Here is a 72,089-nt window from a genome sequence, read left to right as displayed (position 1 = left end):
TTTTGCATGTAGTATGACAGTTATACCGTCATATTGAGTAAAAAAAACTAACTTGTGTCTTTACAAACCTTACAAAACAATGTTCCTAGTAAAACTCACAAAGATACATTTCTCCAGGCATTATTAGCCATTTTGCATGTGTGGTTTAGGAGTTATGTTTACATAACTGTCAGATTGAATGTGACAGTATCCTGTCATAGTGAGTAAAACCAAATTTTTGTATTTGTAAACCTTACCAAAATACCTGATTCTGGTAAAACTCACATAGATACAATATTACAGGTATTTTTAGACAAAATTCATGTTTGTTTTTGGAGTTATGTTTATATAACTGTCATATTTAGTATGACGGTTATACCATCATATTGAGTAAAAAAAACTACCTTGTGTCTTTATAAACCTTACAAATTATTTTTTTCCTGTAAAACTCACAAAGATACATTTCTCCAGGCATTATTAGCCATTTATCATGTTTGGTTTAGGAATTATGTTTAAATACCTGTCATGGGACGGCGTGGCGCAGTGGGTTAGTGGCCGTGCGCAACCCGAGGGTCCCTGGTTCAATCCCCACCTAGTACCAACCTCGTCATGTCCGTTGTGTCCTGAGCAATGCACTTCACCCTTGCTCCTGATGGGTGCTGGTTAGCGCCTTGCATGGCAGCTCCCTCCATCAGTGTGTGAATGTGTGTGTGAATGGATAAATGTGGAAGTAGTGTCAAAGCGCTTTGAGTACCTTGAAGGTAGAAAAGCGCTATTCAAGTACAACCCATTTATCATTTATCATTTATGTTAAATGTGGCAGTTATACGGTCATTATGAGTAAAACCTAATTTTTGTATTTGTAAACCTTACCAAAATACCTGATTTTGGTAAAACTCACATAGATTCAATATTACAGGCATTTTAGACGGATTGCAAGTTTGGTTTTAGAGTTATGTGTATATAACGTTCATATTTAGTATGATAGTTATACTGTCAAATTGAGTAAAAAATAACAAACTTGTAATTTTACAAACCTTACAAAATATTTTTTTCCAGTACAATTCACAGAGATACATTTTTCCAGGCATTATTAGTCATTTTGCATGTGTGGTTTAGGAGTTATGTTTAAATAGCATACAGATTGAATGTGACAGTATACTGTCATAGTGAGTAAAACCAATATTTTGTATTTGCAAAACTTACAAAAACAACTGATTCTAGTAAAACTCACATGGATACAATATTACAGGCATTTTTAGACATAATGCATGTTTGGTTTTGGAGTTATGTTTATACTACTTTTACATTTAGTATGACAGTTATACTGTCCATCCATCCGTCCATTTTCTACCGCTTATTCCCTTCGGGGTCACGAGGGGGCTGGAGCCTATCTCAACTACAATTGGGCGGAAGGCGGGGTACACCTTGGAAAAGTCGCCATCTCATCATATTAAGTAAAAAAAACTAAATTGTTTCTTTACAAACCTTACAAAATATGTTTTTCCAGTAATCTTACAAAGATACATTTCTCCAGTCATTATAGCCATTTTGCATGTGTGGTTTGGTAGTTATGTTTAAATAACTGTCAAATTGAATGTGACAGTATACTATCATGGTGAGTAAAACCAATATTTTGTAATTGCAAACCTTACTACAACAATTGATTTTAGTAAAACTTGCATGGATACAAAATTACAGGCATTTTTAAACATAATGCATGTTTGGTTTTAGAGTTATGTTTATATATTTTTTACATTTAGTATTACAGTTATACTGTCATATTGAGTAAAAAAAACTAACTTGTGTCTTTATAAACCTTAAAAAAAAAAAATTCCAGTAAAACTCACAAAGATACATTTCTCCAGGCATTATTAGCCATTAACCATGTTTGGTTTAGAGTTTTGTTTAAATAACAGTCAGATTGAATGTGACAGTATACTGTCATAGTGAGTAAAAACCAATATTTTGTATTTGCAAAACTTACAAAAACAACTGATTCTAGTAAAACTCAAATGGATACAATATTACAGGCATTTTTAGACATAATGCATGTTTGGTTTTGGAGTTATGTTTATACTACTTTTACATTTAGTATGACAGTTATACTGTCCATCCATCCATCCATTTTCTACCGCTTATTCCCTTCGGGGTCGCAGGGGGTGCTGGAGCCTATCTCAGCTACAATCGGGCGGAAGGCGGGGTACACCCTGGAAAAGTCGCCATCTCATCATATTAAGTAAAAAAAAAACTAAATTGTTTCTTTACAAACCTTACAAAATATTTTTTTCCAGTAATCTCACAAAGATACATTTTTCCTGGCATTATAGCCATTTTGCATGTGTGGTTTGGTAGTTATGATTAAATAACTGTCAAATTGAATGTGACAGTATACTATCATGGTGAGTAAAACCAATATTTTGTATTTGCAAACCTTACTTCAACAATTGATTTTAGTAAAACTTGCATGGATACAAAATTACAGGCATTTTTAAACATAATGCATGTTTGGTTTTGGAGTTATGTTTATATATTTTTTACATTTAGTATTACAGTTATACTGTCATATTGAGTAAAAAAAACTAACTTGTGTCTTTTTAAACCTTAAAAATTATTTTTTTCCAGTAAAACTCACAAAGATACATTTCTCCAGGCATTATTAGCCATTATTCATGTTTGGTTTAGAGTTATGTTTAAATAATTGTCAAATTGAGTGTGGCAGTATTTGTAAAATTACCAAAATAACTGATTCTGATAAAACTCACATAGATAAAATATTACAGGATTTTTTAAACATAAAGCATGTTTCCATCATATTGAGTAAAAAAAACTAACTTGTGTCTATACAAACCTTACAAAATATTTTTTTTTCCAGTAAAACTCACAAAAATACATTTCTCCAGTTAATATTAGCCATAATGCATCTGTGGTTTAGAATGTATGTTTAAAAAACAGTCAGATTGAATGTGACAGTATACTGTCATAGAGAGTAAAACCTATTATTTTAAATGTAAACCTTAACAAAATACCTGATTCTAGTTAAACTAACATAGATTCAATATTACAGGCATTTTTAGATGAATTGCATGTTTGGTATTGGAGTTATGTTTATATAACTTTTACATTTATTATGACAGTTATACAAACATATTGAATAAAAAAAAACTAACTTTTGTCTTTACAAACCTTACAAAATATTTTTTTTCCTGTAAAACTCACAAAGATACATATCTCCAGGCATTATTAGCCATTTTGCATGTGTGGTTTAGGAGTTATGTTTACATAACTGTCATATTGAGGGTGGCAGTTATACTGTCATTATGAGTAAAACCTAATTTTTGTATTTATAAACCTTACCAAAATACATGATTCTGGTAAAACTCACATAGATACAATATTACAGGCATTTTTAGACATAATGCATGTTTGGTTTTGGAGTTATGTTTATATACATTTTTCCAGGCATTATTAGCCTTTTATCATCTTTGGTTTCGGAGGTATGTTTAAATAACTGTCATATCAAATAATGCAGTTATACTGTCATTATGAGTAAAACCCACGTTTTGTATTTGTAAACCTTACCAAAATACCTGATTCTGGTAAAACTCATATAGATTCAATATTACAGGCAGTTTAAGACGGATTGCAAGTTTGGTTTAGGAGTTTGTTTTTGGAATTATGTTTATATTAATTCTATATTTAGTTTGACAGTTATACCATCATATTCAGTAAAAAAAAAAAACTTTCGTCTTTACAAACCTTACAAAATATTTTTTTCTAGTAAAATTCACTAAGATACATTTCTCCAGGCATTATTAGCCATTTAGCATGTTTGGTTTAGGAGTTATGTTATGTTTGTAAACCTTACCTAAATACCTGATTCTGGTAAAACTCACATAGATTCAAAATTACAGGCATTTTTAGACGTATTGCAAGTTTGGTTTTGGAGTTATGTTTATTTAACTTTCATATTTAGTATGACAGTTATACCGTCATATTAAGTAAAAAAAAACTAACTTGTGTCTTTACAAACCTTATAAAATGTTTTTTTTTTCCAGGAAAACTCACAAAGATACATTTCTCCAGGCATTATTAGCCATTTTGTATTTGTGGTTTAGGAGTTACAGTATGTTTAAATAACTGTCAGATTGAATGTGACAGTATACTGTCATAGTGAGTAAAACCTAATTTTTGTATTTGTAAACCTTGCCAAAAATACCTGATTCTGGTAAAAATCACATAGATACAATATTGAAGGCATTTTTAGACATAATGCATGTTTGATTTTGGAGTTATGTTTATACAACTTTCATATTTAGTATGACAGTTATACCATCAAACTGAGTAAAAAAAAAAAAAAAAATTGCGTCTTTATAAACCTTACATTTTTTTTTCCCAAGCAAAACTCACAAAGATACATTTCTCCAGGCATAATTAGCCATTTATCATCTTTGGTTTAGGAGTTTTGTTTAAATAACTGTCATATTGAGTGTGGCAGTTATTGTATTGTGTGTCATTATGAGTAAAACCTATTTTTGGTATTTGTAAACCTTACCAAAATACCTGATTCTGGTAAAACCCAATATTACGGGAATTTTTAGACATAAAGCATGTTTGGTTTTGGAGTTATGTTTATATAACTTTCATATTTAGTATGACAGTTATACCATCATTTTAAGTAAAAAAAACCTAATTTTTATCTTTACAAACCTCACAAAATATTGTTTACCATTAAAATTCACAAATATACATTTCTCTAGGCATTATTAGTCATTTTGCATTTGTGTTTTAGGAGTTATGTTTAATTAACTGTCATATTTAGTGTGGCAGTTATACTGTCACTATGAGTAAAACCTAATTTTTGTATTCGTAAACTTTACCAAAATACCTGAATCTGATAAAACTCACATATATTCAATATTACAGGCATTTTTAGACAGATTGCATATTTGGTTTTGGATTTATGTTTATATAACTTTCATATATAGTATGACAGCGAAACTGTTAAATTGTGTAAAAAAAACTAACTTGTGTCTTTACATACCTTACAAAATATTGTTTCCAGTAAAACTCACAAAGATACATTCCTCAAGGCATTATTAGCCATTTTGTCAGATTGATTGTGACAGTATACTGTCATTATGAGTAAAACTAATATTTTGTATTTGTAAACCTTACAAAAACAACTGATTATAGTAAAACTCACATGGACACAAAATTATAAGCATTTTTAGACACAATGCATGTTTGGTGGCAGTCAATGTGGCAGTTATACTGTCATTAAGAGTAAAACATAATTTTTGTAATTGTAAACCTTGCCAAAATACCTGATTCTGGTAAAACTCACATAAAAAATATTACAGGAATTTTTAGACATAAAGCATGTTTTTGTTTTGGAGTTATGTTTATATAACTTTCATATTTAGTATGAAAGTTATACCAACATAATAAATAAAAAAAACTAACTTGTGTCTTTATAAACCTTACAAATTATTTGTTTCCAGTAAAACTCACAATGATACATTTCTCCAGGCATTATTAGCCATTTATCATGTTTGGTTTAGGAGTTATGTTTAAATAACTGTCATATCAAATGTTGCAATTTCACTGTCATTATGAATAAAACCCAAGTTTTGTATTTGTAAACCTTACCAAAATACCTGATTCTGGTAAAACTCACATAGATTAAATATTACAGGCAGTTTAAGACATATTGCAAGTTTGGTTTAGAAGTTTGGTTTTGGAATTATGTTTATATAACTTTCATATTTAGTATTACAGTTATACCATCATATTAAATAAAAAAAAAACTAACTTTTGTCTTTACAAACCTTACAAAATATTTGTTTCTAATAAAAATCACAAAGATACATTTATCCAGGCATTATTAGCCATTTATCATGTTTGGTTTAGGAATTATGTTTAAATAACTGTCATGTTGAGTGTGGCAGTTATATTGTCATTATGAGTAAAACCTATTTTTTGTATTTGTAAACCTTACCAAAATACCTTATTCTGGTAATACTCATATAGATACAATATTACAGGAATTTTTAGACATAAATCATGTTTGGTTTAGGAGTTATGTTTAAATAATTGTCAGATTGAATGTGACAGTATACTGTCATAGTGAGTAAAACCAATATTTTGTATTTTTCAACCGTACAAAAACAACTGATTCTAGTTAAACTTACATGAATACAATATTACAGGCATTTTTAGACATAATGCATGTTTGGTTTGGAGTTATGTTTATAATTTTTTTACATTTAGTATGACAGTTATACTGTCATATTGAGTAATAAAAAAATAACTTGTGTCTTTACAAACCCATTCATCCATCCATTTCTACCGCTTATTCCCTTTGGGGTCACGGGGGGCACTGGAGCCTATCTCAGCTACAATCGGGCGGAAGGCGGGCTACACCCTGGACAAGTCGCCAACTAATCGCAGTCTTTACAAACCTTCCAAAAAAAATTTTTTTTCCTATAAAACTTAAAAAGGTACATTTCTCCAGGCATTATTAACCATTTTGCATGTGTAGTTTAGGAGTTATGTTTACATAACTGTCAAATTGAATGTGGCAGTTATTCTGTCATTATGAGTAAAACCTAATTTTTGTTATTGTAAACCTTACCAAAATACCTGATTCTAGTAAAACGAACATAGATTCATTGGTTTTGGAGTTATGTTTATATAACTTTCATATTTAGTATGACAGTTATATCATCATATTGAGTAAAAAATTTAACTTGTATCTTTATAAACCTTACAAATTTGTTTTTTCCAGCAAAACTCACAAAGATACATTTCTCCAGGCATTATTAACCATTTTGCATGTGTGGTATAGGAGTTATGTTTACATAACTGTCATATTAAATGTGGCAGTTATACTGTCATTATGAGTAAAACCAAATTTGTGTATATGTAAACCTTACCAAAATACCTGATTCTGGTAAAACTCACATAGATACAATACTACAGGCATTTTTAGACATAATGCATGTTTGGTTTTGAAGTTATGTTTTTATACATTTCTCCAGGCATTAATATCCATTTAGCATGTTTGGTTTAGGAGTTATGTTTAAATAACTGTTATTTTGATTATGGCAGTTTTACTGTCATTATGAGTAAAACCCAATTTTTGTATTTGTAAACCTTACCAAAATACCTGATTCTGATAAAACTCACATATATTTAATATTACAGGCATTTTTAAACGGATTGCATGTTTGATTTTTGAGTTTGGTTTTGGAGTTATGTTTCTGTAACTTTTTCATTTAGTTTGACAGTTATACCGTCATATTGAGTAAAAAAACTTGTGTCTTTGCAAACCTTACAAAAGATCATTACTCTAGTAAAACTAACAAAAATACATTTCTCCAGGATTAATAGCCATTTTCATGTGTCGCTTATGAGTTATGTTTAAATAACTGTCATATTGAGTGTGGCACTTATAATGTCACTATCAGTAAAACCTATTTTTTTTATTTGTCAACCTTACCAAAATACCTCATTTTGGTAAAACTCACATGGATTCAATATAACAGACATTTTTAGACGGATTGCAAGTTTGGTTTTAGAGTCATGTTTATATATTTTTTGCATGTAGTATGACAGTTATACTGTCATATTGAGTAAAAAAAACTAACGTGTGTCTTTACAAACCTTACAAAAAATGTTTCCTAGTAAAACTCACAAAGATACATTTCTCCAGGCATTATGTGTGGTTTAGGAGTTATGTTTACATAACTATCAGATTGAATGTGACAGTATCCTGTCATAGTGAGTAAAACCAAATTTTTGTATTTGTAAACCTTACCAAAATACCTGATTCTGGTAAAACTCACATAGATACAATATTACAGGTATTTTTAGACAAAATTCATGTTTGTTTTTGGAGTTATGTTTATATAACTGTCATATTTAGTATGACGGTTATACCATCATATTGAGTAAAAAAACTACCTTGTGTCTTTATAAACCTTACAAATTATTTTTTTTCCTGTAAAACTCACAAAGATACATTTCTCCAGGCATTATTAGCCATTTATCATGTTTGGTCTAGGAATTATGTTTAAATACCTGTCATGTTAAATGTGGCAGTTATACGGTCATTATGAGTAAAACCTAATTTTTGTATTTGTAAACCTTACCAAAATACCTGATTTTAGTAAAACTCACATAGATTCAATATTACAGGCATTTTTAGACGGATTGCAAGTTTGGTTTTAGAGTTATGTGTATATAACTTTCATATTTAGTATGATAGTTATACTGTCAAATTGAGTAAAAAATAACAAACTTGTAATTTTCAAACCTTACAAAATATTTTTTTCCAGTAAAATTCACAGAGATACATTTTTCCAGGCATTATTAGTCATTTTGCATGTGTGGTTTAGGAGTTATGTTTAAATAGCATACAGATTGAATGTGACAGTATACTGTCATAGTGAGTAAAACCAATATTTTGTATTTGCAAAACTTACAAAAACAACTGATTCTAATAAAACTCACATGGATACAATATTACAGGCATTTTTAAACATAATGCATGTTTGGTTTTGGAGTTATGTTTATACTACTTTTACATTTAGTATGACAGTTATACTGTCCATCCATCCATCCATTTTCTACCGCTTATTCCCTTCGGGGTCGCGAGGGGGCTGGAGCCTACCTCAGCTACAATCGGGCGGAAGGCGGGGTACACCCTGGAAAAGTCGCTACCTCATCATATTAAGTAAAAAAAACTAAATTGTTTCTTTACAAACCTTACAAAATATGTTTTTCCAGTAATCTCACAAAGATACATTTCTCCAGTCATTATAGCCATTTTGCATGTGTGGTTTGGTAGTTATGTTTAAATAACTGTCAAATTGAATGTGACAGTATACTATCATGGTGAGTAAAACCAATATTTTGTAATTGCAAACCTTACTACAACAATTGATTTTAGTAAAACTTGCATGGATACAAAATTACAGGCATTTTTAAACATAATGCATGTTTGGTTTTGGAGTTATGTTTATATATTTTTTACATTTAGTATTACAGTTATACTGTCATATTGAGTAAAAAAAACTAACTTGTGTCTTTATAAACCTTAAAAAAAAAAAATTCCACTAAAACTCACAAAGATACATTTCTCCAGGCATTATTAGCCATTAACCATGTTTGGTTTAGAGTTTTGTTTAAATAACAGTCAGATTGAATGTGACAGTATACTTTCATTATGAGTAAAACCTATCTTTTGTATTTGTAAAATTACCAAAATAACTGATTCTGATAAAACTCACATGGATAAAATATTACAAGATTTTTTTAGACATAAAGCATGTTTCCATCATATTGAGTAAAAAAAACTAACTTGTGTCAATACAAACCTTACAAAATGTTTTTTTTCCAGGAAAACTCACAAAAATACATTTCTCCGGTTATTATTAGCCATTTTGCATCTGTGGTTTAGAATTTGTGTTTAAATAACAGTCAGATTGAATGTGACAGTATCTGTCATAGTGAGTAAAACCTAATTTTTGTATTTGTAAACCTTAACAAAATACCTGATTCTAGTAAAACTCACATAGATTCAATATTACAGGCATTTTTAGACATAATGCATGTTTGGTTTTGGAGTTATGTTTATATAACTTTTACATTTATTATGACAGTTATACAAACATATTGAATAAAAAAAACTATTTTGTGTCTTATTAAACCTTACAAAATATTTTTTTCCCCCTGTAAAACTCACAAAGACACATTTCTCCAGGCATTATTAGCCATTTTGCATGTGTGGTTTAGGAGTTATGTTAACATAACCGTCATATTGAGGGTGGCAGTTATACTGTCATTATGAGTAAAACCTAATTTTTGTATTTATAAACCTTACCAAAATTCCTGATTCTGGTAAAACTCACATAGATACAAAATTACAGGCATTTTTAGACATAATGCATGTTTGGTTTTGGAGTTATGTTTATATACATTTTTCCAGGCATTATTAGCTATTTGCCATGTTTGGTTTAGGAGTTATGTTTAAATAACTGTCATATCAAATAATGCAGTTATACTGTCATTATGAGTAAAACCCAAGTTTTGTATTTGTGAACCTTACCAAAATACGTGATTCTGGTAAAACTCATATAGATTCAATATTACAGGCAGTTTAAGACGGATTGCAAGTTTGGTTTAGGAGTTTGGTTTTGGAATGATGTTTATATTACTTTTATATTTAGTTTGACAGTTATACCATCATATTGAGTAAAAAAAAAAAAAAAACTTTTTCTTTACAAACCTTACAAAATATTTTTTTCTAGTAAAACTCACAAAGATACATTTCCCTAGGCATTATTAGCTATTTAGCATGTTTGGTTTAGGAGTTATGTTTAAATAACTGTTATTTTGAAAATGGAAGTTATACTGTCATTATGAGTAAAACCCAATTTTTGTATTTGTAAACCTTACCAAAATACCTGAATCTGGTAAAACTCATATAGATTCAATATTACAGGCATTTTTAGACGTATTGCAGTTCAGTTTTGGAGTTATGTTTATTTAACTTTCATATTTAGTATGACAGTTTTACTGTCATATTAAGTAAAAAAAACTAACTTGTGTCTTTACAAACCTTATAATTTTTTTATTTTTTTTCCAGGAAAACTCACAAAGATACATTTCTCCAGACATTATTAGCCAATTTGTATTTGTGGTTTAGGAGTTACAGTATGTTTAAATAACTGTCAGATTGAATGTGACAGTATACTGTCATAGTGAGTAAAACCTAATTTTTGTATTTTTAAACCTTACCAAAAATACCTGATTCTGGTAAAAATCACATAGATACAATATTGCAGGCATTTTTAGACATAACGCATGTTTGGTTTTGGAGTTATGTTTATACAACTTTCATATTTAGTATGACAGTTATACCATCTTATTGAGTAAAAAAAAAAAAAACGTTTCTTTATAAACCTTACAATTTTTTTTTTCCCAGTAAAACTCACAAAGATACATTTCTCCAGGCATAATTAGTCATTTATCATGTTTGGTTTAGGAGTTATGTTTAAATAACTGTCATATTGAGTGTGGCAGTTATACTGTCATTATGAGTAAAACCTATTTTTTGTATTTGTGAACCTTACCAAAATACCTGATTCTGGTAAAACCCACATCGTTACAATATTACAGGAATTTTTAGACATAAAGCATGTTTGGTTTTGGAGTTATGTTTATATAACTTTCATATTTAGTATGGCAGTTATACCATCATATTGAGTAAAAAAAAACTAATTTGTATCTTTAAAAACCTTACAAAATATTGTTTTCCAGTAAAATTCACAAATATACATTTCTCTAGGCACTAGTAGTCATTTTGCATTTGTGTTTTAGGAGTTATGTTTAATTAACTGTCATATTGAGTATGGCAGTTATACTGTCACTATGAGTAAAACCTAATTTTTGTATTCGTAAACCTTACCAAAATACCTGATTTTGATCAAACTCACATATATTCAATATTACAGGCATTTTTAGACGGATTGCATATTTGGTTTTGGAATTATGTTTATATAACTTTCATATATAGTATGACAGCTATACTGTTAAATTGTGTAAAAAAAAAACTAACTTGTGTCTTTACAAACCTTACAAAATATTTTTTCCAGTAAAACTCACAAAGATACATTATTAGCCATTTTGTCAGATTAATTGTGACAGTATACTGTCATTATGAGTAAAACTAATATTTTGTATTTGTAAACCTTACAAAAACAACTGATTCTAGTAAAACTCACATGGATTCAAAATTACAAGCATTTTTAGACATAATGCATGTTTGGTGGCAGTCAATGTGGCAGTTATATTGTTATATTGTAAAACCTAATTTTTGTATTTGTCACCCTTACCAAAATACCTGATTCTGGTAAAACTCACATAGATACAATATTACAGACATTTTTAGACATAATGCATGTTTGGATTTGGAGTTATGTTTATATAACTTTCATATTTAGTGTGACAGTTATATCATCATATTAAGTAAAAAATTGAACTTGTGAAAATCACAAAGATACATTTCTCCAGGCATTATTAGCCATGTATCATGTTTGGTTTAGGAATTATGTTTAAATAACTGTCATGTGGAGTGTGGTAGTTATATTGTCATTATGAATAAAACATATTTTTTGTATTTGTAAACCTTACCAAAATTCCTGATTTTGGTAAAACTTATATAGATACAATATTACAGGAATTTTTAGACATAAAACATGTTTGGTTTAGGAGTTATGTTTAAATAACTGTCAGATTGAATGTGACAGTATACTGTCATAGTGAGTAAAACCAATATTTTGTATTTGTAAACCGTACAAAAACAACTGATTCTAGTTAAACTCACATGAATACAATATTACAGGCATTTTTAGACATAATGCATGTTTGGTTTGGAGTTATGTTTATGTAACGTTCAGATTTAGTATGACAGTTATATCATCATATTAAGTAAACATTTAACTTGTATCTTTATAAACCTTACAAATTCGTTTTTTCCAGCAAAATTCACAAAGATACACTTCTCCAGGCATTATTAACCATTTTGCATGTGTGGTATAGGAGTTATGTTTACATAACTGTCATATTAAATGTGACACATATACTGTCATTATGAGTAAAACCAAACTTGTGTATATGTAAACCTTACCAAAATACCTGATTCTGGTAAAACTCACATAGATACAATACTACAGGCATTTTTAGACATAATGCATGTTTGGTTTTGGAGTTATGTTTTTATACATTTCTCCAGGCATTAATATCCATTTAGCATGTTTGGTTTAGGAGTTATGTTTAAATAACTGTTATTTTGAATATGGCAGTTTTACTGTCATTACGAGTAAAACCCAATTTTTGTATTTGTAAACCTTACCAAAATAACTGAATCTGGTAAAACTCAAATAGATTCAATATTACAGGAATTTTTAGACGTATTGCAAGTTCTGTTTTGGAGTTATGTTTATCTAACTTTTATATTTAGTATGCCAGTTATACTGTCATATTAAGCAAACAAACTAACTTGTGTCTTTACAAAACTTACAATTTTATTTTTTTTTCCAGGAAAACTCACAAAGATACATTACTCCAGGCATTATAAGCCATTTTGCATTTGTGGTTTAGGAGTTACAGTATGTTTAAATAACTGTCAGATTGAATGTGACAGTATACTGTCATAGTGAGTAAAACCTAGATTTTGTAAACCTTACCAAAATACCTGATTCTGGTAAAACCCACATTGATACATTATTACAGGAATTTTTAGACATAAAGCATGTTTGGTTTTGGAGTTATGTTTATATAACTTTCATATTTAGTATGAAAGTTATACCATCATATTGAGTAAAAAAACAAACTAATTTGTTTCTTTACAAACCTTACAAAATATTGTTTTCCAGTAAAATTTACAAATATACCTTTCTCTAGGCATTATTAGTCATTTTGCATTTGTGTTTTAGGAGTTATGTTTAAATAATTGTCATATTGAGTGTGGCAGTATACTGTCATTATGAGTAAAACCTATTTTTTGTATTTGTCAACCTTACCAAAATACCTGATTCTGGTAAAACTCACATAGATACAATATTACAGGTATTTTTTAGACAAAATGCATGTTGATTTTGGAGTTATGTTTATATATCTTTCATATTTAGTATGACAGTTATACCATCATATTAAATTAAAAAAAATAACTTGTGTCTTTATAAACCTTACACATTATTTTTTTCCAGTAAAACTCACAAAGATACATTTCTCCAGGCATTATTAGTCATTTATCATGTTTGGTTTAAGAGTCATGTTTAAATAACTGTCATATCAAATGTTGCAGTTTTACTGTCATTATGAGTAAAACCCAAGTTTTGTATTTGTAAACCTTACCAAAATACCTGATTCCGGCAAAAATCACATAGATTCAATATTACAGGCAGTTTAAGTCAGACTGCAAGTTTGGTTTAGGAGTTTGGTTTTGGAATTATGTTTATATAACTTTCATATTTAGTATGACAGTTATACCATTATATTGAGTAAAAAAAAACTAACTTTTGTCTTTACAAACCTTACAAAATATTTTTTTCTAGTAAAAATCACAAAGATGCATTTCTCCAGGCATTATTAGCCATGTATCATGTTTGGTTTAGGAATTATGTTTAAATAACTGTCATGTTGAGTGTGGCAGTTATATTGTCATTATGAGTAAAACCTATTTTTTGTATTTGTAAACCTTACCAAAATACCTGATTCTGGTAAAACTTACATGGATGCATTGTTTTAGGCTTTATTAGCCTATTTTGCATGTGTGGTTAGGAAGTTATGTGTAAATAACTGTCAAATTGAATGTAGCAGTTATTATAATTCAGTTTCACTAGAAAATTTATCTTTTGTAAGTTTTGCAATGACGCACGTTAGTTTTTTTTAATTCAATACAACAGTATAACTGTCATACTAAATGTAAAAGTTATATGAACATAACTTTTTTTTTCATGACAGTATAACTGATACATTCAATTTGACTGTTATTTAAACATAACTCCCTAATCACACATGCAATCTGGTTAAAAAAGCCTAAAACAATGCATTCTTGTGAGTTTTACTCGAAACATTTGCTATTTTAAGGCTTGCAAACACAAAAAGTAGTTTTTTTATTCATTATGACAGTAATGTTCTTAATATCCTTATATAATGCGAAATAAGCAATAAAAATGTTTTTCAACATAATTCCTACACCAAACATGCAACATGTCTAATAATGCCTGAAGATATTTATCTTTGTTAGTTTTAATAGAAAAATTATCTTTTGTAATTTTGGCAAAGAGGCAAGTTAGTTTTGTTAATTCAATATGACAGTATAACTGTCATACCAAATATGAAAGTTATATAAACATAACTCCAATATTAAACATGCATTATGTCTAAAAATGCCAAAAATATTGTATCTATGTGAGTTTTACAAGAATCAGTTAATTTGGTAAGGTGTACAATTACATAAATTAGGTGTTTACTCATAATGTCAGATAACTGCTACATTCAATTTGACAGTTATTTAAACATAACTTCCTAACCACAGGTGCAAATAGGCTAATAAAGCCTAAAACAATGCATCCTTGTGAGTTTTAATCGAAACATATGCTATTTTAAGGCTTGCAATCACAAAAAGTAGTTTTATACTCATTATGACAGTTATGTTCTTAAAATCCTGAGATAATGCGAAATAAGCAATAAAAATGTTTTTCAACATAATTAATACACTAAACATGCAACAAGTCTAATAATGCGTGAATATATTTATCTTTGTTAGTTTTACTAGAAAAACTAACTTTTGTAAGTTTTGCAAAGAGGCAAGTTAGTTTTGTTAATTCAATATGACAGTATAACTGTCATACCACATTTGAAAGTTATATAAACATAACTCCAAAATTGAACATGCATTATGTCTAAAAATGCCTAAAATATTGTATCTATGTGAGTTTTACAAGAATCCGTTAATTTGGTAAGGTGTACAATTACATAAATTAGGTGTTTACTCATAATTAAAGATAACTGCTTCATTCAATATGACAGTTATTTAAACAAAACTTCCTAACCACACATGCAAAATAGGCTAATAAAGCCTAAAACAATGCATCCTTGTGGGTTGTACTCGAAAGATATGCTATTTTAAGGCCTGCAAACACAAAAAGTAGTTTTTTACTCATCATGACAGTTATGTTCTTAAAATCCTGAGATAATGCGAAATAAGCAATAAAAATGTTTTTCAACACAATTCCTACACCAAACATGCAACATGTCTAATAATGCCTGAAGACATGTATCTTTGTTAGTTTTACTAGAAAAATTATCTTTTGTAAGTTTTGCAAAGAGGCAAGTTAGTTTTTTTAATTCAATATGACAGTATAACTGTCATACTAAATGTTTAAGTTATATAAACATAACTCCAAAACTGAACATGTAAAAATGTCTGTAATATTGTATATATGTGAGTTTCACCAGAATCAGGTAATTTGGTAAGGTTTACAAATAAAAAAATTGTTTTTTTTCATAATGACAATATAACTGCTTTATTCAATTTGACTGTTATTTAAACAACTTCCTAATCACACATGCACAAAGGTTAATAAAGCCTTAAACATTGCATCCTTGTGAGTTTTAATCAAAACATTTGCTATTTAAGGCTTGCAAACACAAAAAGTTGTTTTTTACTCATCATGACAGTAATGCTCTTAATATCCAGAGATAATGCGAAATAAGCAATAAAAATGTTTTGCAACATAATTCCTACACCAAACATGCAACATGTCTAATAATGCCTGAAGACATGTATCTTTGTTAGTTTTACTAGAAAAATTATCTTTTGTAAGTTTGCAAAGAGGCAAGTTAGTTTTGTTGATTCAATATGACAGTATAACTGTCATACCAAATATGAAAGTTATATAAACATAACTCCAATATTGAACATGCATTATGTCTAAAAATGCCCAAATTTTTGTATCTATGTGAGTTTTACAAGAATCAGTTAATTTGGTCCTTACCAAATTAACTGATTCAATTACATAAATTATGGGTTTAATCATAATGACAGATAACTGCTACATTCAATTTGACAGTTATTTAAACAAAACGTCCTAACCACACATGCAAAATAGGCTAATAAAGCCTAAAACAATGCATCCTTGTGAGTTGTACTCGAAAGATATGCTATTTTAAGGCCTGCAAAAGAAAGAAGTAGTTTTTTACTCATCATGACAGTTATGTTCTTAAAATCCTGAGATAATGCGAAATAAGCAATAAAAAACGTTTTTCAACATAATTCCTACACCAAACATGCAACATGTCTAATAATGCCTGAAGACATGTATCTTTGTTAGTTTCACTAGAAAAATTATCTTTTGTAAGTTTTGCAAAGAGGCAAGTCAGTTTTTTTATTTCAATATGACAGTATAACTGTCATACCAAATTTGAAAGTTATATAAACATAACTCCAAAACTGAACATGCATTATGTCTAAAAATGCCTGTAATATTGTATCTATGTGAGTTTCACCAGAATCAGGTAATTTGGTAAGGTTTACAAATACAAAAATTGTTTTTTTTCATAATGACAATATAACTGCTTTATTCAATTTGACTGTTATTTAAACATAACTTCCTAATCACACCTGCAAATAGGTTAATAAAGCCTTAAACATTGCATCCTTGTGAGTTTTAATCGAAACATTTGCTACTTTAAGGCTTGCAAACACAAAAAGTAGTTTTTTACTCATCATGACAGTAATGTTCTTAATATCCTGAGAAAATGCGAAATAAGCAATACAAATGTTTTTCAACATAATTCCTACACTAAACATGCAACATGTCTAATAATGCGTGAATATACTTATCTTTGTTAGTTTTACTAGAAAAACTATCTTTGTAAGTTTTGCAAAGAGGCAAGTTAGTTTTGTTAATTCAATATGACAGTTTAACTGTCATACCAAATATGAAAGTTATATAAACATAACTCCAAAACTAAACATGCATTATGTCTAAAAATGCCTAAAATATTGTATCTATGTGAGTTTTACAAGAATCAGTTGATTTGGTAAGGTGTACAATCACATAAATTAGGTGTTTACTCATAATGACAGATAACTGCTACATTCAATTTGACAGTTATTTAAACATAACTTCCTAACCACAGGTGCAAATAGGCTAATAAAGCCTAAAACAATGCATCCTTGTGAGTTTTAATCGAAACATATGCTATTTTAAGGCTTGCAATCACAAAAAGTAGTTTTTTACTCATTATGACAGTTATGTTCTTAAAATCCTGAGATAATGCGAAATAAGCAATAAAAATGTTTTTCAACATAATTAATACACTAAACATGCAACATGTCTAATAATGCGTGAATATATTTATCTTTGGTAGTTTTACTAGAAAAACTAACTTTTGTAAGTTTTGCAAAGAGGCAAGTTAGTTTTGTTAATTCAATATGACAGTATAACTGTCATACCACATTTGAAAGTTATATAAACATAACTCCAAAATTGAACATGCATTATGTCTAAAAATGCCTAAAATATTGTATCTATGTGAGTTTTACAAGAATCCGTTAATTTGGTAAGGTGTACAATTACATAAATTAGGTGTTTACTCATAATTAAAGATAACTGCTTCATTCAATTTGACAGTTTTTTAAACATAACTTCCTAACCACACGTGCAAAATAGGCTAATAAAGCCTAAAACAATGCATCCTTGTGAGTTGTACTCGAAACATATGCTATTTTAAGGCCTGCAAACACAAAAAGTAGTTTTTTACTCATTATGACAGTTATGTTCTTAAAATCCTGAGATAATGCGAAATAAGCAATAAAAATGTTTTTCATCATAATTCCTACACCAAACATGCAACATGTCTAATAATCCCCAAAAACATGTATCTTTGTTAGTTTTACTAGAAAAATTATCTTTTGTAAGTTTTACAAAGAGGCAAGTTAGTTTTTTTAATTCAATATGACAGTGTAACTGTCATACCAAATATGAAAAATATATAAACATAACTCCAAAACTAAACATGCATTATATCTTAAAATGCTTAAAATATTGTATCTATGTGAGTTTTACAAGAATCATTTAATTAAGTAAGGTGTACAATTACATAAATTAGGGGTTTACTCATAATGAAAGATATCTGCTACATTCAATTTGACAGTTATTTAAACCAAACTTCCCAACCACACATGCAAAATAGGCTAATAAAACCTAAAACAATGCATCCTTGTGAGTTTTACTCGAAACATATGCTATTTTAAGGCCTGCAAACACAAAAAGTAGTTTTTTTCTCATTATGACAGTTATGTTCTTAAAATCCTGAGATAATGCGAAATAAGCAATAAAAATGTTTTTCAACATAATTCCTATACTAAACATGCAACATGTCTAATAATGCCTGGATACATGTATCTTTGTTAGTTTCACTAGAAAAATTATCTTTTGTAAGTTTTGCAAAGAGGCAAGTCAGTTTTTTTAATTCAATATGAGAGTATAACTGTCATACCAAATTTGAAAGTTATATAAACATAACTCCAAAACTGAACATGCATTTTGTCTAAAAATGCCTGTAATATTGTATCTATGTGAGTTTCACCAGAATCAGGTAATTTGGTAAGGTTTACAAATACAAAAATTGTTTTTTTTTTCATAATGACAATATAGCTGCTTTATTCAATTTGACTGTTATTTAAACATAACTTCCTAATCACACATGCAAATAGGTTAATAAAGCCTTAAACATTGCATCCTTGTGAGTTTTAATCGAAACATATGCTATTTTAAGGCCTGCAAACACAAAAAGTAGTTTTTTACTCATTATGACAGTTATGTTCCTAATATTCTGAGATAATGCGAAATAAGCAATAAAAATGTTTTTCAACATAATTCCTACACCAAACATGCAACATGTCTAATAATGCCTAAAGACATGTATCTTTGTTAGTTTTACTAGAAAAATTTGCTTTTGTAAGTTTTTCAAAAAGGCAAAATAGTTTTTCTAATTCAATATGACAGTGTAACTGTCATACCAAATATGAAAGTTACATAAACATAACTCCAAAACCAAACATGCATTATGTCTAAAAATGCCTAAAATATTGTATCTATGTGAGTTTTACAAGAATCAGTTAATTTGGTAAGGTGTACAATTACATAAATTAGGGGTTTACTCATAAAGACAGATAACTGCTACATTCAATTTGACAGTTATTTAAACATAACTTCCTAACCACAAATGCAAAATAGGCTACTAAAGCCTAAAACAATGCATCCATGTGAGTTTTACTCGAAACATATATGCTATTTTAAGGCTTGCAAACATAAAAACTAGGTTTTTTACTCATTATGACAGTAATGTTCTTAAAATCCTGAGATAATGCGAAATAAGCAATAAAAATGTTTTTCAACATAATTAATACACTAAACATGCAACATGTCTAATAATGCGTGAATATATTTATCTTTGTTAGTTTTACTAGAAAAACTATCTTTTGTAAGTTTTGCAAAGAGGCAAGTTAGTTTTGTTAATTCAATATGACAGTATAACTGTCATACCAAATATGAAAGTTATATAAACATAACTCCAAAACTAAACATGCATTATGTCTAAAAATGCCTAAAACATTGTATCTATGTGAGTTTTACAAGAATCAGTTCATTTGGTAAGGTGTACAATTACATAAATTAGGTGTTTACTCATAATGACAGATAACTGCTACATTCAATTTGACAGTTATTTAAACATAACTTCCTAACCAAAGGTGCAAATAGGCTAATAAAGCCTAAAACAATGCATCCTTGTGAGTTTTACTCGAAACATATGCTATTTTAAGGCTTGCAAACACAAAAAGTAGTTTTTTACCCATTATGACAGTAATGTTCTTAAAATCCTGAGATAATGCGAAATAAACAATAAAAATGTTTTTCAACATAATTAATACACTAAACATGCAACATGTCTAATAATGCGTGAATATATTTATCTTTGTTAGTTTTACTAGAAAAACTAACTTTTGTAAGTTTTGCAAAGAGGCAAGTTAGTTTTGTTAATTCAATATGACAGTATAACTGTCATACCAAATATGAAAGTTATATAAACATAACTCCAAAACTAAACATGCATTATGTCTAAAAATGCCTAAAATATTGTATCTATGTGAGTTTTACAAGAATCAGTTAATTTGGTAAGGTGTATAATCACATAAATTATGTGTTTACTCATAATGACAGATAACTGCTACATTCAATTTGACAGTTATTTAAACATAACTTCCTAACCACAGGTGCAAATAGGCTAATAAAGCCTAAAACAATGCATCCTTGTGAGTTTTAATCGAAACATATGCTATTTTAAGGCTTGCAATCACAAAAAGTAGTTTTTTACTCATTATGACAGTTATGTTCTTAAAATCCTGAGATAATGCGAAATAAGCAATAAAAATGTTTTTCAACATAATTAATACACTAAACATGCAACATGTCTAATAATGCGTGAATATATTTATCTTTGTTAGTTTTACTAGAAAAACTAACTTTTGTAAGTTTTGCAAAGAGGCAAGTTAGTTTTGTTAATTCAATATGACAGTATAACTGTCATACCACATTTGAAAGTTATATAAACATAACTCCAAAATTGAACATGCATTATGTCTAAAAATGCCTAAAATATTGTATCTATGTGAGTTTTACAAGAATCAGTTAATTTGGTAAGGTGTACAATTACATAAATTAGGTGTTTACTCATAATTAAAGAAAACTGCTTCATTCAATTTGACAGTTATTTAAACATAACTTCCTAACCACACGTGCAAAATAGGCTAATAAAGCCTAAAACAATGCATCCTTGTGAGTTGTACTCGAAACATATGCTATTTTAAGGCCTGCAAACACAAAAAGTAGTTTTTTACTCATTATGACAGTTATGTTCTTAAAATCCTGAGATAATGCGAAATAAGCAATAAAAATGTTTTTCATCATAATTCCTACACCAAACATGCAACATGTCTAATAATCCCCAAAAACATGTATCTTTGTTAGTTTTACTAGAAAAATTATCTTTTGTAAGTTTTACAAAGAGGCAAGTTAGTTTTTTTAATTCAATATGACAGTGTAACTGTCATACCAAATATGAAAAATATATAAACATAACTCCAAAACTAAACATGCATTATGTCTAAAAATGCTTAAAATATTGTATCTATGTGAGTTTTACAAGAATCATTTAATTAAGTAAGGTGTACAATTACATAAATTAGGGGTTTACTCATAATGAAAGATATCTGCTACATTCAATTTGACAGTTATTTAAACAAAACTTCCCAACCACACATGCAAAATAGGCTAATAAAACCTAAAACAATGCATCCTTGTGAGTTTTACTCGAAACATATGCTATTTTAAGGCCTGCAAACACAAAAAGTAGTTTTTTTCTCATTATGACAGTTATGTTCTTAAAATCCTGAGATAATGCGAAATAAGCAATAAAAATGTTTTTCAACATAATTCCTATACTAAACATGCAACATGTCTAATAATGCCTGGATACATGTATCTTTGTTAGTTTCACTAGAAAAATTATCTTTTGTAAGTTTTGCAAAGAGGCAAGTCAGTTTTTTTAATTCAATATGAGAGTATAACTGTCATACCAAATTTGAAAGTTATATAAACATAACTCCAAAACTGAACATGCATTTTGTCTAAAAATGCCTGTAATATTGTATCTATGTGAGTTTCACCAGAATCAGGTAATTTGGTAAGGTTTACAAATACAAAAATTGTTTTTTTTTTCATAATGACAATATAACTGCTTTATTCAATTTGACTGTTATTTAAACATAACTTCCTAATCACACATGCAAATAGGTTAATAAAGCCTTAAACATTGCATCCTTGTGAGTTTTAATCGAAAAATATGCTATTTTAAGGCCTGCAAACACAAAAAGTAGTTTTTTACTCATTATGACAGTTATGTTCCTAATATTCTGAGATAATGCGAAATAAGCAATAAAAATGTTTTTCAACATAATTCCTACACCAAACATGCAACATGTCTAATAATGCCTAAAGACATGTATCTTTGTTAGTTTTACTAGAAAAATTAGCTTTTGTAAGTTTTTCAAAAAGGCAAAATAGTTTTTCTAATTCAATATGACAGTGTAACTGTCATACCAAATATGAAAGTTACATAAACATAACTCCAAAACCAAACATGCATTATGTCTAAAAATGCCTAAAATATTGTATCTATGTGAGTTTTACAAGAATCAGTTAATTTGGTAAGGTGTACAATTACATAAATTAGGGGTTTACTCATAATGACAGATAACTGCTACATTCAATTTGACAGTTATTTAAACAAAACTTCCTAACCACACGTGCAAAATAGGCTAATAAAGCCTAAAACAATGCATCCGTGTGAGTTTTACTCGAAACATATACTGTTTTAAGGCCTGCAAACACAAAAAGTAGTTTTATACTCATTATGACAGTTATGTTCTTAAAATCCTGAGATAATGCGAAATAAGCAATAAAATTGTTTTTCAACATAATTCCTACACCAAACATGCAACATGTCTAATAATGCCCAAAAACATGTGTCTTTGCTAGTTTTACTAGAAAAATTATATTTTGTAAGTTTTGCAAAGAGGCAAGTTAGTTTTGTTAATTCAATATGACAGTATAACTGTCATACCAAATATGAAAGTTATATAAACATAACTCCAAAACTAAACATGCATTATGTCTAAAAATGCCTAAAACATTGTATCTATGTGAGTTTTACAAGAATCAGTTCATTTGGTAAGGTGTACAATTACATAAATTAGGTGTTTACTCATAATGACAGATAACTGCTACATTCAATTTGACAGTTATTTAAACATAACTTCCTAACCAAAGGTGCAAATAGGCTAATAAAGCCTAAAACAATGCATCCTTGTGAGTTTTACTTGAAACATATGCTATTTTAAGGCTTGCAAACACAAAAAGTAGTTTTTTACCCATTATGACAGTAATGTTCTTAAAATCCTGAGATAATGCGAAATAAACAATAAAAATGTTTTTCAACATAATTAATACACTAAACATGCAACATGTCTAATAATGCGTGAATATATTTATCTTTGTTAGTTTTACTGGAAAAACTAACTTTTGTAAGTTTTGCAAAGAGGCAAGTTAGTTTTGTTAATTCAATATGACAGTATAACTGTCATACCACATTTGAAAGTTATATAAACATAACTCCAAAATTGAACATGCATTATGTCTAAAAAGGCCTAAAATATTGTATCTATGTGAGTTTTACAAGAATCAGTTAATTTGGTAAGGTGTACAATTACATAAATTAGGTGTTTACTCATAATTAAAGATAACTGCTTCATTCAATTTGACGGTTATTTAAACATAACTTCCTAACCACACGTGCAAAATAGGCTAATAAAGCCTAAAACAATGCATCCTTGTGAGTTGTACTCGAAACATATGCTATTTTAAGGCCTGCAAACACAAAAAGTAGTTTTTTACTCATTATGACAGTTATGTTCTTAAAATCCTGAGATAATGCAAAATAAGCAATAAAAATGTTTTTCATCATAATTCCTACACCAAACATGCAACATGTCTAATAATCCCCAAAAACATGTATCTTTGTTAGTTTTACTAGAAAAATTATCTTTTGTAAGTTTTACAAAGAGGCAAGTTAGTTTTTTTAATTCAATATGACAGTGTAACTGTCATACCAAATATGAAAAATATATAAACATAACTCCAAAACTAAACATGCATTATGTCTAAAAATGCTTAAAATATTGTATCTATGTGAGTTTTACAAGAATCATTTAATTAAGTAAGGTGTACAATTACATAAATTAGGGGTTTACTCATAATGAAAGATATCTGCTACATTCAATTTGACAGTTATTTAAACAAAACTTCCCAACCACACATGCAAAATAGGCTAATAAAACCTAAAACAATGCATCCTTGTGAGTTTTACTCGAAACATATGCTATTTTAAGGCCTGCAAACACAAAAAGTAGTTTTTTTCTCATTATGACAGTTATGTTCTTAAAATCCTGAGATAATGCGAAATAAGCAATAAAAATGTTTTTCAACATAATTCCTATACTAAACATGCAACATGTCTAATAATGCCTGGATATATGTATCTTTGTTAGTTTCACTAGAAAAATTATCTTTTGTAAGTTTTGCAAAGAGGCAAGTCAGTTTTTTTAATTCAAAATGAGAGTATAACTGTCATACCAAATTTGAAAGTTATATAAACATAACTCCAAAACTGAACATGCATTATGTCTAAAAATGCCTGTAATATTGTATCTATGTGAGTTTCACCAGAATCAGGTAATTTGGTAAGGTTTACAAATACAAAAATTGTTTTTTTTTCATAATGACAATATAACTGCTTTATTCAATTTGACTGTTATTTAAACATAACTTCCTAATCACACATGCAAATAGGTTAATAAAGCCTTAAACATTGCATCCTTGTGAGTTTTAATCGAAACATATGCTATTTTAAGGCCTGCAAACACAAAAAGTAGTTTTTTACTCATTATGACAGTTATGTTCCTAAAATCCTGAGATAATGCGAAATAAGCAATAAAAATGTTTTTCAACATAATTCCTACACCAAACATGCAACATGTCTAATAATGCCTAAAGACATGTATCTTTGTTAGTTTTACTAGAAAAATTAGCTTTTGTAAGTTTTTCAAAAAGGCAAAATAGTTTTTTTAATTCAATATGACAGTGTAACTGTCATACCAAATATGAAAGTTACATAAACATAACTCCAAAACTAAACATGCATAATGTCTAAAAATGCCTAAAATATTGTATCTATGTGAGTTTTACAAGAATCAGTTAATTTGGTAAGGTGTACAATTACATAAATTAGGGGTTTACTCATAATGACAGATAACTGCTACATTAAATTTGACAGTTATTTAAACAAAACTTCCTAACCACACGTGCAAAATAGGCTAATAAAGCCTAAAACAATGCATCCGTGTGAGTTTTACTCGAAACATATACTGTTTTAAGGCCTGCAAACACAAAAAGTAGTTTTATACTCATTATGACAGTTATGTTCTTAAAATCCTGAGATAATGCGAAATAAGCAATAAAATTGTTTTTCAACATAATTCCTACACCAAACATGCAACATGTCTAATAATGCCCAAAAACATGTATCTTTGTTAGTTTTACTAGAAAAATTATATTTTGTAAGTTTTACAAAGAGGCAAGTTAGGTTTTTTTAATTCAATATGACAGTATAACTGTCATACCAAATATGAAAGTTATATAAACATAACTCCAAAACTAAACATACATTATATCTAAAAACGCCTAAAATATTGTATCTATGTGAGTTTTACAAGAATCAGTTAATTTGGTAAAGTGTACAATTACATAAATTAGGGGTTTACTCATAAAGACAGATAACTGCTACATTCAATTTGACAGTTATTTAAACATAACTTCCTAACCACAAATGCAAAATAGGCTACTAAAGCCTAAAACAATGCATCCATGTGAGTTTTACTCGAAACATATGCTATTTTAAGGCTTGCAAACATAAAAACTAGGTTTTTTACTCATTATGACAGTAATGTTCTTAAAATCCTGAGATAATGCGAAATAAGCAATAAAAATGTTTTTCAACATAATTAATACACTAAACATGCAACATGTCTAATAATGCGTGAATATATTTATCTTTGTTAGTTTTACTAGAAAAACTATCTTTTGTAAGTTTTGCAAAGAGGCAAGTTAGTTTTGTTAATTCAATATGACAGTATAACTGTCATACCAAATTTGAAAGTTATATAAACATAACTCCAAAACTGAACATGCATTATGTCTTAAAATGCCTGTAATATTGTATCTATGTGAGTTTTACCAGAATCAGGTATTTTGGTGGTTTATAAATACAAAATTTAGCTTTTACTCATAATGACAGTATAACTGCCATATTCTAAATAACAGTTATTTAAACATAACTCCTGAACCAAACATGCTAAATGGCTATTAATGCCTGGAGAAATGTATACAAACATAACTCCAAAACCAAACATGTATTATGTCTAAAAATGCCTTTAGTATTGTATCTATGTGAGTTTTACCAGAATCAGGTATTTTGGTAACGTTGAAAAATACAAATATTAGGTTTTACTCATAATGACAGTATAACTGCCACATTGACTTCCACCAAACATTTATGATGTCTAAAAATGCCTATAATTTTGTATCCATGTGAGTTAGAATCAGTTGTTTTTGTAAGGTTTACAAATACAAAATATTAGTTTTACTCATAATGACAGTATACTGTCACATTTAATCTGACAAAATGGCTAATAATGCCTTGAGGAATGTATCTTTGTGAATTTTACTGGAAAAAATATTTTGTAAGGTTTGTAAAGACACGATTTAGTTGGGTTTTTTTTACACAATTTAACAGTATAGCTGTCATACTGTATATGAAAGTTATATAAACATAACTCCAAAACCAAATATGCAATCCGTCTAAAAATGCCTGTAATATTGAATACATGTGAGTTTTATCAGAATCTGGTATTTTGGTAAGGTTTACAAAAACAAAAATTTGGTTTTACGCCAAGTGACAGTATAACTGAAACACTCAATATGACAGTTAATTAAACATAATTCCTAAAACACAAATGCAAAATGACTAATAATGCCTAGAGAATGGTATATTTATGAATTTTACTGGAAAACAATATTTTGTAAGGTTTGTAAAGATACAAATTATTTTTAGTTTTTTACTCAATATGATGGTATAACTTCCATACTAAATATGAAAGTTATATAAACATAACTCCAAAACAAACATGATAAATGGCTAATTATGCCTGGAGAAATGTATCTTTGTGAGTTTTACTGGGAAACATTTTTTTTGTAAGGTTTATAAAGACACAAGTTATTTTTTTTTTTACTCAATATGATGGTATAACTCTCTGAGCTGCCACCTTACCGTGGTAGAGGAGTTTGCGTGTCCCAATGATCCTATGAGCTATGTTGTCCGGGGGTTTCTATGCCCCCTGGTAGGGTCTCCCAAGGCAAACTGGTCCTAGGTGAGGGATCAGACAAAGAGCAGCTCGAAGACCTCGATGAAGAACACAAACAAAGGACCCAGATTTCCCTCGCCCGGACGCGGGTCACCGGGGCCCCCCTCTGGAGCCAGGCCCGGAAGTGGGGCACGATGGCGAGCGCCTGGTGGCCGGGCCTGTCCCCATGGGGCCCGGCCGGGCACAGCCCGAAGAGGCAACGTGGGTCCCCCCTCCAATGGGCTCACCACCCATAGCAGGGGCCATAGAGGTCGGGTGCAGTGTGAGCTGGGCGGCAGCCGAGGGCAGGGCGCTTGGCGGTCCGATCCTCGGCTACATAAGCTGGCTCTTGGGACGTGGAACGTCACTTCGCTGGGGGGGAAGGAGCCTGAGCTAGTGCGTGAGGTGGAGAAGTTCCGGCTAGATATAGTCGGACTCACTTCGACGCACAGCAAGGGCTCTGGAACCACTTCTCTTGAGAGGGGCTGGACTCTCTTCCACTCTGGCGTTGCCGGCAGTGAGAGGCGACGGGCTGGGGTGGCAATTCTTGTTGCCCCTCGGCTCAAAGCCTGCACGTTGGAGTTCAACCCGGTGGACGAGAGGGTAGCTTCCCTCCGCCTTCGGGTGGGGGGACGGGTCCTGACTGTTGTTTGCGTTTATGCGCCAAACGGCAGCTCAGAGTACCCACCCTTTTTGGACTCACTCGAGGGAGTACTGGAGAGTGCTCCCCCGGGTGATTCCCTCGTTCTACTGGGGGACTTCAACGCTTATGTTGGTAGCGACAGTGAAACCTGGAGAGGCGTGATCGGGAAGAATGGCCGCCCGGATCTGAACCCGAGTGGTGTTCTGTTATTGGACTTTTGTGCTCGTCACAGATTGTCGATAACAAACACCATGTTCAAACATAAGGGTGTCCATATGTGCACTTGGCACCAGGACACCCTAGGCCGCAGTTCCATGATCGACTTTGTAGTTGTGTCATCGGATTTGCGGCCTCATGTTTTGGACACTCGGGTGAAGAGAGGGGCGGAGCTTTCTACCGATCACCACTTGGTGGTGAGTTGGCTGCGATGGTGGGGGAGGATGCCGGACAGACCTGGCAGGCCCAAACGCATTGTGAGGGTTTGCTGGGAACGCCTGGCAGAGTCTCCTGTCAGAGAGAGTTTCAATTCCCACCTCCGGAAGAACTTTGAACATGTCACGAGGGAGGTGCTGGACATTGAGTCCGAGTGGACAATGTTCCGTACCTCTATTGTCGAGGCGGCCGATTGGAGCTGTGGCCGCAAGGTAGTTGGTGCCTGTCGTGGCGGTAATCCTAGAACCCGTTGGTGGACGCCGGCGGTGAGGGATGTCGTCAGGCTGAAGAAGGAGTCCTATCGGGTTTTTTTGGCTCATGGGACTCCTGAGGCAGCAGACAGGTACCGACAGGCTTCAGCGGTCGCGGAGGCAAAAACTCGGACATGGGAGGAGTTCGAGGAGGCCATGGAAAAAGACTTCCGGACGGCTTCGAAGCAATTCTGGACCACCATCCGCCGCCTCAGGAAGGGGAAGCAGTGCAGTGTCAACACCGTGTATGGTGGGGATGGTGCTCTACTGACCTCGACTGCGGATGTTGTGGATCGGTGGAGGGAATACTTCGAAGACCTCCTCAATCCTACCAGCACGTCTTCCTATGAGGAAGCAGGGCCTGGGGAATCTGTGGTGGGCTCTCCTATTTCTGGGGCTGAGGTTGCCGAGGTAGTTAAAAAGCTCCTTGGTGGCAAGGCCCCGTGGGTGGATGACACCCGCCCGGAGTTCCTTAAGGCTCTGGATGTTGTTGGGCTGTCTTGGTTGACAAGACTCTGCAACATCGCGTGGACTTCGGGGGCGGTACCTCTGGATTGGCAGACCGGGGTGGTGGTTCCTCTCTTTAAGAAGGGATCCGGAGGGTGTGTTCCAACTATCGTGGGATCACACTCCTCAGCCTTCCCGGTAAGGTCTATTCAGGTGTACTGGAGAAGAGGCTACGCCGGATAGTCGAACCTCGGATTCAGGAGGAACAGTGTGGTTTTCGTCCTGGTCGTGGAACTGTGGACCAGCTCTATACTCTCGGCAGGGTCCTTGAGGGTGCATGGGAGTTTGCCCAACCAGTCTACATGTGCTTTGTGGACTTGGAGAAGGCATTCGACCTGTCCTGTGGGGAGTGCTCAGAGAGTATGGGGTAACGGACTGTCTTATTGTGGCAGTTCGCTCCCTGTATAATCAGTGTAAGAGCTTGGTCCGCATTGCCGGCAGTAAGTCGGACACGTTTCCAGAGAGGGTTGGACTCTGCCAAGGCTGCCCTTTGTCACCGATTCTGTTCATAACCTTTATGGACAGAATTCTAGGCGCAGTCAGGGCGCTGAGGGGATCTGGTTTGGTGGCTGCAGGATTAGGTCACTGCTATTTGCAGATGATGTGGTCCTGATGGCTTCCTCCGGCGAAGATCTTCAGCTCTCACTGGATCGGTTCGCAGCCGAGTGTGAAGCGACTGGGATGGGAATCAGCACCTCCAAGTCCGAGTCCATGGTTCTCTACCGGAAAAGGGTGGAGTGCCATCTCCGGGTTGGGGAGGAGATCTTGCCCCAAGTGGAGGAGTTCAAGTACCTCGGAGTCTTGTTCACGAGTGGGGGAAGAGTGGATCGTGAGATCGACAGGCGGATCGGTGCGGCGTCTTCAGCGGACGCTGTATCGATCCGTTGTGGTGAAGAAGGAGCTGAGCCGGAAGGCAAAGCTCTCGATTTACCGGTGGATCTACGTTCCCATCCTCACCTATGGTCATGAGCTTTGGGTCATGACCGAAAGGACAAGATCACGGGTACAAGCGGCCGAAATGAGTTTCCTCCGCCGAGTGGCGGGGCTCTCCCTTAGAGATAGGGTGAGAAGCTCTGTCATTCGGGGGGAGCTCAAAGTAAAGCCGCTCTTCCTCCACATCGAGAGGAGCCAGATGAGGTGGTTCGGGCATCTGGTCAGGATGCCACCCGAACGCCTCCCTAGGAAGGTGTTTCGGGCACGTCCGACCGGTAGGAGGCCACGGGGAAGACCCAGGACACGCTGGGAAGACTATCTCTCCCGGCTGGCCTGGGAACGCCTCGGGATCCCCCGGGAGGAGCTGGACGAAGTGGCTGGGGAGAGGGAAGTCTGGGCTTCCTTGCTTAAGCTGCTGCCCCCGCGACCTGACCTCGGATAAGCGGAAGAAGATGGATGGATGGATGGATGGTATAACTGTCATACTAAATATAAAAGTTGTATCAACATAACTCCAAAACCAAACATGCATTATGTCTAAAAATGCCTGCAATATTGTAACTATGTGATTTTCACCAGAATCAGGTATTTTTGGTAAGGTTACAAATACAAAAATTAGGTTTTACTCATTATGACAGTATACTGTCACATTCAATCTGACAGTTATTTAAACATACTGTAACTCCTAAACCACAATTAAAAAATGGCTAATAATGCCTGGAAAAATGTATCTTTGTGAGTTTTCCTGGAATTTTTTTTTTTCATAAGGTTTGTAAAGAAACAAGTTAGTTTTTTTTTTACTTAATATGACAGTATAACTGTCATACTAAATATTAAAGTTAAATAAACATAACTCCAAAACCAAACTTGCAATACGTCTAAAAATAACTGTAATATTAAATCTATGTGAGTTTTACCAGAATCAGGTATTTTTTGTAAGGTTACAAATACAAAAATTGGGTTTTACTCATAATGACAGTATAACTGCCATATTCAAAATATAAATTATTTAAACATAACTCCTAAACCAAACATGCTTGGCTAATAATGCCTGGAGAAATGTATCTTTGTGAGTTTTACTAGAAAAACATATTTTGTAAGGTTTGTAAAGACAAAACGTATTTTTTTTTACTCAATATGATAGTATAACGGTCAAACTAAATATAAAAGTAATATAAACATAATTCCAAAACAGTATAACTGCCATATTCAAAATAACAGTTATTTAAACATAACTCCTGAACCAAACATGCTAAATGTCTATTAATGCCTGGAGAAATGTATACAAACATAACTCCAAAACCAAACATGCATTATGTCTAAAAATGCCTTTAGTATTGTATCTATGTGAGTTTTACCAGAATCAGGTAATTTGGTAAGGTTTACATATACACACATTTGGTTTTACTCATAATGACAGTATAACTGCCACATTTAATATGACAGTTATGTAAACTTAACTCCTATACCACACATGCAAAATGGTTAATAATGCCTGGAGAAATGTATCTTTGTGAGTTTTACTGGAAAAAACGAAATTGTAAGGTTTATAAAGACACAAGTTCAATTTTTTACTCAATATGATGATATAACTGTCATACTAAATATGAAAGTTATATAAACATAACTCCAAAACCAATGAATCTATGTTCGTTTTACTAGAATCAGGTATTTTGGTAAGGTTTACAAAAACAAAAATTAGGTTTTACTCATAATGACAGTATAACTGCCACATTTAATATGACAGTTATGTAAACTTAACTCCTATACCACACATGCAAAATGGTTAATAATGCCTGGAGAAATGTATCTTTGTGAGTTTTACTGGAAAAAACGAAATTGTAAGGTTTATAAAGACACAAGTTCAATTTTTTACTCAATATGATGATATAACTGTCATACTAAATATGAAAGTTATATAAACATAACTCCAAAACCAATGAATCTATGTTCGTTTTACTAGAATCAGGTATTTTGGTAAGGTTTACAAAAACAAAAATTAGGTTTTACTCATAATGACAGTATAAATGCCACATTCAATATGACAGTTATGTAAACAAAACTCCTAAACCACACATGCAAAATGGTTAATAATGCCTGGAGAAATGTATCTTTTTAAGTTTTACAGGAAAAAATTTTTTTTTGTAAGGTTTGTAAAGACTGCGATGAGGTGGCGACCTGTCCAGGATGTACGCCGCCTTCCGCCCGATCGTAGCTGAGATAAGCTCCAGCGCCTCCCGCGACCCCAAAGGGAATAATTTAATGGATGGATGGATGGGTTTGTAAAGACACAAGTTATTTCTTTTTTTAATCAATATGACAGTATAACTGTCATACTAAATGTAAAAAAATTATAAACATAACTCCAAAACCAAACATGCATTATGTCTAAAAATGCCTGTAATATTGTATTCATGTGAGTTTAACTAGAATCAGTTGTTTTTTTAAGGTTTACAAATACAAAATATTGGTTTTACTCACTATGACAGTATACTGTCACATTCAATCTGACAGTTATTTAAACATAACTCCTAAACCAAACATGTTTTATGTCGAAAAATTCCTATAATATTGTATCTATATGAGTTTTACCAGAATCAGGTATTTTGGTAAGGTTTACAAATACAAAAAATAGGTTTTACTCATAATGACAATATAACTACCACACTCCACATGACAGTTATTTAAAGATAATTCCTAAACCAAACATGATACATGGCTAATAATGCCTGGAGAAATGTATCTTTGTGATTTTTACGAGAAAACAATATTTTGTAAGGTTTGTAAAGAAAAAAGTTATTTTTTTTTTACTCAATATGATGGTATAACTGTCATACTAAATATGAAAGTTATATAAACATAATTCCAAAACCAAACTCCTAAACCAAACTTGCAATCTGTCTTAAACTGCCTGTAATATTGAATCTATGTGAGTTTTACCAGAATCAGGTATTTTGGTAAGGTTTACAAATACAAAAATTGGGTTTTACTCATAATGACAGTATAACTGCCATATTCAAAATAACAGTTATTTAAACATAACTCCTAAACCAAACATGCTAAATAGCTAATAATGCCTGGAGAAATGTATCTTTGTGAATTTTACTAGAAAACAAATATTTTGTAAGGTTTGTAAAGACAAAAGTTTTTTGTTTTTTTTACTCAATATGATGGTATAACTGTCAAACTAAATATAAAAGTAATATAAACATCATTCCAAAACCAAACTCCTAAACCAAACTTGCAATCCATCTTAAACTGCCTGTAATATTGAATCTATATGAGTTTTAACTAGAATCAGGTATTTTGGTAAGGTTTACAAATACAAAACTTGGGTTTTACTCATAATGACAGTATAACTGCATTATTTGATATGACAGTTATTTAAACATAACTCCTAATCCAAACATGATAAATGGCTAATAATGCCTGGAAAAATGTGTATAAACATAACTCCAAAACCAAACATGCATTATGTCTAAAAATGCCTGTAATATTGTATCTATGTGAGTTTTACCAGAATCAGGAATTTTGGTAAGGTTTATGAATACAAAAATTAGGTTTTACTCATAATGACAGTATAACTGCCACCCTCAATATGACGGTTATGTTAACATAACTCCTAAACCACACATGCAAAATGGCTAATAATGCCTGGAGAAATGTATCTTTGTGAGTTTTACAGGAAAAAAAATATTTTGTAAGGTTTGATGAGACACAAAATATGTTTTTTTATTCAATATGTTTGTATAACTGTCATAATAAATGTAAAAGTTATATAAACATAACTCCAATACCAAACATGCAATCCGTCTAAAAATGCCTGTAATATTGAATCTATGTGAGTTTTACTAGAATCAGGTATTTTTTTAAGGTTTACAAAAATAAGGTTTTACTCACTATGACAGTATACTGTCACATTCAATCTGACTGTTATTTAAACACAAATTCTAAACCACAGATGCAAAATGGCTAACATTAACTGGAGAAATGTATTTTTGTGAGTTTTACTGGAAAAAAAATGTTTTGTAAGGTTTGTATAGACACAAGTTAGTTTTTTTTACTCAATATGATGGAAACAGCTTTATGTCTAAAAAAATCCTGTAATATTTTATCCATGTGAGTTTTATCAGAATCAGTTATTTTGGTAATTTTACAAATACAAAAAATAGGTTTTACTCATAATGACAGTATATCTGCCACACTCAATATGACAGTTATTTAAACATAACTCTAAACCAAACATGGTTAATGGCTAATAATGTCTGGAGAAATGTATCTTTGTGAGTTTTACTGGAATTTTTTTTTTTTAAGGTTTATAAAGACACAAGTTAGTTTTTTTTACTCAATATGACAGTATAACTGTAATACTAAATGTAAAAAATATATAAACATAACTCCAAAACCAAACATGCATAATGTTTAAAAATGCCTGTAATTTTGTATCTTGTGTGTTTTACTAAAATCAATTGTTGTAGTAAGGTTTGCAAATACAAAATATTGGTTTTACTCACCATGATAGTATACTGTCACATTCAATTTGACAGTTATTTAAACATAAATGACTATGATGAGGTGGCGACTTTTCCAAGGTGTAACCCGCCTTCTGCCCGATTGTAGCTGAGATAGGCAAACTTGCAATACGTCTAAAAATGCCTGTAATATTGAATCTATGTGAGTTTTACCAAAATCAGGTATTTTGGTAAGGTTTACAAATACAACAATTAGGTTTTACTCATAATGACAGTATAACTGCCACACTCAACATGACAGTTTTTTAAACAAAACTCCTAAAAAACAAATGCAAAATGGCTAATAATGCCTGGAAAAATGTATCTTTGTGAATTTTAATGAAAAAAAAATATTTTGTAAGGTTTGTAAAGACACAAATTATTTTTTTTTACTCAATATGATTGTTTAACTGTCATACTAAATATGAAAGTTATATAAACATAACTCCAAAACCAAACATGTTTTATGTCTAAAAATTCCTGTAATATTGTATCTATGTGATTTTTACCAGAATCAGGTATTTGGTAAGGTTTACAAATACAAAAAATAGGTTTTACTCATAATGACAATATAACTGCCACGTTTAACATGACAGGTATTTAAACATAATTCCTAAACCAAACATGATAAATGGCTAATAATGCCTGGAGAAATGTATCTTTGTGAGTTTTACAGGAAAAAAATAATTTGTAAGGTTTATAAAGACACAAGGTTTTTTTTTTTACTCAATATGATGGTATAACCGTCATACTAAATATGAAAGTTATATAAACATAACTCCAAAAACAAACATGAAAAATACCTGTAATATGTGAGTTTTACCAGAATCAGGTATTTTAGTAAGGTTTACAAATACAAAAATTAGGTTTTACTCACTATGACAGTATACTGTCACATTCAATCTGACATTTATGTAAACACAACTCCTAAACCACACATGCAAAATGGCTAATAATGCCTGGAGAAATGTATCTTTGTGAGTTTTACTAGGACACATATTTTGTAAGGTTTGTAAAGACACACGTTAGTTTTTTTTACTCAATATGACAGTATAACTGCACCCGACCTCTATGACCCCTGCTATGGGTGGTGAGCCCATTGGAGGGGGGACCCACGTTGCCTCTTCGGGCTGTGCCCGGCCGGGCCCCATGGGGACAGGCCCGGCCACCAGGCGGTCGCCATCATGCCCCACCTCCGGGCCTGGCTCCAGAGGGGGGCCCCGGTGACCCGCGTCCGGGCGAGGGAAATCTGGGTCCCTTAGTCGTTTTCTTCATAGAGGTCTTCGAGCTGCTCTTTGTCTGATCCCTCACCTAGGACCAGTTTGTCTTGGGAGACCCTACCAGGGGGCATCAAGCCCCCGGACAACATAGCTCCTAGGATCATTGGGACAGGCAAACTCCTCTACCACGTTAAGGTGGCAGCTCAGAGAGGAGGTTATACCATCATATTGAGTTAAAAAAAACAAAAAAAACAGTATCTTTACAAACCTTACAAAATATTTTTTTCCAGTAAAAATCACAAAGATACATTTTTCCACGCATTATTAGTCATTTTGCATGTGTGTTTTAGGAGTTATGTTTAAATAACTGTCATATTGAGCGTGGCAGTCATACTGTCATTATGAGTAAAACCTAATTTTGGTATTGTAAACCTTACCAAAATACCTGATTCTGATAAAACGCACATATATTTAATATTACAGGCATTTTTAAACGGATTGCATGTTTGATTTTTGAGTTTGGTTTTGGAGTTATGTTTCTGTAACTTTTTCTTAGTTTGACAGTTATACCGTCATATTGCAAACCTTACAAAAGATCATTACTCTAGTAAAACTAACAAAAATACATTTCTCCAGGATTAATAGCCATTTTCATGTGTCGCTTATGAGTTATGTTTAAATAACTGTCATATTGAGTGTGGCACTTATAATGTCACTATCAGTAAAACCTATTTTTTTTATTTGTCAACCTTACCAAAATACCTTATTTTGGTAAAACTCACATAGATTCAATATAACAGACATTTTTAGACGGATTGCAAGTTTGGTTTTGGAGTCATGTTTATATATTTTTTGCATGTAGTATGACAGTTATACCGTCATATTGAGTAAAAAAAACTAACTTGTGTCTTTACAAACCTTACAAAACAATGTTCCTAGTAAAACTCACAAAGATACATTTCTCCAGGCATTATTAGCCATTTTGCATGTGTGGTTTAGGAGTTATGTTTACATAACTGTCAGATTGAATGTGACAGTATCCTGTCATAGTGAGTAAAACCAAATTTTTGTATTTGTAAACCTTACCAAAATACCTGATTCTGGTAAAACTCACATAGATACAATATTACAGGTATTTTTAGACAAAATTCATGTTTGTTTTTGGAGTTATGTTTATATAACTGTCATATTTAGTATGACGGTTATACCATCATATTGAGTAAAAAAAACTACCTTGTGTCTTTATAAACCTTACAAATTATTTTTTTCCTGTAAAACTCACAAAGATACATTTCTCCAGGCATTATTAGCCATTTATCATGTTTGGTTTAGGAATTATGTTTAAATACCTGTCATGGGAGGGCGTGGCGCAGTGGATTAGTGGCCGTGCGCAACCCGAGGGTCCCTGGTTCAATCCCCACCTAGTACCAACCTCGTCATGTCCGTTGTGTCCCGAGCAAGGCACTTCACCCTTGCTCCTGATGGGTGCTGGTTAGCGCCTTGCATGGCAGCTCCCTCCATCAGTGTGTGAATGTGTGTGTGAATGGATAAATGTGGAAGTAGTGTCAAAGCGCTTTGAGTACCTTGAAGGTAGAAAAGCGCTATTCAAGTACAACCCATTTATCATTTATCATTTATGTTAAATGTGGCAGTTATACGGTCATTATGAGTAAAACCTAATTTTTGTATTTGTAAACCTTACCAAAATACCTGATTTTGGTAAAACTCACATAGATTCAATATTACAGGCATTTTAGACGGATTGCAAGTTTGGTTTTAGAGTTATGTGTATATAACGTTCATATTTAGTATGATAGTTATACTGTCAAATTGAGTAAAAAATAACAAACTTGTAATTTTACAAACCTTACAAAATATTTTTTTCCAGTACAATTCACAGAGATACATTTTTCCAGGCATTATTAGTCATTTTGCATGTGTGGTTTAGGAGTTATGTTTAAATAGCATACAGATTGAATGTGACAGTATACTGTCATAGTGAGTAAAACCAATATTTTGTATTTGCAAAACTTACAAAAACAACTGATTCTAGTAAAACTCACATGGATACAATATTACAGGCATTTTTAGACATAATGCATGTTTGGTTTTGGAGTTATGTTTATACTACTTTTACATTTAGTATGACAGTTATACTGTCCATCCATCCGTCCATTTTCTACCGCTTATTCCCTTCGGGGTCACGAGGGGGCTGGAGCCTATCTCAGCTACAATTGGGCGGAAGGCGGGGTACACCTTGGAAAAGTCGCCATCTCATCATATTAAGTAAAAAAAACTAAATTGTTTCTTTACAAACCTTACAAAATATGTTTTTCCAGTAATCTTACAAAGATACATTTCTCCAGTCATTATAGCCATTTTGCATGTGTGGTTTGGTAGTTATGTTTAAATAACTGTCAAATTGAATGTGACAGTATACTATCATGGTGAGTAAAACCAATATTTTGTAATTGCAAACCTTACGACAACAATTGATTTTAGTAAAACTTGCATGGATACAAAATTACAGGCATTTTTAAACATAATGCATGTTTGGTTTTAGAGTTATGTTTATATATTTTTTACATTTAGTATTACAGTTATACTGTCATATTGAGTAAAAAAAACTAACTTGTGTCTTTATAAACCTTAAAAAAAAAAAATTCCAGTAAAACTCACAAAGATACATTTCTCCAGGCATTATTAGCCATTAACCATGTTTGGTTTAGAGTTTTGTTTAAATAACAGTCATGCTACTGGGGGACTTCAATGCTCATGTTGGCAACGACAGTGAAACCTGGAGAGGCGTGATTGGGAAGAATGGCTGCCCGGATCTGAACCCGAGCGGTGTTTTTTTATTGGACTTTTGTGCCCGTCACAGATTGTCCATAACGAACACCATGTTCAAACATAAGGGTGTCCATATGTGCACTTGGCACCAGGACACCCTAGGCTGCAGTTCCATGATCGACTTTGTAGTTGTGTCATCGGATTTGCGGCCTCATGTTTTGGACACTCGGGTGAAGAGAGGGGCGGAGCTTTCTACCGATCACCACCTGTTGGTGAGTTGGCTGCGATGGTGGGGGAGGATGCCGGACAGACCTGGCAGGCCCAAACGCATTGTGAGGGTTTGCTGGGAACGTCTGGCAGAGTCTCCTGTCGGAGAGAGTTTCAATTCCCACCTCCGGAAGAACTTTGAACATGTCACGAGGGAGGTGCTGGACATTGAGTCCGAATGGACCATGTTCCGCGCCTCTATTGTCGAGGCGGCTGATTGGAGCTGTGGCCGCAAGGTAGTTGGTGCTTGTCGTGGCGGTAATCCTAGAACCCGTTGGTGGACACCGGCGGTGAGGAATGCCGTCAAGCTGAAGAAGGAGTCCTATCGGGTTCTTTTGGCTCATAGGACTCCTGAGGCAGCGGACAGGTACCGACAGGCCAAGCGGTGTGCGGCTTCAGCGGTCGCAGAGGCAAAAACTCGGACATGGGAGGAGTTCGGGGAAGCCCTGGGAAATGACTTCCGGACGGCTTCGAAGCAATTCTGGACCACCATCCGCCGCCTCAGGAAGGGGAAGCAGTGCACTATCAACACCGTGTATGGCGAGGATGGTGTTCTGCTGACCTCGACTGCGGACTGTGGATCGGTGGAGGGAATACTTCGAAGACCTCCTCAATCCCACCAACACGTCTTCTTATGAGGAAGCAGTGCCTGGGGAGTCTGTGGTGGGCTCTCCTATTTCTGGGGCTGAGGTTGCTGAGGTAGTTAAAAAGCTCCTCGGTGGCAAGGCCCCAGGGCTAGATGAGATCCGCCCGGAACTCCTTAAGGCTCTGGATGCTGTGGGGCTGTCTTGGTTGACAAGACTCTGCAACATCGCGTGGACATCGGGGGCAGTACCTCTGGATTGGCAGACCGGGGTGGTGGTTCCTCTCTTTAAGAAGGGGAACCGGAGGGTGTGCTCTAACTATCGTGGGATCACACTCCTCAGCCTTCCCGGTAAGGTCTATTCAGGTGTACTGGAGAGGAGGCTACGTCGGATAGTCGAACCTCGGATTCAGGAGGAACAGTGTGGTTTTCGTCCTGGTCGTGGAACTGTGGACCAGCTCTATACTCTCGGCAGGGTCCTTGAGGGTACATGGGAGTTTGCCCAACCAGTCTACATGTGTTTTGTGGACTTGGAGAAGGCATTCGACCGTGTCCCTCGGGAAGTCCTGTGGGGAGTGCTCAGAGAGTATGGGGTATCGGACTGTCTGATTGTGGCAGTCCGCTCTCTGTATGCTCAGTGCCAGAGCTTGGTCCGCATTGCCGGCAGTAAGTCGGACACGTTTCCAGTGAGGGTTGGACTCCGCCAAGGCTGCCCTTTGTCACCGATTCTGTTCATAACTTTTATGGACAGAATTTATAGGCGCAGTCAAGGCGTTGAGGGGATCTGGTTTGGTGGCTGCAGGATTAGGTCTCTGCTTTATGCAGATGATGTGGTCCTGTTGGCTTCATCTGGCCAGGATCTTCAGCTCTCACTGGATCGGTTCGCAGCCGAGTGTGAAGCGACTGGGATGGACCATGGACTCGGACCTCCAAGTCCCAGTGCATGGTTCTCGCTCGGAAAAGGGTGGAGTGCCATCTCCGGGTTGGGGAGGAGATTTTGCCCCAAGTGGAGGAGTTCAAGTACCTCGGAGTCTTGTTCACGAGTGGGGGAAGAGTGGATCGTGAGATCGACAGGCGGATCGGTGCGGCGTCTTCAGTAATGCGGACGCTGTATCGATCCGTTGTGGTGAAGAAGGAGCTGAGCCGGAAGGCAAAGCTCTCAATTTACCGGTCGATCTACGTTCCCATCCTCACCTATGGTCATGAGCTTTGGGTTATGACCGAAAGGACAAGATCACGGGTACAAGCGGCCGAAATGAGTTTCCTCCGCCGGATGGCGGGGCTCTCCCTTAGAGATAGGGTGAGAAGCTCTGCCATCCGGGAGGAGCTCAAAGTAAAGCAGCTGCTCCTCCACATCGAGAGGAGCCAGATGAGGTGGTTCGGGCATCTGGTCAGGATGCCACCCGAACGCCTCCCTAGGGAGGTGTTTATGGCACGTCTGACCGGTAGGAGGCCGCGGGGAAGACCCAGGACACGTTGGGAAGACTATATCTCCCGGCTGGCCTGGGAACGCCTCGGGGTCCCCTGGGAGGAGCTGGACGAAGTGGCTGGGGAGAGGGAAGTCTGGGCTTCCCTGCTTAGGCTGCTGCCCCCGCGACCCGACCTCGGATAAGCGGAGGAAGATGGATGGATGGATATTGTATCAATGTGAGTTTTACTAAAATCAGTTGTTTTTGTAAGTTTTGCAAATACAAAATATTGGTTTTACTCACTATGACAGTGTACTGTCACTATTCAGGTGTAGTGGAGAGGAGGCTACGCCGGATAGTCGAACCTCGGATTCAGGAGGAACAGTGTCTTTACAAACCTTACAATTTTTTATTATTTTTTCCAGGAAAACTCACAAAGATACATTGCTCCAGGCATTATTAGCCATTTTGCATTTGTGGTTTAGGAATTATGTTTAAATACATGTCATGTTCAATGTGGCAGTTATATTGTCATTATGAGTGAAACCAATTTTTTGTATTTGTAAACCTTACCAAAATACCGGATTCTGGTAAAACTCACATAGATACAATATTACAGGAATTTCTAGACATAAAACATGTTTGGTTTTGGAGTTGTGTTTATATAACTTTCATATTTAGTATGACAGTTATACCATTATATTGAGTAAAAAAAATAACTTGTTTCTTTATAAACATTACTTTTTTTTTTTTCTAGTAAAACTCACAGATACATTTCTCCAGGTATAATTAGCCATTTATCATGTTTGGTTTAGGAGTTATGTTTAAATAACTGTCATATTGAGTGTGGCAGTTATACTGTCATTATGAGTAAAACCTAGATTTTGTATTTGTAAACCTTACCAAAATACCTAATTCTGGTAAAAATCACATAGATACAATATTACAGGCATTTTTAGACATAATGCATGTTTGGTTTTGGAGTTATGTTTATACAACTTTCATATTTAGTATGACAGTTATACCATTATATTGAGTAAAAAAAAAAAAATTGTGTCTTTATAAACCTTTTTTTTTTTTCCAGTAAAACTCACAAAGATACATTTATCCAGGTATAATTAGCCATTTATCATGTTTGGTTTAGGAATTTTGTTTAAATAACTGTCATATTGAGTGTGGCAGTTATACTGTCATTATGAGTAAAACCTATTTTTTTGTACCACATCGATACAACATTACAGGAATTTTTAGACATAAAGCATGTTTGGTTTTGGAGTTATGTTTATATAACTTTCATATTTAGTATGAAAGTTATACCATCAAATTGAGTAAAAAAACAAACAAAATATTGTTTTCCAGTAAAATTCACAAATAAACCTTTCTCTAGGCATTATTAGTCATTTTGCATTTGTGTTTTAGGAGTTATGTTTAAATAACTGTCATATTGAGTGTGGCAGTTATACTGTCGCTATGAGTAAAACCTAATTTTTGTTTTTGTAAACCTTACCAAAATACCTGATTCTGATAAAACTCACATATTGCATATTTGGTTTTGGAGTTGTGTTTATATAACTTTCATTAATAGTGTGACAGCTATACTGTAATATTGTGTAAAAAAAAAAAAAACTTGTGTCTTTACAAACCTTACAAAATATTTTTTCCAGTTAAACTCACAAAGATACATTCCTCAAGGCATTATTAGCCATATTATCAGATTGATTGTGACAGTATACGTATTTATGAGTTAAACTAATATTTTGTATGAGTAAAACCTAATTTTTGTATTTTTCAACATTACCAAAATACCTGATTCTTGTAAAACTCACATAGATACAATATTACAGGCATTTTTAGACATAATGCATGTTTGGTTTTGGAGTTTTGTTTATATAACTTTTACATTTATTATGACAGTTATACAAACATATTGAATAAAAAAAACTAACTTGTGTCTTTACAAACCTTACAAAATAATTTTATTTTCCAGTTAAACTCACAAAGATACCTTTCTCCAGGCAGTATTAGCCATTTAGCATGTTTAAATTAGGAGTTATGTTTAAATAACTGTAATTTTGAACGTGGCAGTTATACTGTCATTATGAGTAAAACCTACTTTTTGTATTTGTAAACCTTACCAAAATACCTGATTCTGGTCAAACTCACATAGATTTAATACTACAGGCATTTTTAGACATAATGCATGTTTGGTTTTGGCGTTATGTTTATATAACTGTCATTTTGAATCTGGTAGTTATACTGTCATTATGAGTAAAAAAACTAACTTCTGTCTTTACAAACCTTACAAAATATTTTTTTTTTCCAGTTAAACTCACAAAGATACATTTACCCAGGCATTATTAGCCATTTAACATGTTTGGTTTCGGAGTTATGTTTAAATAACTGTCAAATTGAGTGTGGCAGTTATACTGTCATTATGAGTAAAACCTATTTTTTGTATTTGTAAACCTTACCAAAATACCTGATTCTGGTAAAACCCACATCGATACAATATCACAGGAATTTTTAGACACAAAGTATGTTTGGTTTTGGAGTTATGTTTATATAACTTTCATATTTAGTATGACAGTTATACCATCATATTGAGTAATAAAACACTAATTTGTATCTTTACAAACCTTACAAAATATTGTTTTCCAGTAAAATTCACAAATATACATTTCTCTAGGCATTATTAGTCATTTTGCATTTGTGTTTTAAAGTTAAAGTTAAAGTTAAAGTCCCAATGATTGTCACACACACACTAGGTGTGGTGAAATTGGTCCTCTGCATTTGACCCATCCCCTTGATCACCCCCTGGGAGGTGAGGGGAGCAGCGGTGCTGCGCCCGGGAATCATTTTTGGTGATTTAACCCCCAATTCCAACCCTTGATGCTGAGTGCCAAGCAGGGACGTAATGGGTCCCATTTTTTATAGTCTTGGTATGACTCGGCCGGGGTTTGAACTCACAACCTACCGATCTCAGGGCGGACACTCTAACCACTAGATAGGAGTTATGTTTAAATAACTGTCATATTGAGGGTGACAGTTATACTGTCACTATGAGTAAAACCTAATTTTTTGATTTGTAAACTTTACCAAATACACTGTTAAATAAACATAACTCCAAAACCAAACTTGCAATATGTCTAAAAATACCTGTAATATTGTATCTATGTGAGTTTTACCAGAATCAGGTAATTCGGTAAGGTTTACATATACACAAATTTGGTTTTACTCATAATGACAGTATAACTGCCACATTTAATATGACAGTTATGTAAACATAACTCCTATACCACACATGCAAAATGGTTAAAAATGCTTGGAGAAATGTATCTTTGTGAGTTTTACTGGAAAAAACGAATTTGTAAGGTTTATAAAGATACAAGTTAAATGTTTTACTCAGTATGATGATATAACTGTCATACTAAATATGAAAGTTATATTAATATAACTCCAAAACCAATGTTCGTTTTACGAGAATCACGTATTTTGGAAAGGTTTACAAAAACAAAAAATAGGTTTTACTCATAATGACAGTATAACTGCCACATTCAATATGACAGTTATGTAAACATAACTCCTAAACCACACATGCAAAATGGTTAATAATGCCTGGAGAAATGTATCTTTTTAAGTTTTACATGGAAAAAAAACAATTTTGTAAGGTTTGTAAAGACTGCGATGAGGTGTCGACTTGTCCAGGGTGTACCCCGCCTTCCGCCCGATTGTACCTGAGATAGGCTCCAGCGCGCCCCCCGCGACCCCAAAGGGAATAAGCGGTACAAAATGGATGGATGAATGGGTTTGTAAAGACACAAGTTATTTTTTTCTTACTCAATATGACAGTAAAACTGTCATACTAAATGTAAAAAAATTATAAACATAACTCCAAAACCAAACATGCATTATGTCTAAAAATGCCTGTAATATTGTATTCATGTGAGTTTAACTAGAATCAGTTGTTTTTGTAAGGTTTGCAAATACAAAATATTGGTTTTACTCACTATGACAGTACACTGTCACATTCAATCTGACAGTTATTTAAACATAACTCCTAAACCACACATACAAAATGACTAATAACGCCTGGAGAAAAGTTTATTTGTGAGTTTTAAACTGTCAGATTGAATGTGACAGTATACTGTCATAGTGAGTAAAACCAATATTTTGTATTTGCAAAACTTACAAAAACAACTGATTCTAGTTAACTCACATGGATACAATATTACAGGCATTTTTAGACATAATGCATGTTTGGTTTTGGAGTTATGTTTATACTACTTTTACATTTAGTATGACAGTTATACTGTCCAACCATCCATCCATTTTCTACCGTTTATTCCCTTCGGGGTGGCGGGGGGCGCTGGAGCCTATCTCAGCTACAATCGGGCGGAAGGCGGGGTACACCCTGGAAAAGTCGCCACCTCATCATATTAATATAACTCCAAAACCAAACATGCATTATGTCTAAAAATGCCTGTAATATTGTATCCATGTGAGTTTTACTAGAATAAGTTGTTTTTGTAATTTTTGCAAATACAAAATACTGGTTTTACTCACTATGACAGTATACTGTCACATTCAATCTGACAGTTTAAAACTCACAAATAAACTTTTCTCCAGGCGTTATTAGTCATTTTGTATGTGTGGTTTAGGAGTTATGTTTAAATAACTGTCAGATTGAATGTGACAGTATACTGTCATAGTGAGTAAAACCAATATTTTGTATTTGAAAACCTTACAAAAACAACTGATTCTAGTAAAACTCACATGGATACAATATTACAGGCATTTTTAGACATAATGCATGTTTGGTTTTGGAGTTATAATTATATAACTTTTACATTTAGTATGAGAGTTATACTGTCATATTGAGTAAAAAAGAAAACAACTTGTGTCTTTAAAAACCTTACAAAGTATTTTTTTTCCCCCAGTAAAACTCACAAAGATAAATTTTTCCAGGCATTATTAGCCATTTTGCATGTGAGGTTTAGGAGTTATATTTAAATAACTGTCATATTGCGTGTGGCAGTTATACTGTCATTATGAGTAAAACCTAATTGTTGTATTTGTAAACCTTACCAAAATACCTGATTGTAGTAAAACTCACATAGATACAATATTACAGGCATTTTTAGACGGATTGCATGTTTGGTTTTAGAGTTATGTTTATATAACTTTCATATTTAGTATGACAGTTATACTGTCATATTGAGTAAAAGAAACTAATTTGTGTCTATGCAAACCATACAAAATATTTTTTTTCCAGTAGCAGGTATTTTGGTAAGGTTTACAAATAAAAAAATTTGGTTTTACTCATAATGACAGTATAACTGCCACGTTCAAAATGACAAATATTTAAACATAACTCCTAAACCAAACATGCTATATGGCTAATAATGCCTGGAGAAAGGTGTCTTTGTGAGTTTTACTGGAAAAACATTATTTTGTATGGTTTGTAAACACACAAGTTAGTTTTGTTTTACTCAATATGACAGTATAACTGTCATGCTTAATGTAAAAGTTGTATAAACATAACTACAAAACCAAACATGCATTATATCTAAAATTGCCTGTAATGATGTATCCATGTGAGTTTTACTAGAATCAGTTGTTTTTGTAAGTTTTGGGAATACAAAATATTGGTTTTACTCACTATGACAGTATACTGTCACATTCAATCTGACAGTTATTTAAACATAACTCCTAAACCACACATTCAAAGTGACTAATAATGCCTGGAGAAATGTATTTTTGTGAGTTTTACTGGAAAAAAAATATTTTGTAAGGTTTGTTTGGACACAAGTTAGTTTTTTTTACTCAATATGATGGTACGGACGGCGTGGCGCGGTGGAAGAATGGCCGTGCGCGACCCGAGGGTCCCTGGTTCAATCCCCACCTAGTACCAACCTCGTCATGTCCGTTGTGTCCTGAGCAAGACACTTCACCCTTGCTCCTGATGGGTGCTGGTTAGCGCCTTGCATGGCAGCTCCCTCCATCAGTGTGTGAATGTGTGTGTGAATGGGTAAATGTGGAAGTAGTGTCAAAGCGCTTTGAGTACCTTGAAGGTAGAAAAGCGCTATACAAGTACAACCCATTGATCATTTATCATTTATAACTGTCTTACTAAATTTAAAAGTTATATAAACATAACTTCAAAACCAAACATGCAATCCATCTAAAAATGCCTGTAATATTGAATCTATGTGAGTTTTACCACAAACAGGTATTTTGGTAAGGTTCACAAATACAACAATTAGGTTTTACTCATAATGACAGTATAACTGCCACACGCAATATGACAGTTATTTAAATATAACTCCTAAACCTCACATGCAAAATGGCTAATAATGCCTGGAAAAATGTATCTTTGTGAGTTTTACTGGGAAAAAAAAATATTTTGTAAGGTTTTTAAAGACACAAGTTATTTTTTTTTTTACTCAATATGACAGTATAACTGTCATACTAAATGTAAAAGTTATATAATTATAACTCCAAAAACAAACATGCATTATGTCTAAAAATGCCTGTAATATTGTATCCATGTGAGTTTTAGTAGAATCAGTTGTTTTTGTAAGGTTTTCAAATACAAAATATTGGTTTTACTCACTATGACAGTATACTGTTACATTCAATCTGACAGTTATTTAAACATAACTCCTAAACCACACATGCAAAATGGCTAATATTGCCTGGAGAAATTTATTTTTGTGAGTTTTACTGAAAAAAAAATATTTTGTAAGGTTTGTTCGGACACAAGTTTTTTTTTTTAATTCAATATGATGGTATAACTGTCTTACTAAATTTGAAAGTTATATAAACATAACTTCAAAACCAAACATGCAATCCGTCTAAAAATGCATGTAATATTGAATCTATGTTAGTTTTACCACAAACAGGGATTTTGGTAAGGTTTACAAATACAAAAATTTGGTTTTACTTATAATGACAGTATAACTGCAACGTTCAAAATGACAGTTATTTAAACATAACTCCTAAACCAAACATGCTAAATGGCTAATAATGACTGGAGAAATGCATCTTTGTGAGTTTTCCTGAAAAAAACAACATTTTAGTAAGGTTTGTAAAGACACAAGTTAGTTGTTTTTTACTCCATATGACAGTATAACTGTCATACTAAATGTAAAATGTATATAAACAAAACTCCAAAACCAAACATGCATTATGTCTAAAAATGTCCATGTGAGTTTTACTAGAATCAGTTGTTTTTTTAAGGTTTGAAAATAGAAAATATTGAATTTACTCACTATGACAGTATGCTGTCACATTCAATCTGACAGTTATTTAAACATAACTCCTAAACCACACATACAAAATGACTAATAATGCCTTTGTGAGTTTTACTGAAAAAAAAAAAAAAATATTTTGTAAGGTTTGTAAAGACACAAGTTAGTTTTGTTTTTTACTTAATATGACAGTAAAACTGTCATACTAAATATGAAAGTTATATAAACATAACTCCAAAACCAAACTTGCATTATGTTCAAAAAATGCCTGTAATATTGTATCTATGTGAGTTTTACTACAATCAGGTATTTTGGTAAGGTTTACAAATACAAAAATAAGGTTTTACTCACTATGACAGTATACTGCTGTCATTTTGAGTAAAAAAAAATTGTGTTGTAAAAAATATTTTTTTCCAGAAAAATTCACAGAGATACATTTCTCCAGGCATTATTAGTCATTTTGAATATGTGGTTTAGGAGTTATGTTTAAATAACTGTCAGATCGAATGTGACAGTATACTGTCATAGTGAGTAAAACCAATATTTTGTATTTGCAAAACTTACAAAAACAACTGATTCTAGTATAACTCACATGGATACATCATTTCAGGCATTCTTAGACATAATGCATGTTTGGTTTTGGAGTTATGTTTATATAACTTTTCCATTTAGTATGACAGTTATACTGTCTTTTTGAGTTAGAAAAAACTAACTTGTGTCTTTACAAACCTTACAATTTTTATTTATTTTTTTCCAGTAAAACTCACAAACATACTTTTCTCCAGGCATTATTAGCCATTTAGCATGTTTTGTTTATGAGTTATGTTTAAAAAAATTTGGCGGTTATCCGTCAATATGAGTAAAACCTAATTTTTGTATTTGTAATCCTTACCAAAATACCTGATTCTGGTAAAAATCAAATATATTCAATATTACAGCCATTTTTTTTACGAATTGCAAGTTTGGTTTTGGAGTTATGTTTATAAAACTTTCATTTTTAGTATGACAGTTATACCATCATATTGAGTTAAAAAAAAAAAAAAAAACAGTATCTTTACAAACCTTACAAAATATTTTTTTCCAGTAAAAATCACAAAGATACATTTTTCCACGCATTATTAGTCATTTTGCATGTGTGTTTTAGGAGTTATGTTTAAATAACTGTCATATTGAGCGTGGCAGTTATACTGTCATTATGAGTAAAACCTAATTTTGGTATTGTAAACCTTACCAAAATACCTGATTCTGATAAAACTCACATATATTTAATATTACAGGCATTTTTAAATGGATTGCATGTTTGGTTTTTGAGTTTGGTTTTGGAGTTATGTTTCTATAACTTTTTTTAGTTTGACAGTTATACCGTCATATTGAGTAAAAAAACTTGTGTCTTTGTAAACCTTACAAAAGATCATTACTCTAGTAAAACTAACAAAGATACTTTTCTCCAGGTTTAATAGCCATTTTCATGTGTCGTTTATGACTTATGTTTAAATAACTGTCATATTGAGTGTGGCACTTATAATGTCACTATCAGTAAAACCTATTTTTTTTATTTGTCAACCTTACCAAAATACCTCATTTTGGTAAAACTCACATAGATTCAATATTACAGACATTTTTAGACGGATTGCAAGTTTGGTTTTGGAGTCATGTTTATATATTTTCTGCATGTAGTATGACAGTTATACTGTCATATTGAGTAAAAAAAACTAACGTGTGTCTTTACAAACCTTACAAATTGTTTTTCCTAGTAAAACTCACAAAGATACATTTCTCCAGGCATTATTAGCCATTTTGCATGTGTGGTTTAGGAGTTATGTTTACATAACTGTCAGATTGAATGTGACAGTATACTGTCATAGTGAGTAAAACCTAATTTTTGTATTTGTAAACCTTACCAAAATACCTGATTCTGGTAAAACTCACATAGATACAATATTACACATAGACATAAAACATGTTTGGTTTTGCAGTTATGTTTATACAACTTTCATATTTCGTATGACAGTTATACCATCATATTGAGTAAAAAAACTAATTTGTGTCTTTACAAACCTTACAAAATATTTTTTTTTCATTAAATTTCACAAAGATACATTTTTCCAGGCATTATTAGTCATTTTGCATTTGTTTTTTTAGGAGGTATTTTTAAAAAACTGTCATATTGCGTGTGGCAGTTATACTGTCATTATGAGTAAAACCTAATTTTTGTATTTGTAAACCTTACCAAAATACCTGATTTTGGTTAAACTCACATAGATTCATAATTACAGGCATTTTTAGACGGATTGAAAGTTTGGTTTTAGAGTTATGTGTATATAACTTCCATATTTAGTATGAAAGTTATACTGTCAAATTGAGTAAAAAATAACAAACTTGTAATTTTAAAAACCTTAAAAAATATTTTTTTTCCAATAAAATTCAGAGAGATACATTTTTCTCGGCATTATTAGTCATTGTGCATGTGTGGTTTAGGAGTTATGTTTAAATAGCTGTCAGATTGAATGTGACAGTACACTGTCATAGTGAGTAAAACCAATATTTTGTATTTGCAAAACTTACAAAAACAACTGATTTTAGTAAAACTCACATTGATACAATATCCATCCATCCATCTTCCTCCGCTTATCCGAGGTCGGGTCGCGGGGGCAGCAGCCTAAGCAGGGAAGCCCAGACTTCCCTCTCCCCAGCCACTTCGTCCAGCTCCTCCCAGGGGACCCCGAGGCGTTCCCAGGCCAGCCGGGAGATATAGTCTTCCCAACGTGTCCTGGGTCTTCCCCGCGGCCTCCTACCGGTCAGACGTTTGCGCTTACGCGCCAAACCGCAGCTCAAAGTACCCACCCTTTTTGGATTCACTCGAGGGAGTACTTGAGAGTGCTCCCCCGGGTGATTCCCTCATGCTACTGGGGGACTTCAATGCTCATGTTGGCAACGACAGTGAAACCTGGAGAGGCGTGATTGGGAAGAATGGCTGCCCGGATCTGAACCCGAGCGGTGTTTTGTTATTGGACTTTTGTGCCCGTCACAGATTGTCCATAACGAACACCATGTTCAAACATAAGGGTGTCCATATGTGCACTTGGCACCAGGACACCCTAGGCCGCAGTTCCATGATCGACTTTGTAGTTGTGTCATCGGATTTGCGGCCTCATGTTTTGGACACTCGGGTGAAGAGAGGGGCGGAGCTTTCTACCGATCACCACCTGTTGGTGAGTTGGCTGCGATGGTGGGGGAGGATGCCGGACAGACCTGGCAGGCCCAAACGCATTGTGAGGGTTTGCTGGGAACGTCTGGCAGAGTCTCCTGTCAGAGAGAGTTTCAATTCCCACCTCCGGAAGAACTTTGAACATGTCACAAGGGAGGTGCTGGACATTGAGTCCGAATGGACCATGTTCCGCGCCTCTATTGTCGAGGCGGCTGATTGGAGCTGTGGCCGCAAGGTAGTTGGTGCTTGTTGTGGCGGTAATCCTAGAACCCGTTGGTGGACACCGGCGGTGAGGGATGCCGTCAAGCTGAAGAAGGAGTCCTATCAATATTACAGGCATTTTTAGACATAATGCATGTTCAGTTTTGGAGTTATGTTTATATAACTTTCAAATTTGGTATGACAGTTATACTGTCATATTGAATTAAAAAAACTGACTTGCCTCTTTGCAAAACTTACAAAAGATAATTTTTCTAGTGAAACTAACAAAGATACATGTCTTCAGGCATTATTAGACATGTTGCATGTTTGGTGTAGGAATTATGATGAAAAACGTTTTTTATTGCTTATTTCGCATTATCTCAGGATTTTAAGAACATAACTGTCATGATGAGTAAAAAACTACTTCTTTCTTTTGCAGGCCTTAAAATAGCATATCTTTTGAGTACAACTCACAAGGATGCATTGTTTTAGGCTTTATTAGCCTATTTTGCATGTGTGGTTAGGACGTTTTGTTTAAATAACTGTCAAATTGAATGTAGCAGTTATCTGTCATTATGATTAAACCCATAATTTATGTAATTGAATCAGTTAATTTGGTAAGGACCAAATTAACTGATTCTTGTAAAACTCACATAGATACAAAAATTTAGGCATTTTTAGACATAATGCATGTTCAATATTGGAGTTATGTTTATATAACTTTCATATTTGGTATGACAGTTATACTGTCATATTGAATTAACAAAACTAACTTGCCTCTTTGCAAACTTACAAAAGATAATTTTTCTAGTAAAACTAACAAAGATACATGTCTTCAGGCATTATTAGACATGTTGCATGTTTGGTGTAGGAATTGTGTTGAAAAACATTTTTATTGCTTATTTCGCATTATCTCAGGATTTTAAGAACATAACTGTCATGATGAGTAAAAAACTACTTTTTGTGTTTGCAGGCCTTAAAATAGCATATCTTTCGAGTACAACCCACAAGGATGCATTGTTTTAGGCTTTATTAGCCTATTTTGCATGTGTGGTTAGGAAGTTTTGTTTAAATAACTGTCAAATTGAATGTAGCAGTTATCTGTCATTATGAGTAAACCCCTAATTTATGTAATTGTACACCTTACCAAATTAACTGATTCTTGTAAAACTCACATAGATACACTATTTTTGGCATTTTTAGACATAATGCATGTTTAATATTGGAGTTATGTTTATATAACTTTCATATTTGGTATGACAGTTATACTGTCATATTGAATTAACAAAACTAACTTGCCTCTTTGCCAAAATTACAAAAGATAATTTTTCTATTAAAACTAACAAAGATAAATATCTTCAGGCATTATTAGACATGTTGCATGTTTGCTGTAGGAATTATGTTGAAAAACATTTTTTTTGCTTATTTCGCATTATATAAGGATATTAAGAACATTACTGTCATAATGAATAAAAAAACTACTTTTTGTGTTTGCAAGCCTTAAAATAGCAAATGTTTCGAGTAAAACTCACAAGAATGCATTGTTTTAGGCTTTTTTTAACCAGATTGCATGTGTGATTAGGGAGTTATGTTTAAATAACAGTCAAATTGAATGTATCAGTTATACTGTCATGAAAAAAAAAGTTATGTTCATATAACTTTTACATTTAGTATGACAGTTATACTGTTGTATTGAATTAAAAAAAACTAACGTGCGTCATTGCAAAACTTACAAAAGATAAATTTTCTAGTGAAACTGAATTATAATAACTGCTACATTCAATTTGACAGTTATTTACACATAACTTCCTAACCACACATGCAAAATAGGCTAATAAAGCCTAAAACAATGCATCCATGTAAGTTTTACCAGAATCAGGTATTTTGGTAAGGTTTACAAATACAAAAAATAGGTTTTACTCATAATGACAATATAACTGCCACACTCAACATGACAGTTATTTAAACATAATTCCTAAACCAAACATGATACATGGCTAATAATGCCTGGAGAAATGCATCTTTGTGATTTTTACTAGAAAAAAATATTTTGTAAGGTTTGTAAAGACAAAAGTTAGTTTTTTTTTACTCAATATAATGGTATAACTGTCATACTAAATATGAAAGTTATATAAACATAATTCCAAAACCAAACTCCTAAACCAAACTTGCAGTCTGACTTAAACTGCCTGTAATATTGAATCTATGTGATTTTTGCCGGAATCAGGTATTTTGGTAAGGTTTACAAATACAAAACTTGGGTTTTACTCATAATGACAGTATAACTGCAACATTTGATATGACAGTTATTTAAACATGACTCTTAAACCAAACATGATAAATGACTAATAATGCCTGGAGAAATGTATCTTTGTGAGTTTTACTGGAAAAAAATAATGTGTAAGGTTTATAAAGACACAAGTTATTTTTTTTAATTTAATATGATGGTATAACTGTCATACTAAATATGAAAGATATACAAACATAACTCCAAAATCAACATGCATTTTGTCTAAAAAATGCCTGTAATATTGTATCTATGTGAGTTTTACCAGAATCAGGTATTTTGGTAAGGTTGACAAATACAAAAAATAGGTTTTACTCATAATGACAGTATACTGCCACACTCAATATGACAATTATTTAAACATAACTCCTAAAACACAAATGCAAAATGACTAATAATGCCTAGAGAAAGGTATATTTGTAAATTTTACTGGAAAACAATATTTTGTAAGGTTTGTAAAGAAACAAATTAGTTTGTTTTTTTACTCAATATGATGGTATAACTTTCATACTAAATATGAAAGTTATATAAACATAACTCCAAAACCAAACATGCTTTATGTCTAAAAATTCCTGTAATAATGTATCAATGTGGGTTTTACCAGAATCAGGTATTTTGGTAAGGTTTACAAAATCTAGGTTTTACTCACTATGACAGTATACTGTCACATTCAATCTGACAGTTATTTAAACATACTGTAACTCCTAAACCACAAATGCAAAATGGCTTATAATGCCTGGAGTAATGTATCTTTGTGAGTTTTCCTGGAAAAAAAATAAAATTGTAAGTTTTGTAAAGACACAAGTTAGTTTGTTTGCTTAATATGACAGTATAACTGGCATACTAAATATAAAAGTTAGATAAACATAACTCCAAAACAGAACTTGCAATAGGTCTAAAAATTCCTGTAATATTGAATCTATTTGAGTTTTACCAGATTCAGTTATTTTGGTAAGGTTTACAAATACAAAAATTGGGTTTTACTCGTAATGACAGTAAAACTGCCATATTCAAAATAACAGTTATTTAAACATAACTCCTAAACCAAACATGCTAAATGGATATTAATGCCTGGAGAAATGTATAAAAACATAACTCCAAAACCAAACATGCATTATGTCTAAAAATGCCTGTAGTATTGTATCTATGTGAGTTTTACCAGAATCAGGTATTTTGGTAAGGTTTACATATACACAAGTTTGGTTTTACTCATAATGACAGTATATGTGTCACATTTAATATGACAGTTATGTAAACATAACTCCTATACCACACATGCAAAATGGTTAATAATGCCTGGAGAAATGTATCTTTGTGAATTTTGCTGGAAAAAACGAATTTGTAAGGTTTATAAAGATACAAGTTAAATGTTTACTTAATATGATGATATAACTGTCATACTAAATCTGAACGTTACATAAACATAACTCCAAACCAAACATGCATTATGTCTAAAAATGCCTGTAATATTGTATTCATGTGAGTTTAACTAGAATCAGTTGTTTTTGTACGGTTTACAAATACAAAATATTGGTTTTACTCACTATGACAGTATACTGTCACATTCAATCTGACAGTTATTTAAACATAACTCCTAAACCAAACATGTTTTATGTCTAAAAATTCCTGTAATATTGTATCTATATAAGTTTTACCAGAATCAGGAATTTTGGTAAGGTTTACAAATACAAAAAATATGTTTTATTCATAATGACAATATAACTACCACACTCCACATGACAGTTATTTAAACATAATTCCTAAACCAAACATGATACATGGCTAATAATGCCTGGAGAAATGTATCTTTGTGATTTTCACAAGTTCAATTTTTTACTTAATATGATGATATAACTGTCACACTAAATATGAAAGTTATATAAACATAACTCCAAATCCAAACATGCATTATGTCTAAAAATGTCTGTAATATTGTATCTATGTGAGTTTTACCAGAATCAGGTATTTTGGTAAGGGTGACAAATACAAAAATTAGGTTTTACTCATAATAACAATATAACTGCCACATTGACTGCCACCAAACATGCATTATGTCTAAAAATGCTTGTAATTTTGAATCCATGTGAGTTTTACTAGAATCAGTTGTTTTTGTAAGGTTTACAAATACAAAATATTAGTTTTACTCATAATGACAGTATACTGTCACAATTAATCTGACAAAATGGCTAATAATGTATCTTTGTGAGTTTTACTGGAAAAAATATATTGTAAGGTTTGTAAAGACACAAGTTAGTTTTTTTTTTACACAATTTAACAGTATAGCTGTCATACTATATATGAAAGTTATATAAACATAATTCCAAAACCAAATATGCAATCCGTCTAAAAATGCCTGTAATATTGAATATATGTGAGTTTGATCAAAATCAGGTATTTTGGTAAGGTTTACGAATACAAAAATTAGGTTTTACTCATAGTGACAGTATAACTGCCATACTCAATATGACAGTTAATTAAACATAACTCCTAAAACACAAATGCAAAATGACTACTAGTGCCTAGAGAAATGTATATTTGTGAATTTTACTGGAAAACAATATTTTGTAAGGTTTTTAAAGATACAAATTAGTTTTTTTTTTACTCAATATGATGGTATAACTGCCATACTAAATATGAAAGTTATATAAACATAACTCCAAAACCAAACATGCTTTATGTCTAAAAATTCCTGTAATATTGTAACGATGTGGGTTTTACCAGAATCAGGTATTTTGGTAAGGTTTACAAATACAAAAAATAGGTTTTACTCATAATGACAGTATAACTGCCACACTCAATATGACAGTTATTTAAACATGACTCCTAAACCAAACATGATAAATGACTAATTATGCCTGGAGAAATGTATCTTTGTGAGTTTTACTGGGGGAAAAAAAATTGTAAGGTTTATAAAGAAACGTTTTTTTTTTTTTTACTCAATAAGATGGTATAACTGTCATACTAAATATGAAAGTTGTATAAACATAACTCCAAAACCAAACATGCGTTATGTCTAAAAATGCCTGCAATATTGTATCTATGTGATTTTTACCAGAATCAGGTATTTTTGGTAAGGTTTACAAATACAAAAATTAGGTTTTACTCACTATGACAGTATACTGTCACATTCAATCTGACAGTTATTTAAACATACTGTAACTCCTAAACCACAAATACAAATTGGCTAATAATGTCTGGAGAAATGTATCTTTGTGAGTTTTCCTGGAAAAAAAATAAAAAAATTATAAGGTTTGTAAAGACACAAGTTAGTTTTTTTTACTTAATATGACAGTAAAACTGTCATACTAAATATGAAAGTTAAATAAACATAACTCCAAAACTGAACTGCAATACGTCTAAAAATGCCTGTATATTGAATCTATATGAGTTTTACCAGATTCAGGTATTTTGGTAAGGTTTACAAATACAAAAATTGGGTTTTACTCATAATGACAGTATAACTTCCATTTTCAAAATAACAGTTATTTAAACATAACTCCTAAACCAAACATGCTAAATAGCTAATAATGCCTAGGGAAATGTATCTTTGTGAGTTTTACTAGAAAAAAATATTTTGTAAGGTTTGTAAAGAAAAAGTTTTTTTTTTTTTTTTACTCAATATGATGGTATAACTGTCAAACTAAATATAAAAGTAATATAAACATCATTCCAAAACCAAACTCCTAAACCAAACTTGCAATCCGTCTTAAACTGCCTGTAATATTGAATCTATATGAGTTTTACCAGAATCACGTATTTTGGTAAGGTTCACAAATACAAAACTTGGGTTTTACTCATAATGACAGTATAACTGCAATATTTGATATGACAGTTATTTAAACATAACTCCTAAACCAAACATGGCAAATAGCTAATAATGCCTGGAAAAATGTATATAAACATAACTCCAAAACCAAACATGCATTATGTCTAAAAATGCCTGTAATTTTGTATCTATGTGAGTTTTACCAGAATCAGGAATTTTGGTAAGGTTTATAAATACAAAAATTAGGTTTTACTCATAATGACAGTATAACTGCCACCCTCAATATGACGGTTATGTTAACATAACTCCTAAACCACACATGCAAAATGGCTAATAATGCTTGGAGAAATGTGTCTTTGTGAGTTTTACAGGGGGAAAAAAATATTTTGTAAGGTTTAATAAGACACAAAATAGTTTTTTTTATTCAATATGTTTGTATAACTGTCATAATAAATGTAAAAGTTATATAAACATAACTCCAAAACCAAACATGCATTATGTCTAAAAATGCCTGTAATATTGAATCTATGTGAGTTTTACTAGAATCAGGTATTTTGTTAAGGTTTACAAATACAAAAATTAGGTTTTACTCACTATGACAGATACTGTCACATTCAATCTGACTGTTATTTAAACACAAATTCTAAACCACAGATGCAAAATGGCTAATAATAACCGGAGAAATGTATTTTTGTGAGTTTTCCTGGAAAAAAAACATTTTGTAAGGTTTGTATTGACACAAGTTAGTTTTTTTTACTCAATATGATGGAAACATGCTTTATGTCTAAAAAAATCTTGTAATATTTTATCCATGTGAGTTTTATCAGAATCAGTTATTTTGGTAATTTTACAAATACAAAAGATAGGTTTTACTCATAATGAAAGTATACTGTCACATTCAATCTGACTGTTATTTAAACAAAACTCTAAACCAAACATGGTTAATGGCTAATAATGCCTGGAGAAATGTATCTTTGTGAGTTTTAGTGGAATTTTTTTTTTTTAAGGTTTATAAAGACACAAGTTAGTTTTTTTTACTCAATATGACAGTATAACTGTAATACTAAATGTAAAAAATATATAAACATAACTCCAAAACCAAACATGCATTATGTTTAAAAATGCCTGTAATTTTGTATCCATGTGAGTTTTACTATAATCAGTTGTTTTTGTAAGGTTTACAAATACAAAATATTAGTTTTACTCATAATGACAGTATACTGTCACAATCAATCTGACAAAATGGCTAATAATGCCTTGAGGAATGTATCTTTGTGAGTTTTACTGGAAACAATATTTTGTAAGGTATGTAAAGACACAAGTTAGTTTTTTTTACACAATTTAACAGTTTCGCTGTCATACTATATATGAAAGTTATATAAACATAATTCCAAAACCAAATATGCAATCTGTCTAAAAATGCCTGTAATATTGAATATATGTGAGTTTTATCAGATTCAGGTATTTTGGTAAAGTTTACGAATACAAAAATTAGGTTTTACTCATAGTGACAGTATAACTGCCACACTAAATATGACAGTTAATTAAACATAACTCCTAAAACACAAATGCAAAATGACTAATAATGCCTAGAGAAATGTATATTTGTGAATTTTAATGGTAAACAATATTTTGTGAGGTTTGTAAAGATAAAAATTAGGTTTTTTTTACTTAAAATGATGGTATAACTGTCATACTAAATATGAAAGTTATATAAACATAACTCCAAAACCAAACATGCTTTATGTCTAAAAATTCCTGTAATATTGGGTTTTACCAGAATCAGGTATTTTGGTAAGGTTTACAAATACCAAAAATAGGTTTTACTCATAATGACACACAATACAATAACTGCCACACTCAATATGACAGTTATTTAAACATAACTCCTAAACCAAAGATGATAAATGGCTAATTATGCCTGGAGAAATGTATCTTTGCGAGTTTTGCTTGGGAAAAAAAAATGTAAGGTTTATAAAGACACAATTTTTTGTTTTTTTTTACTCAGTTTGATGGTATAACTGTCATACTAAATATGAAAGTTGTATAAACATAACTCCAAAATCAAACATGCATTATGTCTAAAAATGCCTTCAATATTGTATCTATGTGATTTTTACCAGAATCAGGTATTTTTGGCAAGGTTTACAAATACAAAAATTTGGTTTTACTCACTATGACAGTATACTGTCACATTCAATCTGACAGTTATTTAAACATACTGTAACTCCTAAACCACAAATACAAAATGGCTAATAATGCCTGGAGAAATGTATCTTTGTGAGTTTTCCTGGAACAAAAAAAACATTTTATAAGGTTTGTAAAGACACAAGTTAGTTTTTTTTTACTTAATATGACAGTATAACTGTCATACTAAATATGAAAGTTAAATAAACATAACTCCAAAACCAAACTTGCAATACGTCTAAAAATGCCTGTAATTTTGAATCTATGTGAGTTTTACCAGAATCAGGTATTTAGGTAAGGTTTACAAACATAACATAACTCCTAAACCAAACATGCTAAATGGCTAATAATGCCTGGAGAAATGTATCTTAGTGAATTTTACTAGAAAAAAATATTTTGTAAGGTTTGTAAAGACGAAAGTTATTTTTTTTTACTGAATATGATGGTATAACTGTCAAACTAAATATAGAATTAATATAAACATAATTCCAAAAACAAACTCCTAAACCAAACTTGCAATCCGTCTTAAACTGCCTGTAATATTGAATCTATATGAGTTTTACCAGAATCAGGTATTTTGGTAAGGTTTACAAATACAAAACGTGGGTTTTACTCATAATGACAGTATAACTGCATTATTTGATATGACAGTTATTTAAACATAACTCCGAAACCAAAGATGATAAAAGGCTAATAATGCCTGGAAAAATGTATATAAACATAACTCCAAAACCAAACATGCATTATGTCTAAAAATGCCTGTAATATTGTATCTATGTGAGTTTTACCAGAATCATGTATTTTGGTAAGGTTTATAAATACAAAAATTAGGTTTTACTCATAATGACAGTATAACTGCCACCCTCAATATGACAGTTATGTAAACATAACTCCTAAACCACACATGCAAAATGGCTAATAATGCCTGGAGATATGTATCTTTGTGAGTTTTACAGGAAAAAAAATATTTTGTGAGGTTTGTAAAGACAAAAGTTAGTTTTTTTTTATTCAATATGTTTGTATAACTGTCATAATAAATGTAAAAGTTATATAAACATAACTCCAATACCAAACATGCAATTCATCTAAAAATGCCTGTAATATTGAATTTATGTTAGTTTAACTAGAATCAGGTATTTTGTTAAGGTTTACATTTAAAATAATAGGTTTTACTCTCTATGACAGTATACTGTCACATTCAATCTGACTGTTTTTTAAACATACATTCTAAACCACAGATGCATTATGGCTAATATTAACTGGAGAAATGTATTTTTGTGAGTTTTACTAGAAAAAAAAATATTTTGTAAGGTTTGTATAGACACAAGTTAGTTTTTTTTACTCAATATGATGGAAACATGCTTTATGTTTAAAAAATCCTGTAATATTTTATCTATGTGAGTTTTATCAGAATCAGTTATTTTGGTAATTTTACAAATACTGCCACACTCAATTTGACAATTATTTAAACATAACTCTAAACCAAACATGAATAATGGCTAATAATGCCTGGAGAAATGTATCTTTGAGAGTTTTACTGGAAAAAAATAATTTTTAAGGTTTAAAAAGACACAAGTTAGTTTTTTTTACTCAATATGACAGTATAACTGTAATACTAAATGTAAAAAATATATAAACATAACTCCAAAACCAAACATGCATTATGTTTAAAAATGCCTGTAATTTTGTATCCATGCGAGTTTTACTAAAATCAATTGTTGAAGTAAGGTTTGCAAATACAAAATATTGGTTTTACTCACCATGATAGTATACTGTCACATTCAATTTGACAGTTATTTAATCATAACTACCAAACCACACATGCAAAATGGCTATAATGCCAGGAAAAATGTATCTTTGTGAGATTACTGGAAAAAAATATTTTGTAAGGTTTGTAAAGAAACAATTTAGTTTTTTTTTTACTTAATATGATGAGATGGCGACTTTTCCAGGGTGTACCCCGCCTTCCGCCCGATTGTAGCTGAGATAGGCACACCGCTTGGCCTGTCGGTACCTGTCCGCTGCCTCAGGACCCGTTCCCCCACCCGAAGGCGGAGGGAAGCTACCCTCTCGTCCACCGGGTTGAACTCCAACGTACAGGCTCTGAGCCGGGGGGAACAAGAATTGCCACCCCAGCCCGTCGCCTTTCACTGCCGGCAACACCAGAGTGGAAGAGAGTCCAGCCCCTCTCGAGAGAACTGGTTCCAGAGCTCTTGCTGTGCGTCGAAGTGAGTCCGACTATATCAAACCGGAACATCTCCACTTCGCGCACTAGCTCAGGCTCCTTCCCCCCCAGCGAGGTGACGTTCCACGTCCCAAGAGCTACTTTCTGTAGCCGAGGATCGGACCGCCAAGTGCCCAGCCTTCGGCTGCCGCCCAGCTCACATCGCACCCGACCTCTATGACCCCTGCTATGGATGGTGAGCCCATTGGAGGGGGGACCCACGTTGCCTCTTCGGGCTGTGCCCGGCCGGGCCCCATGTCAGGCGCTCGCCATCGTGCCCCACCTCCGGGCCTGGCTCCAGAGGGGGTCCCGGTGACCTGCGTCCGGGCGAGGGAAATCTGGGTCCTTGTTTTTTATTATTCATGGAGGTCTTCGAGCTGCTCTTTGTCTGATCCCTCATAGGACCAGTTTGTCTTGGGAGACCCTACCAGGGACAACATAGCTCCTAGGATCATTGGGACACGCAAACTCCTCTACCACGTTAAGGTGGCAGCTCAGAGAGACAGTTATACCATCGTATTGAGTAAAAAAAAAAAAAAACATTTCTTTACAAACCTTAAAAATATTTGTTTCTAGTAAAACTCGCAAAGATACATTTCTCCAGGCATTATTAGCCATTTAGCATGTTTGGTTTAGGAGTTATGTTTAAATAACTGTTATTTTGAATATGGCAGTTATACTGTCATTATGAGTAAAACCCAATTTTTGTATTTGTAAACCTTACAAAAAAATACCTGATTCTGGTCAAACTCACATGGATTCAATATTACAGGCATTTTTAGACGTATTGCAAGTTTGGTTTTGGAGTAATGTTTATTTAACTTTCATATTTAGTATGACAGTTATACTGTCATATTAAGTGAAAAAACTAACTTGTTTCTTTACAAACCTTATAAAAAAAACGTTTTCCAGGAAAACTCACAAAGATACATTTTTCCTGGCATTATTAGCCATTTTGTAATTGTGGTTTAGGAGTTACAGTATGTTTAAATAACTGTCAGATTGAATGTGACAGTATACTGTCATAGTGAGTAAAACCTAATTTTTGTATTTGTAAACCTTACCAAAAATACCCGATTCTGGTAAAAATCACATAGATACAATATTGCAGGCATTTTTAGACATAATGCATGTTTGGTTTTGGAGTTATGTTTATACAACTTTTATATTTAGTATGACAGTTATACTATCATATTGAGTAAAAAAAAAATAACTTGTGTCTTCACAAACCTTACAAAAAAATATTTTCCCAGTAAAACTCACAAAGATACATTTCTCCAGGCATAATTAGCCATTTATTACTGTCATAATGAGTAAAAAACTACTTTTTGTGTTTGCAAGCCTTAAAATAGCATATGTTTCGAGTAAAACTCACAAGGATGCATTGTTTCAGGCTTTTTTTTATCCTATTTGCATGTGTGGTTAGGGAGTTAAGCTTAAATAACAGTCAAATTGAATGTAGCAGTTAACTGTCATTATAAGTAAACCCCTAATTTATGTAATTGTACACCTTACCAAATTAACTGATTCTTGTAAAACTCTCAGAGATACATTATTTTAGGCATTTTTAGACATAATCCATGTTTAGTTTTGGAGTTATGTTTATATAACTTTCATATTTTGTATGACAGTTATACTGTCATATTGCATTAAAAAAACTAACTTGCCTCTTGCAAAACTTACAAAATATATTTTTTCTAGTAAAACTAACAAAGATACATGTCTTCAGGCATTATTAGACATGTTGCATGTTTGGTGTAGGAATTATGTTGAAAAACATTTTTATTGCTTATTTCGCATTATCTCAGGATTTTAAGAACTTTACTGTCATAATGAGTAAAAAATTACTTTTTGTGTTTGCAAGCCTTAAAATAGCAAATGTTTCGAGTAAAACTCACAAGGATGCATTGTTTTAGGCTTTATTAACCTATTTGCATGTGTGATTAGGAAGTTATGTTTAAATAACAGTCAAATTGAATGTAGCAGTTATACTGTCATTATGAAAAAAAAACAATTTTTGTATTTGTAAACCTTACCAAATTACCTGATTCTGGTAAAACTCAAATAGATACAATATTTTAGGCATTTTTAGACATAATGCATGTTCAATTTTGGAGTTATGTTTATATATATTTCATATTTGGTATGACAGTTATACTGTCATATTGAATTAAAAAAACTAACTTGCCTCTTTGCAAAACTTACAAAATATAATTTTTCTAGTAAAACTAACAAAGATACATATCTTCACGCATTATCAGACATGTTGCATGTTTGGTGTAGGAATTATGTTGAAAAACATTTGTATTGCTTATTTCGCATTATCTCAGGATTTTAAGAACATTACTGTCATAATGTGTAAAAAACTACTTTTTGTGTTTGCAAGCCTTAAAATAGCATATGTTTCGAGTAAAACTCACAAGGATGCATTGTTTTAGGCTTTATTAACCTATTTGCATGTGTGATTAGGAAGTTATGTTTAAATAACAGTCAAATTGAATGTAGCAGTTATACTGTCATTATGAAAAAAAAAAAAATGTTGTATTTGTAAACCTTACCAAATTACCTGATTCTGGTGAAACTCACATATATACAATATTACAGGCAATTTTAGACATAATGCATGTTTAGGTTTGGAGTTTTGTTTATATAACTTTCATATTTGGTATGACAGTTATACTGTCATATTGAATTAAAAAAACTTATTTGCCTCTTTGCAAAACTTATAAAAGATCATTTTTCTAGTAAAACTAACAAAGATACATGTCTTCAGGCATTATTAGACATGTTGCATGTTTGGTGTAGGAATTATGTTGAAAAACATTTTTATTGCTTATTTTGCATTATCTCAGGATTTTAAGAACATTACTGTCAAAATGAGTAAAAAACTACTTTTTGTGTTTGCAAGCCTTAAAATAGCATATGTTTCGAGTAAAACTCACAAGGATGCATTGTTTTAGGCTTTATTAACCTATTTTGCATGTGTGGTTAGGGAGTTATGTTTAAATAACAGTCAAATTGAATGTAGCAGTTAACTGTCATTGTGAGTAAACCCCAAATTTATGTAATTGTACACCTTACCAAAATAACTGATTCTTGTAAAACTCACATAGATACAATATTTTAGGCATTTTTAGACATAATGCATGTTCAGTTTTGGAGTTATGTTTGTATAACTTTCATATTTGGTATGACAGTTATACTGTCATATTGAATTAAAAAAACTAACTTGCCTCTTTGCAAATCTTACAAAATATAATTTTTCTAGTAAAACTAACAAAGATACATGTCTTCAGGCATTATTAGACATGTTGCATGTTTGGTGTAGGAATTATGTTGAAAAACATTTTTATTGCTTATTTTGCATTATCTCAGGATTTTAAGAACATTACTGTCAAAATGAGTAAAAAAACTACTTTTTGTGTTTGCAAGCCTAAAATACCATATGTTTCGAGTAAAACTCACAAGGATGCATTGTTTTAGGCTTTATTGACCTATTTTGCATGTGTGGTTAGGGAGTTATGTTTAAATAACAGTCAAATTGAATGTAGCAGTTAACTGTCATTATGAGTAAACCCCTAATTTATGTAATTGTACACCTTACCAAAATAACTGATTCTTGTAAAACTCACATAGATACAATATTTTAGGCATTTTTAGACATAATGCATGTTCAGTTTTGGAGTTATGTTTATATAACTTTCATATTTGGTATGACAGTTATACTGTCATATTGGATTAAAAAAAACTAACTTGAGTCTTTGTAAAACTTACAAAAGATAATTTTTCTAGTATAACTAACAAAGATACATGTATCCATGCATTATTAGACATGTTGCATGTTTGGTGTAGGAATTATGATGAAAAACATTTTTATTGCTTATTTCGCATTATCTCAGGATTTTAAGAACATTACTGTCATAATCAGTAAAAAACTACTTTTTGTGTTTGCAAGCCTTAAAATAGCATATGTTGCGAGTAAAACTCACAAGGATGCATTGTTTTAGGCTTTATTAGCCTATTTGCATGTGTGGTTAGGAAGTTATAATTAAATAACTGTCAAATTGAATATAGCAGTTCTACTGTCATTATGAGAAAAAAACCAATTTTTGTATTTGTAAACCTTACAAAATTACCTTATTCTGGTAAAACTCACATAGATACAATATTTTAGGCATTTTTAGACATAATGCATGTTCAGTTTTGGAGTTATGTTTATATAAATTATACATTTAGTTTGACAGTTATACTGTTATATTGAATTAAAAAAACTAACTTGCGTCGTTGTAAAACTTACAAAAGATACATTTTCTAGTAAAACTAACAAAGATACATGTCTTCAGGCATTATTAGACATGTTGCATGTTTGGTGTAGGAATTATGTTGAAAAACATTTTTATTGCTTTTTTCGCATTATCTCAGGATTTTAAGAACATTACTGGCATATTGAGTAAAAAACTACTATGACATTATACTGTCACATTCAATCTGACTGTTATTTAAACATAACTCCTAAACCATGCAAGCAAAATGTCAAATAATGCCTAGAGAAATGTATCTTTGTAAGTTTTACAGGAAAAAATAGTATACTGTCATACTAAATATGAAAGTTGAATAAATATAACACCAAAACCAAACTTGCAATCCGTCTAAAAATGCCTGTAATATTAAATATATGTGAGTTTTACCAGAATCGGTTATTTTGGTAAGGTTTACAAATACAAAAATTGGGTTTTACTCATAATGACAGTATAACTGCCACACTCAATATGACACTTATTTAAACATTACTCCTAAACAAAACATGTTAAATGGCTAATAATGCCTGGGGAAATGTATCTTTGTGAGTTTAACTGGAAAAAAAAATATTTTGTAAGGTTTGTAAAGACAGAAGTTAGTTTTTTTACTCATAATAACAGTATAACTACCACTTCAAAATGACAGTTATATAAACATAACTCCAAAACCAAACATGCATTATATTTAAAAATGCCTGTAATATTAAATCTACGTGAGTTTGACCAAAATCAGGTATTTTGGTAAGGTTTACAAATACAAAAAGTAGGTTTTACTCATAATGACAGTATAACTGCCACATTCAAAATTACAGTTATTTAAACATAACTCCTAATTTAAACATGCTAAATGGCTAATACTGCCTGGAGAAAGGTATATTTGTGAGTTTAACTGGGAAAAAAAAATATTTTGTAAGGTTTGTAAAGACACAAGTTAGGTTTTTTTATTCAATATGTTTGTATAACTGTCATAATAAATGTAAAAGTTACATAAACATAACTCCAAAACCAAACATGCATTAAGTATAACTGTCACACTCAATCTGACAGTTAATTAAACATAACTCCTAAAACACAAATGCAAAATGACTAATAATGCCTAGAGAAAGGTATATTTGTGAATTTTACTGGGAAACAATATTTTGTAAGGTTTGTAAAGATACAAACTATTTTTTGTTTTTTACTCAATATGATGGTATAACTTTCATACTAAATATGAAAGTTATATAAACATAACTCCAAAACCAAACATGCTTTATGTCTAAAAATTCCTGTAATATTGTATCGATGTGGGTTTAACCAGAATCAGGTATTTTGGTAAGGTTTACAAATACAAAAAATAGGTTTTACTCATAATGACAGTATAACTGCCACACTCAATACGACAGTTGTTTAAACATAACTCCTAAACCAAACATGATAAATGGCTAAATATGCCTGGAGAAATGTATCTTTGTGAGTTTTACTGGGAAAACATTTTTTGTAAGGTTTATAAAGACACAAGTTTTTTTTTTCTTTACTCAATATGATGGTATAACTGTCATACTAAATATAAAATTTGTATTAACATAACTCCAAAACCAAACATGCATTATGTCTAAAAATGCCTGCAATATTGTATCTATGTGATTTTTACCAGAATCAGGTATTTTTGGTAAGGTTTACAAATACAAAAATTTGGTTTTACTCACTATGACAGTATACTGTCACATTCAATCTGACAGTTATTTAAACATACTGTAACTCCTAAACCACAATTACAAAATGGCTAATAATGCCTGGAAAAATGTATCTTTTTGAGTTTTCCTGGAATTTTTTTTTTTTTATAAGGTTTATAAAGAAACAAATTAGTTTTTTTACTTAATATGACAGATTAACTGTCATACTGAATATGAAAGTTAAATAAACATAACTCCAAAACCAAACTTGTAATACGTCTACAAATGCCTGTTATATTGAATCTATGTGAGTTTTACCAGAATCAGGTATTTTGGTAAGGTTTACAAATACAAAAATTGGGTTTTACTCATAATGACATTAACTGCCATATTCGAAATAACAGTTATTTAAACATAACTCCTGAACCAAACATGCTAAATGGCTAATAATGCCTGGAGAAATGTATCTTTGTGAATTTTACTAGAAAAAATATTTTGTAAGGTTTGTAAAGACAAGTTTTTTTTTTTTTACTCAATATGATGGTATAACTGTCAATCTAATTATAAAAGTAATATAAACATAATTCCAAAACCAAACTCCTAAACCAAACTTGCAATCCGTCTTAAACTGCCTGTAATATTGAATCTATATGTGTTTTACCAGAATCAGGTATTTTGGTAAGGTTTACAAATACAAAACTTGGGTTTTACTCATAATGACAGTATAACTGCATTATTTGATATGACAGTTATTTAAACATAACTCCTAAACCAAACATGATAAATGGCTAATAATGCCTGGAAAAATGTATATAAACATAACTCCAAAACCAAACATGCATTATGTGTAAAAATGCCTGTAATATTGTATCTATGTGAGTTTTACCAGAATAAGGTATTTTGGTAAGGTTTATAAATACAAAATTTAGGTTTTACTCATAATGACAGTATAACTGCCATATTCAAAATAACAGTTATTTAAACATAACTCCTGAACCAAACATGATAAATGGCTATTAATGCCTGGAGAAATGTATACAAACATAACTCCAAAACCAAACATGCATTATGTCTAAAAATGCCTTTAGTATTGTATCTATGTGAGTTTTACCAGAATCAGGTATTTTGTTAAGGTTGAAAAATACAAAAATTAGGTTTTACTCATAATGACAGTATAACTGCCACATTGACTGCCACCAAACATGCATGATGTCTAAAAATGCCTATAATTTTGTATCCATGTGAGTTTTACTAGAATCAGTTGTTTTTGTAAGGTTTACAAATACAAAATATTAGTTTTACTCATAATGACAGTATACTGTCACAATCAATCTGACAATTTGGCTAATAATGCCTTGAGGAATGTATCTTTGTGAGTTTTACTGGAAATAATATTTTGTAAGGTTTGTAAAGACAGGAGTTATTTATTTTTTTTTTTACACAATTTTACAGTATAGCTGTCATACTATATATGAAAGTTATATAAACACAACTCCAAAACCAAATATACAAAATGTGAGTTTTATCACAATCAGGTATTTTGGTAAGGTTTACAAAAACAAAAATTAGGTTTTACTCATAGTGACAGTATAACTGCCACACTCAATAAGACAGTTAATTAAACATAACTCCTAAAACACAAATGCAAAATGACTAATAATGCCTAGAGAAAGGTATATTTGTGAATTTTACTGGAAGACAATATTTGTAAGGTTTGTAAAGATACAAATTATTTTTTGTTTTTTACTCAATATGATGGTATAACTTTCATACTAAATATGAAAGTTATATAAACATAACTCCAAAACCAAACATGCTTTATGTCTAAAAATTCCTGTAATATTGTATCGATGTGGGTTTTACCAGAATCAGGTATTTTGGTAAGGTTTACAAATACAAAAAATAGGTTTTTATTTATAATGACACACAATACAATAACTCCCCCACTCAAAATGACAGTTATTTAAACATAACTCCTAAACCAAACATGATAAATGGCTAATTATGCCTGGAGAAATGTATCTTTGTGAGTTTTGGGAGAAAAAAAAAACCTGTAAGATTAATAAAGACACAAGTTTTTGTTTTTTTTACTCAATATGATTGTATAACTGTCGTACTAAATATGAAAGTTGTATAAACATAACTCCAAAACCAAACATGAATTATGTCTAAAAATGCCTGCAATATTGTATCTATGTGATTTTTACCAGAATCAGGTATTTTTGGTAAGGTTTACAAATACAAAAATTAGGTTTTACTCATAATGACAGTATATTGTCACATTCAATCTGACAGTTATTTAAACACAACTCCTAAACCACAAATACAAAATGGCTAATAATGCCTGGAGAAATGTATCTTTGTGAGTTTTCCTGGAAAAACATTTTTTTTATAAGGTTTGTAAAGACACAAGTTATTTTTTTGTACTTAATATGACAGTATAACTGTCATACTAAATATGAAAGTTAAATAAACATAACTCCAAAACCAAACTTGCAATACGTCTAAAAATGCCTGTAATATTGAATCTATGTGAATTTTACCAGAATCAGGTATTTAGGTAAGGTTTACAAATACAAAAATTGGGTTTTACTCATAATGACAGTATACTGTCAAATTCAATCTGACAGTTATTTAAACATACTGTAACTCCTAAACCACAATTACAAAATGGCTAATAATGCCTGGAACAATGTATCTTTGTGAGTTTTCCTGGAAACTTTTTTTTTTATAAGGTTTGTAAAGAAACAAATTAGTTTTTTTTACTTAATATGACAGTATAACTGTCATACTATATATGAAAGTTAAATAAACATAACTCCAAAACCAAACTTGCAATCCGTCTTAAACTGCCTGTAATATTGAATCTATATGAGTTTTACCAGAATCAGGTATTTTGGTTAGGTTTACAAATACAAAACTTGGGTTTTACTCATAATGACAGTATAACTGCATTATTTGATATGACAGTTATTTAAACATAACTCCTAAACCAAACATGATAAATGGCTAATAATGCCTGGAAAAATGTATATGAACATAACTCCCAAACCAAACATGCATTATGTCTAAAAATGCCTGTAATATTGTATCTATGTGAGTTTTACCAGAATCAGGTATTTTGGTAAGGTTTATAAATACAAAATTTAGGTTTTACTCATAATGACAGTATAACTGCCATATTCAAAATAACAGTTATTTAAACATAACTCCTAAACCAAACATGCTAAATAGCTATAAATGCCTGGAGAAATGTATCTTTGTGAGTTTTACTAGAAAAAAATATTTTGTAAGGTTTGTAAAGAAAAAAGTTTTGTTTTTTTTACTCAACTGTCAAACTAAATATAAAAGTAATATAAACATAATTCCTAAACCAAACTTGCAATCCGTCTTAAACTGCCTGTAATATTGAATATATATGAGTTTTACCAGAATCAGGTATTTTGGTAAGGTTTACATTTGTAAACTTGGGTTTTACTCATAATGACAGTATAACTGCATTATTTGATATGACAGTTATTTAAACATAACTCCTAAACCAAATATGATAAATGGCTATTAATGCCTGGAGAAATGTATACAAACATAACTCCAAAACCGAACATGCATTATGTCTAAAAATGCCTTTAGTATTGTATCTATGTGAGTTTTACCATAATCAGGTATTTTGGTAAGGTTTACATATACACAAACTTGGTTTTACTCATAATGAGAGTATAACTGCCACATTTAATATGACAGTTATGTAAACATAACTCCTATACCACACATGCAAAATGGTTAATAATGCCTGGAGAAATGTATCTTTGTGATTTTTACTAGAAAAA

This window comes from Nerophis lumbriciformis, linkage group LG38, assembly GCF_033978685.3.
Source record: "Nerophis lumbriciformis linkage group LG38, RoL_Nlum_v2.1, whole genome shotgun sequence".
NCBI lineage: Eukaryota > Metazoa > Chordata > Actinopteri > Syngnathiformes > Syngnathidae > Nerophis > Nerophis lumbriciformis.
Note: the sequence above shows the minus strand (reverse complement) of the source record.